The sequence below is a fragment of the Notamacropus eugenii genome, chromosome 1, assembly GCF_028372415.1.
Source record: "Notamacropus eugenii isolate mMacEug1 chromosome 1, mMacEug1.pri_v2, whole genome shotgun sequence".
NCBI classification, from domain to species: Eukaryota; Metazoa; Chordata; class Mammalia; order Diprotodontia; family Macropodidae; genus Notamacropus; species Notamacropus eugenii.
The window spans coordinates 259,505,210-259,577,298 of NC_092872.1; the positions used below are offsets into that span (position 1 = coordinate 259,505,210).

At 42.3% G+C, this 72,089-nt stretch overlaps 1 protein-coding gene, 1 long non-coding RNA gene and 1 pseudogene across 3 annotated transcripts; 2 read left to right on the forward strand and 1 right to left on the reverse strand.

Moving 5' to 3' along the window:
• The first annotated feature begins 22,315 nt into the window (after window positions 1–22,315).
• Window positions 22,316–29,671, forward strand: LOC140517459 (uncharacterized). 2 transcript variants are annotated; one of them, XR_011971590.1, is made up of 3 exons: window positions 22,316–22,555; window positions 28,026–28,134; window positions 29,604–29,671. It is a non-coding gene; the product is annotated as an uncharacterized lncRNA (long non-coding RNA). The 2 variants fall into 2 exon arrangements; XR_011971589.1 differs by lacking the exon at window positions 22,316–22,555 and adding an exon at window positions 23,309–23,478.
• A 469-nt stretch (window positions 29,672–30,140) lies between these two features.
• FAM241B (family with sequence similarity 241 member B) lies at window positions 30,141–43,313 on the reverse strand. The gene is made up of 6 exons (XM_072628747.1): window positions 42,855–43,313; window positions 41,703–41,792; window positions 41,395–41,474; window positions 34,883–34,996; window positions 33,087–33,204; window positions 30,141–30,644 (listed from the first exon to the last, which is right to left on the reverse strand). Exons 5-6 carry the CDS (start codon window positions 33,177–33,179, stop codon window positions 30,375–30,377), a joined length of 363 nt encoding a protein of 120 aa, XP_072484848.1. The 5' UTR covers window positions 33,180–33,204; window positions 34,883–34,996; window positions 41,395–41,474; window positions 41,703–41,792; window positions 42,855–43,313; the 3' UTR covers window positions 30,141–30,374.
• Window positions 34,532–54,515, forward strand: LOC140516245 (cyclin-dependent kinase 1-like; annotated as a pseudogene).
• Window positions 54,516–72,089: the final 17,574 nt, after the last annotated feature.

Consider the following 72,089-nt stretch of genomic DNA (forward strand, 5'->3'; position numbering starts at 1 on the left):
TTACAGGGCCATTGAGAGCAGTTCTTTGTAAACCTCAAAGCTCTATAGAAATGAGAACCATCACTGTCCTCATCAGGGAATATCTGCTGTCTAATTATCCATTTCTGTCTTGTCTTTCTTTTGGGGGAGGGGCACAGCTACAGCTCTGAGGTGGATGAAACTAACTCCCCAGCCTGGGAGCCCTGGAGCTGGGAGCCCAGGGACTGACCTCCCCAGGCAGGAAATGGCCTTGGGCCCAGCCCCTCTCCCACGGCACGAGGAGGCCAGCGCTTCCTGAGCTCTTTGGGATGCCGCTGCTCTCTGCCAGGCATATCATTTTCCCAGCATCTAAGTAGACCAGGCGGCTGCTTGGGGCTCAACCCTGTCATTCCTAAGCCTGATTGCAGCCCAGTGGGAGCAGCCAATCATCCCCTGCTCCTGAGGCGTCTTCTTTCTCATGCTTCCCATCCACATACTCACATGCCTATCCATGTACACACATACACACTCACACACCCCTCATTCTCCATTGGGCCATGACTCACCTTGGGGTGGAGGGGGAATTGGCAGAGGGAGGCTGGATTCCGAGCCCACAGAGCCCCTGAAGGGATGGTCTTTTATTCTCTTTCTAACATTGTGCTCAGAACCTTTGATCAAAAAGACATAATAGGGTCCACTCTCTCTGGCTTGAGAGTCAGCCTAGTGTATGAGAAATTGGATTTGAAGACTTAGGGCCTACATTCAAAACTCAGTTCAGCTACTTACTGTGGGACCTTGGATGAAGTCCTTCCCTTATCTGGGCCTCAGGTCCCTCTTCTGTAAAGTGAGACGGACTGCCTGACCTCTGGGGTCTTCCCAGCCCTTTGATCCCTTAAGACCTTACTGCCAAAGCAACAGAATCTACTTGGCTCTCGTTAAATCTTGATAAACTGGAAAGGAGTCAAATTCTCCCTCCTCAAGCATTTCCCTGTCAGTGGTGTCTCAACATAGCCCAACCTCTGAATATGCCTGCCATATATACTCAGAGGGGACTTGGGAAGATGCCTCTCTAGCCCTTAAATGTCTTACCCATCCATCTATACCCTCTTTGCAATTTCCATCATTGGCTGTTTGACTAAAGCACTGTCCACAATGCAGGCATAATCCAGAGTCAAGAACCCTGGATTTGGAGACAGGAGAAGGAGGTTTGAATCTAGGCTCTGCTGCCGACCTGCAGAAAATCCCTTCCCTCTAATTATCCTTACAGGAAAATAGAAGGGGAAGAGAATAAGAGAAGTGGGGAGGGGGGTGGTAGAAGGGAGGGCAGATTGGGGGAAGGGGTAATCAGAATGTTTGCCATAATGGGATGTGGGAGGGGAAAGATAGGAAGAAAACTCAAAGTTTGGAACTCAAAATCTTGTGGAAGTGAATGTTGAAAACTAAAATAAATAAACTGAAATGTAAAATAAATTTCAATAAATTAAAAAAAAACAACAAAATCCCTCCCACTCTCAACTTCCTAAGCCGTAAGATAAGAATTATAAACTTGATGATCCCTAAGGCCCCTCTGTGTCTGAATCCTATGAGTCTTCTTTTAAAATGGTGAGGAAAAGGCATAGGCATGAAAGGTCTGTGATTTTTACAGTACAGGGCACTCCCAGTGTGGGACCTACCTCCAACACAGATCTCAAATCATCTATGACTTAGTGGGTAAGGCACTTAGAGGTTAAGTGACTTGTCCCGGAGCACAGATATTAAGTGTCAGAGTCAGGGTTTGAACCTTGATCTCATACAGTCCAAACCTGGCACATTACTTCCTCCATCACACTGCCTCAAAGAGCTAACGATAGGAATTACATTAAAAAGATAGCTAGGGAGCTAAGAGTCAGGAAGGCCCAAGTTCAAATTTGGCCTCAGACACTCCCTAGCTATGTTGCCTTGGTGGAGTCATTTCACCTCTGTCTTGCTCAGTTTCCTGAACTATAAAATGGGGATAATAATAGCACCTACCTGGAAAAGTAGCTGTTGTGAGGATCAAATGAGATAATATTTCTAAAATGTTTAGCACAGTGCCTGGCACATAGTAGGAGCATAATAAATGCTTGTTTCTTTCCCCCCTCCTCCATTGAAGCTTTCTGGGATGCCTGGGAGGAGAAAGGACAATGAGGTAAAGAAACAGTTTTGAAGAGGAGAGGGCTCCCAGGCAGCATGTTCCATTGTGATTTCAGGCTATAGGGAATTTTTTTTAAGAAGGAAACTTTTGAAATCTTGAAATTCTACTATATCACTGAATGACCATTTTTTCCCTTGAAGTATTATATTCAGATTTTCTGGGTAGGTGATTCTTGCCTTCAATCCCAGTTCCTTTGATTTCTGAAATATCCCACTCCAAGCCCTTCAATCCCTTAATGTTGAAGCTGCCAGATCCTGTGTTATCCTGATTGTGTTTCCACAGTACTCAAATTGTTTCTTTCTAGCTGCTTGCAGTATTTTCTCCTTGATCTGGGAACTCTGAAATTTGGCCACAGTATTCCTAGGAGTTTCTCTGTTTGGGTCTCTTTCAGGAGGTGAACGATGAATTCTTTCAATATCCATCTTGTCCTCTGATTCTATAACATCAGGGCAGTTTTCCTTGATAATTTCATGGAAGATAATGTCTAGGCCCTTTTTTGGATCATAGCTTTCAGGTAGTCCAATAATTTTTAAATTATTTCTTCTGGATCTATTTTCCAGGTCAGTTGTTTTTCCAATGAGATGTTTCACATTATCTTCTATTTTTTCAAATTTTTGGTTTTGTTTACTAACTTCTTGGTTGAACTCATAGTCATTCGTTTCCCTGAACTCAATTCTCTCTTTCAAAGAATTATTTTGTTCAGTGAGCTTTTGAACCTTCTCCATTTGGCTAATTCTGCTTTTTAAAACCTCCTTCTTCTCATTGACTTTTTGGACCTCTCTTTCCAATTGAGTTAACCTCTTTTTAAAGCTGTTATTTTCCTCAGCATTTTTTTGGTTCTTCTTCAGTAAGCTGCTAACTTGTTTTTTAAGGTCTTCTATTGCCTGAGCCCATTTAAAGTTCCCTTTGAAGGCAGAGGCCTTGACTTCCTCTGACATTATGCCTTGTTCTTCCTCATCTGAAAGGATGAGGGGAGACACTTGTTCCCCAATAAAGTAACCTTCTATGGTCTTATTTTTTTCTCCTTTTTGGGGCATTTTCCCAGCCAGTTACTTGATTTCTGAGTTTCCTCTCCACAACCACCTTGCCTCCAGTTCCGCCCAGCCAGTGCTTGGGGGCTGAGATTCAAATGCGCTGCTCCCAAGCCTTAGGGGTTTTCGGCGGGGGCAGGGCTGCTATTCAGTGTGAGATTAAGTTCAGCTGCTCAGGTGGGGGCAGGACCACCACCCAGGGTTCAGTTCCCTCAGGGGGCTTATGAGGAGACCTTCAACAATGGATGCGGGCTACTGCCTGCTTTGGGAGCCCCTGTCCGATGCTGCCTCTGCTACTGCTTCCACTGCTGCCTCCTGAGGGGGCCTGAGTTATGGGGACACCCCACTCCCTTCTTGGCCAGCCGAAAAGACCCTCTCACTGACCTTTTGTGCCTGTGGGTTGAGGGATCTCCACTGTGTCCCTGAAGCCTGCTCGGATCTGCTCCCCTCAGTGCCACATGGCCAAGGCAAGGCTAGGCTCTGCTCCGTGTCCGATGCATGACAGACCTTTCCCATCAGTTTTTCAGGTCTCTCTGGAACGGAAATCTCCTCCACTCTGTTGTTCTGTGGCTTCTGCTGCTCTAGAATTTGTTGAGAGTTCTTCTTTACAGGTATTTTATGGGCTGTGGGGTAAGAGCTAAGCATATGTGTATCTTTCTACTCTTCCATCTTGGCTCCTCCCCTAAGTAGGGAACTTTTGATAAGTAAATATGACCTACTATGTTCATCAACACCTGTTCTATGCTCTCAGAGCTGTCGAGGGACACACAAAAAAGAGGTCAGATTTGTAATAGCTTCATGTTTTATATTTATATATAAATACATATACTTATAATTTATATTGTTGATCAATGAATTGGATCTGACTTGCACAGTCATCAGCCTCACTCCCTCTTCTAGAGTCATGGAGATCCACCGGCAACACAAAAGTCAGGAAGACTGGCAATGGCCTGGGATGCGGTGGATGGTCTTGGTGTTTAACGCTATCACTCAGACAGGGCTCTCAAAGCCCTGTGTTCATATTATCTCATACAACCCTCACAACAACCCCAGGAGGCACGTGCTATGATTATTACCATTCCATTTCTCAGCTAAGGAAGCTGAGACAATCAGAGATGAAGGGACTTACCCAGGGTCACACAGCCAACCAGCATCTGAGGCAGAATTTGAATACTGGTCTTCCTGATCCCCTACCCAGCACTCTCTCTATTGCTTCACCTGGAGGCCAGGTCTTTCTGACTCAGAAACTGGTTTTCTGACCCCTCACCCACAGAGCCTCGCCCAGTTCCCTTTTGGACAGCTCTCGTGGTGAGGAAGTCTTTCTTTACATCAAGGTGAAATTTGCTCCTATGGGACTTCCATTCATTGTCCCTAGTTCTGTCCTTGGAGGTCAAGCAGAAAAAGACTAACTCCTCTTGTACATGACAACCTGCCCAGTCCCTTAGCGTGTCCTGCCCTGAGTCTCCTAACCTCCAGGCTAACAATAGCCATTTCCTTCAGCCTACCCTCGTGTGACCAGACTGGGGGCCCCTCACCCTCCAAGTCCCTTTTGAACCCTCTGGCTGCTGGTGTCCTTCCTAAAATGGAAAAGTGTGGTCAGGCCATGTCCTCTTTAGATAAAGAGGCCATAGGAACATCCTGTTTGTATCTCCACTCTTTAGAATAAGGCCAGTGAGTCTCCCTTTTGTGATTCCTTTTATCAGTTTTTTTCCATCCGGGCTCAATCAGAACCTGAAGCCTGGCACCCATGACGTCAAGAGTCCACCCTCCTTCACCCCACACGTTATTCAGGCTTCCTGTTCCAAGGAAAGATGACAGTGATTCCATCTACTTCCTTTAAGTATCCATCTTCCCCTACTCATGATGGGAGGAGCAAAATGGTGGGCTGAGAGAGAGAAGACCTTGAAGGAGCCACAGGAAGCCCATCATTCCTTGGAAATTGGGGGTTCCCAGTCCCTGGATGGTAAGAACTAAAATTGGCTCATGGAAAAGCCAACAGGTCAAGATGAAAGGCTTCTTCCTGATTTGGAGGAAACCCCACAACTGGTTAGCTCATCCCTCAGGGGATTGTGGGGGCTCCAGATGTGAGGAAGTTGGGCTGACTGGCAGGCTGTCTGTGCCAAGTCTCCTTGGCTGCTAAAATCATGGGGTTTTTTCCCCTGTGACCTCATCAACTGATGACAAGAGGTCCAACATAACAGCCCCAACAACCAACTGCCTGAAGGGTATAATGGAATGAGGCTTCAACTCTCAATTCTGATACTCCCTGGCTGAGTGACTTTGGAAAGATCACCTGACCTCTCTGAGTCTCAGTTTCTCCCTCTGTAAATTGAAGCTGAAGACATTCACACTACCTTCTCACCTCTTTCACAGGGTTGTGGTAGGGACAGTGTTTTGTGAGCACAACTTATAGCCCACAGGCCACTTTCAGCACACAAAAAGATTTTGGGCAGCCCACAAAAAATGTAGAGAAAACATCCACGGGTTGTACAAGCCTGATTTAAGGGCTCCATAATAATGACCTAAAACTATAACTGCAAGTCCTGGGAGGGGAAGCAGTGAGTGAGGCCTCAAAACCAGCCCCCTTTCCCCATGCTCCCCCAAGCCAAAGAACAAAAGGCAGAGGCCTCAACATGAACAGAAGCCCCTGCTGGGTCAGGCATCTGAGGAGGCCTGGGGGTGGGGGTGGGGCACACAGGGATCTCCTCCCCCAACCTCAACTCCTCTAAACCATCAATATAAATGATCACACTCTGGGGTCCAGGAACTGGAAGGAATTAAGTCAAACCAAAAAGAAACCACTAGGACGACTGCAAATGATGTTCCCATCACCTCATCATCAGTTGAAATCTCCATGTGTCAGCAGGCCCAAAACTGCCTGGGTCCCTGGTTAGTGTGGGCAGGGCAGAAGGGATTTTGGCCAGGCTACTCAGTTTTGAGTTTTAAGAAAAAGTTGGAGAGCAAAGCTAACCCAACTCTCCCATTTTACAGATGGAATAACCGAGACCTCAAGAGTTGAAGTGATTTACCCAAGTACACACAAATCATGAGTGGCAGAGCCTCAATTTGAACCCAGCTCCTCTGGCTCCAGGTCCAACATGTTTTCTATCACATCGAGCTCTCGTATTTGTGGAAAATCTTGGTCACATAGATCTACCACCAAAGGTGGTCATGAGGATCAAATTGAGATAACAGGTAAAGTACTTCGCAAACCTTATGGCCCAATTTAAACGCTAGCTATCATTATCACACTGAATTGAACGCTTTGTAGTCACTACTTTCAGTTTGAGTCCAATGACCAAAACAGCACAGAAGACAGCGTGTTGCTGGTTGGGGAGAATATGTTTGTATTTCTATGTTGATAGCTTTTCAACAAATATTCTTTTGTATAAACTAATTGATGTTAAATGATACTGGTGAGCCAATCACTGAGTAAATCAATGACATATGGGAAATACTAACTATAATTGGTGATCGATATTGAGGAGACTACACCAGAATGGAGGTTTACATGGAGAACATTAAGGAAAACACCATGGATTATGGTGCCCCTAGAACTCCCAGAGGAAGATTCCATTTTTCTATTGGAACCAGACTTGCCAGTGAGAGTATGAGTTGGGATAAAGACCCCGAAGAGTACAGACAAGCTACATTCCAGGCATGGAGGTTAGTCTGTGCAAGGTCGTTAGCAAGGCAAAGAAGTCCAGTTTTGCTATAACACAGAGTGCCTCCAAGGGTAGCCTGGGAAGATTGGTGGAAGCCACATGGCAAAAGGGCCTTAAATGCCAAACAAGAAGGGGCTACATCTTACCATAGAGGCACTAGGGAGCCATTATGGGTTTTTTTTGCAGGGGAGGGGAAATGGTCACATCTGTGCTTTAGGAATATCATTTTGGCAGCTGGGTGGAGGATGTATCAGAAAGGAAGGAACGTTAGAACTCAAGAGACTAGTCCCAATGGAAGGGACCTCATTCTGGATACATAACCAACCTAAGTCATCTTGCAGCATAGTTGTGCCCAGTGACAGCTTTTACCCCACTTGTAAAATTGCATCATTGTTGGTAATATGCTTCAGCCTGCTCATCCCCACCAAGCTCCTCTCCACTGTCCTTTGGCTCACCTACAGCATTGAGTCTTCTGAGATCACATTGTTCCCCGTTTCATAGCCATACAGCCTCACCAGAAAAATATGTGTTTGAAAGATGAGCTTTAGTGTCAGGGAACAGTTTGGAATCACTTAAATTCCTAAATGCAATCCAGCCCACTCTCTTCCTTCTGTTCACATCAGTGTCCAGCTCATATACTATGCCTATTCAAGATCAACAAACTAAAGGACTAACTCAATGAACTGCCCATTCAACTTCATATTTTAATATGGATAATGCATGCTTTTCATCCACTTGGTTTTTCTTGTGTGGATGACTAGATTAAGCTCTTTCTAAACTTATAAATTTCATTTATAATGTCCTGGGATTCAATACATTCAGTTCAAGATCTGGAAGACCTCATCTCATACAAGAAATCCATCTTCCTTTTGAATTCTGCATCGAAAATCCTCTAAGGGTTTTGTGATGAATAGATTATTCTTCATGCCCTACGAGAAAGAGACCCAAGATCAGACTGATATCAACCACCTGAGATATAATCAGAGGGAGACCAGGTATTGAAGTAGTCAAAGCACTGAATTTTGAGACAGAGAAATTGGATTCACATTCCTCCTCTGCCAGGTCACCTGTGTGATGTCACCTTCTTAAATCTCAGTTTCCACATTTGTATAATGAACAAGCTGAATATAATGACCTCTCAGGTCCCTCCCAATTCCAAATCGTTGATCCTAAAGCTTTGAAGCTTCCTTCCAACTATAAATCTATGTTTAACTGTGGAATTTCAGAAGTGGTAGTGCCTAAAAGGAAGAGATGGTTTAGGGAGGAGGGGGCTTTCCTGGTTCCACAAAGCACAACAAAATGACTGCCTGACTCCTTAATTATACTGCTCAAAAGAGGCACAGGACTCTTACTCCCGAGAAATCTCTTTCCCCCACAGCTGTGGCCTAGAGACAAGAAACCTAAGGTCAACCTTACACCAATCATCTATAAACCATCTGAAAAACATTAGAAAGAAACTTAATTTTCCTCCTCTATAAAGTAAGGAACTTGGAAGAGATGATTGTCAAGGCCCCTTCCAACTCTAACTTTTCTGAACATGGTGAGGTGGGAGAGGAAGTTGATCAGATCATTCCTGGGGAAAAGTGGCAAAAGTCAACAGAGACCATCAGGTGTAAATGTAATAGATGAAATGCAGATAGATGTTCATGTCTTGTTACTCCATTATGAAGTAGCAAGTTTTCCCTGTCAGATTTGGAGGGCAACTTGACCAGAGATTGGTCCAGCCCCCAGTGGCTTTGAAGAAGCAGTCAGCTGAATGGCTCTGGCAGCAGGAAGGGGTAGGAGTCATTTCGAGGACTGTAAGCCCTGGAAACTTAATAAAGAGGCAACTGTGGAAAAAGAGTTCAGTTCTTGTGAACTGGTCCCTCCTTGCCTTCCTCACTGAAGGCTAATTCTGTCTCCTCATTGCCTTCTCCAGCAGCCACAGTACTTTGTAGCTCACCTCATTCAGTGGGAGACATCATACCCAGCAGGTGACAAACCCAGATAGTTGAAAGGGTCAGTACAGGTGTCTCCATGGAGTATGACCCCTGGCAGTAGAGAAGAAATCCAGCTCTGGATCCAACACAGAACTGTTCCAGAAGTCAGGAGTTGATCTTCAAAGAGAAGTGGGTCTAGGGAGCCCAGCTAAGTGATCTGCCCAGAAGACACTGGAAGGGAGCAGGATGAGAACCCCTACCTCTTTTAGGTAGAGTCAGGAAGACCTGTGTTCAAATCTAACCTCACACTCTTACTAGCTATGTGACCCTGGGAAAGTCACTTACTCTCTGTTTGCCTCAGTTTCCTCATCTGTAAAATGGGGACTAAAATAAAATCTACCGTTGTTTAGAGGATCAAATGAGATAGTAATTATAAAATGCTTAGTGGAGTGGCCTATGGTAAGTGCTACATAAATATCAGCTTCTGTTATTATTATTAAAAGAGAAAAGATGGTGAGCCGTCCAGTACCATAGGTATAAGTTGCTTGTGTCACATGCATTCCCTACTTATGCACCTCAGTATCCAAATACCAAAAAGTGCACCCACTCTTTCCATGTGTGCAATTGTGGGAGAGCATGTCCTTGGCTTATTAGGGGAGTGTGTCATGCTACTGTTCTTACCATGCCATTTGCTTTAAGCTGATTATGTCTACTGGATGATTGCTAAAGGTAGATGCATCAAAGTAGGCTCTTGAGGCACAGCTTTAGGTATGCAGACCCACAGAGTACACCTAGAAGTACAAGCTGAAGGAGCTAGCTTCCTGAGAAAGCACTATCCATCTCATGACTCTACTTCTCTTCCTCTCCTCTCCTGCCCTGGTGTTCTTTGTCTCCACTTCTCTCCCTCTGCTTTTGCATGTATATCCTCTCTCTTTCTGCTATCTCCCAACCCCCACTGTCTCTTCCCTCTCTAGGACTCTCCGCTACCACCCACATCTTCAGTGGAACACATGTTGCCATTCTCATAAACACACTCTGATCCTGGAAGCTACCCCCCCCCCATCTTTATGATTGATCTATTATGAAGAGGAAAGAAGAAACACAGATCTTTCATTAATTCCCTTCTTTTATTAATTATTATACTGGCTTTCAACTTGGGTGGGAGAGAGGGCATCCCTTAAAATTGGGGGAGGTGGGTTTTCTTAATTTTAAAAAACCTACCACATCCTTTCTTCAATAAAACATGAAGCACCTCCTTTAGGGCTTTGGGGGCTATTGATTGCAGGGGAGAGAAATACATTGGGGAGGGAGGCGCAGAGGACAACTTATGTGTCAATGAGATGCTGAAGGCAAGGGGTGTGCTGGGAAAGCATCCTGTGTGTCTTTTCTTCAGACACTGCAACATCCCTTGTCCAAAGTTGTCATGTTCTTAGGGCTAAAAGGAACCCTAAGACTGTTTAGCACACTCTTCCCACCCCTATTTTGCAGAGAAGGAGACCAAGACCCAGAGAGAGGTCACACAGTTATTTTGTGGCAAAGTCAAAATTCAAGCCTAGCTCCCTCGATGCCAGACTCACACTCTTTGCTCTAGAAGATGAAGAACACTTATTCAGGTGCAGGTTACACTGGCTGAGGTCTGGACAACCCTCCAGGAAGCTGATAAAGAAGTTTGATCATGTCACTCCCCTCGTCAGCAAAATCGAGTGGCTCCCTCCTGCCTTGTGGACAGGACAGGAACTCTTCAGTTTTTCAAAGCCCTTCACCCCCTGGTCACAGCCTAGCTTCCCAACCTCAGTGGATATGATTTTCTCTCTGTGGATCACTCTAGGATTCTCTGTCCCTCACACGTGGCATTCTATGACCTTCCCTTTGCCCCGGGCCATGCCCTTTGCCCCTCTCAAAGGCATCTCAGAGAATTCTTCTCTTCCTTTGAGCTGATGCTCTAACACCACCTTCTACAGAAATCTTTTCCCAATCCCCATAACTAGTCCCCTCCCTCCTAAAGTACCTTGTATTATCTATATTCACTTATAAATAATAGGGCTTTCTCCTTTGTATGCAATTCCTTGTGAGCAGAGAGTGTTTTATTTTTTGTCTCAGAGCTTAGCAGAGTGCCTGGCACATAGTAGGTATTTAAATACTACTTATTTGATGGATGGGAACTTTCCAAGGTCCCTTTTGGTTTTGAGATTCTTTGATTCTGTAGGAATCAAGTTCAATCCCAATCTCCTCCTCCACCTCTCTCATTCTCCCTTTTCCCAAATCCTTTCTCCCTCAAGAGATTCAAAACACTAATTCTGAAGAAACCTGACCTCTGAGTAATCCCTTGAAAAATGTGTTGGGGGGAGGGGGGAAGGTGAGCATGGCACATGTCATCATGGTGTAGTACTAGCACTGTCTCTGAAATCAGAGGACCAGGATTCAAATCTGAGATCTCACCTCTGTTTCTATCATTTTTGCACTCAGGCAGGAAGCCAGAATCTAAATTTGCGCTGTGGATGGGGGAGTGGGTAAGGAATGAGGGTGAGAGGAAGACAATTAGGCATGGACACTGCCTGGGATCTCAGCCTATATTTTTATGCTTTGCTGTGACAGACCCCTCATCCATGTTAATTCAGAACATGTCCCTCTGTCCATAAAGTAAGGGAGAAAAAGTTACCAAGGGGACATTATGTAAATAAAATGCTTTCCCATCCTTAGTGACCCTGTCTAGGAGCCCTCCAATTGAGGCAGAAGGTTAGTTTCCAGGCCTGACTAGTGTATGGAAGGACCATTTGTGCTGGGAGGAATTTCTGGAAAGAGGAAGATGAGGAAGGAGGGGGTGTGGGGGAGCAACCCCACAAATCACTTTCAATGAGGTGAGAGTCGCCAAGGCAACCTGCCTAGTGCTAGAAAACACCACAGGGCCAAGAGATGCACCGTTGCCATGGAAACCTCGTCCTAGGAGCCCATGGGGAATTGTCCCTGTTTGCTGTAGCAGCTGAGGTGGTAGGGGGAGGTCCAGCACTTAAGGGTACAACATGACTGATATGGCAGGGAGAGAAGAGGAAGGGATAGACAAAGAATGGAAGAGAGAAGGGAAGGAGAGAGAGAAGCAAGGAAAGAGAGAGAGGAGGAAGAAATAGAAAGGTATGGGGAGAAAAGGAAGAAGGTAGAGAAGGGAAAGAGATAAAAGATTAGATAAGAGGAATGAAAAAGAGAAAGTTCTGGGAAGAGGAAAGATTGAAGGTTGGAGGAGGGGAAAAGGGAGATGTAAAGAGAGAGGAAAGGATGTACAGGAAGAAAGGTAGATGGAAGGGTAACAAGAAAGGGAAGGAGAGAGGGAGGGTAAATGGTGGAGAAAAGAGAATAGGAAAGAAAAAGGGAAAGACAGGAGTCTGATGTGGAGGTAAGGACAAAAGGGAAAGAAAGAACAAAGAAAGGAGAGGGGAGAAATGAAGGCAGAGAACAAAGAGGGTAAATGGTAGAAGAGAGAAGAAAGGGGAAGGAAAGTGGAGTCCGATGTGGGAGCAAGGGAGAGAGAGAAAGCAAGAAGGGAGATAGGAATAGGGAGAGATAAAAGGCAGAGAGATGGAGAGGGAGGTGGAGGGAAAGAGAAAGAAAGAGGGGAAAAGAGAAAAGGAGAGAGGGAAGGAATCGTGAAAATCATGGATGATGGCAGAAGGGAGGAGAAGGGGAGACATGGGAGCAAAAGCTTCCAGAAAAGGAGGGAGATGGAATGGAAGATGTCAAGAGGAGAAAGATGGAGGCAATGGGAGCACCTTAAAGTGGAAGGTTGCCATGAGCACGGAAATCCCCAAGCTCTCTGGGTCTTTCCCAGGGTGAAACCAGAGTTGCCAAAAACAGAAATGTGCTTACAGATCTCAGAATGAATGGGGTGACCCAAAGCAGCCCAGGGCCAGTGGGCAACTGGAGCAGGAGAATTGTAGGTTGACTCCATGAGTATTATCAATCGTTATTTTTAGTTTTGTGCAATCCATAGTAAACCAACTGACCGAGGAATGGACTCAGGGGAGCTTGGGACAGAGGGAGCCCTGTGCAGGGGCTTGAGTCCCATCCCCCACCCCAACCCCGATCCCCCAGTCTCCTGCACTGCCCCTAATGATTCCCAGATCTATCTCCCTCCCCGCCTGCCTTTGCCTCCAGCTGGCTGGCTGTTGGGGGCCCAGCACCACCTTCTGGTCAGCATTGGAAGCTGAGCAGTCCATGAAGGTCACTGCTGCTGGGGTCCCTCTGTGGTACCAGGCAGAGGGTGGGGTTGTCTTTGGCAAACTTTGGGCAGTGGCTTATTGTTTTTGCTGAATTCTGATTGTGAAGTGATAGAAACAGTCCTATTTACCAATTTCATTCATTCATTAAACATTTTCCCATTTCTGTCTCTTGCCTTCCCATGTGGCCACGGGAAAGTCACTCACCTGTTTCAGGATTCAGTAAAATTAGGAGACTGAACCAAATCAAGCAGGCATGTATTAGTCACCTCCCCCATGCCCATCACTGTGCTGAGCACCTGAAATACAAGACGGTATCTGACTCAGGAAGTAATCCTATCATTCTTATATGGAGAAGATATATACACGAACAGGTATATTTTTAAAATGTATAGGAATCAGATAAAATGTAACGTTGGCATGAGAGGCACTGGGTCACAGGGATTCCTAACCTGTTGTCTTAAAATATTTTGATTATTATATTTCAACATTTCCCTTCTTTTTCCTGATGCTGCCACTCTGGTGTAGATCCTCATACTCTCACACCAGTAGCGGCTGCAATAGTAGGTGGGTCTACGTGCCTCAAGTCTTTCTCCACTCCTAACCATCCTCCATTCAGCCACCAAAGGGATTTTCCTAAAGCATAGGTTCCTAAAGCACCCCATCACCCACCTAGCTCAATAAACTCCAGTGACTCCCTGTTTTCTCCAGAAGCACATATAAAATACTGTTTGGCATTCAAAGTCTTTTACAACTCGGACCCTTCCCACCTTTCCAGTCTTCTTACACTTTACTCAGCAACATGTACTCTTCAATCCAGTGACACTGGCCTCCTGGCTGTTCCATGAACAAGACACTCCATCTCTCTGCTCCTGTCTGTCCTCCATGCCTGGAATGCTCTCCCTCCTCAACTCTAACTACTGACCACTTAGGGCCTTCTCTAAATCCCATCTAAAATTCCACTATCTTCAGGAAGCCTTTCCCTTTTCATTTCAGTGCCTTCCCTCTTTCCATTTGCATTCCCTGTTTATCCTGTGTATAATTCACTCTGTATTTATTCGTTTACATGTTGTCTCTGCGATTAGATTGTAAGTTTCTTGAGGTCTGTGCCAGGAATACAGTAGAAGCTTAATAAATATTGATTTAATGATTGAGCTTATATGTTTTCACTGGTGCATTTAGAACATCATTTTCAGGAGAGGTCCATAGGCCTTCCCATAAAGGTTAAGAACTCTATCCCTAAAAGCTAAATTGGCTAAAGGAATAGAAGCAGAGAAAGGTCTCAAGCAGAAAAAGGCACTGGAGCTGAATTCTTATGGAAAGTAGGGCATGAGAGGCAGAGATGAAGAGGGAGAAGTGACCAGAGGCCTGGAGCTGGGATAGGCTTCCAAAGTCCCTACTAATTCTAATCCTTTGATCCTATTAATCACCTACTATGTATTTGTAAGAGAGAAAACTTGGCAGAAGAGAGAGGGGCAGACTTCAGAGTCACAAAGACGTGGGTTCAAGCTCCACCTCTGACCGATCTTGGCCATGTGACACTGGGTAAGTCTTCACCTCACTGTCCAGAGCATCTCTATAGAACATAGGCTGCAGAACGGTAGCCAAATCTACATTGGTAGAAAGTGTTTCTTCACTGCATGTTCTCTAGACCAATCAGAAGTCCGGAATAAAATGTTCTTGTATTTCCTAGTCTTTCTATTGGCTTAGGATGAGGGCAGTCAATTTGATAGAGAGCAGTGTACTCCAGTGCAGTGGAGTAAGCAGACAGAATCACAAGAAGCATGGGAGTAGCTAAGACTTTTCCCAGATGCTCCCTACCCAACCCCCCCTCCTTCATACTAGCCCCCAAGGTCTTTTGGTCATGAAGCTCTTCTTTTGGGGTAGCCCTTCCCACTAGGGCAAATTGGTCCCAGTGGGCCACTTGCCCTAGAGAACTGTGCCATACAGGATCATTGGTAGAATGGGTAGGAGGGAGAGATCTAGCATGAGTCCCCATGGCACCCTCCCCATGCTTTGTCACTCTTTCCTTTACACCCACTGTCACACAGAGTCAGGGAGTCCTTACTCCCCTCCATCACTTTCAGTCTTTCCTTCTACCACCATCACTTAGCATCTCAGGTCAAGTTCTCTCCATCCCATCCAAGTCCTTGTTGCTGTCATCAGGAGGAATTCACTTTACCCTCCATGGCCACAGTTTCTCATCTGTCATGGTGGGGGTTGGACTGTATGGTCCCTGAGCTAGGATCTGTCACCCTAGAACTTAGGTTATTGCTCCTCCTCAGCATTTGTTAACCGCCTTGAGAATCAATCTCAACTGTGCTTCTTACTGGCTGAGTGATCTTGGGTAAGTCACTTCTCTCGGAGAATTGTTTTTTTTTTTTTCCTGTAAAATAAGAAAGTTGAACTAGATGACTTTGAAGGTTCCTTCTAGCTCAAAATCCTTGTGATCTAAGGATGCAATTCCTGGAAGGATTTGGGGAATACTATAGGCACAGTACTCACAATCTACCATGCCTCTTGTGGTCTGAAGGGTACAGAGACAAGGGGAGGAGGAAGAAGGGAAAATGTTGGCTAGGAAAAACAATATCAGTGGCAGAAAGAGGAAGGTGGGGCAGGCTGGAGACTGGGACCCAGCAAGGAAGGAGACTTCAGATCAATTCCAGGTAAGGATCAAGGAAATTAAGTAATATGGACACACAAGGTAAGAATACCTGGGATCAAAGGCCGTTCTCGGTGGCACAAGTTCTTAACCTTTTTGGGGTCCCCTTTGGCAGTTTGGTAAATATTAATGGGCCTTTCCAGAAGACTGTTTTTAAATGCCTAAAATGAAAAATAGGATTACAAATGTAATGGAGGTCTGGTGAATGTACAGACCCCATCAGCTTCCTCAAATGGTGTCTCTCCATGTGGAGGGTGTTAATTACATAAAGGAAACCAAATTATACTGAAATAAAGATGTAATTTTTTTCCCAACCAAGTTCACAAACCTCCTAGAATTTAGCCATAGTTCCCTTGGGGAAATGGGGCATGGTCCATGGACCTAGCTGGAGCTCTAGGATGCTGAAGCTGACCTGTTGTGTTTAAATCCCTGGACTGAATGTTGGCAACTGGCTATACAGAGAAGAAATTCCCAACCTTCAGAGGGAATTCAAGAGACCCTACAATGCTGCGACTTTCATCAGCCAAATGACCTCCAGAATAAAGAGGAGTTTTCCTCTTCCTCTAATGAAGTCCTTCTCTACCATCCTGCCATGCTGGGGAGGGATCCTTGGGCTCTGGAACAACTGAGCCAGTCTGAGTGCAAGTTCTGACAGGTCCTGCTAAGACAGAAGGGCTTCAGGTACAAGTCCAGTAATGGATTATGTGCCCTCAGAATTGACAAACTTACAGATTCCTGAAATATTTCATGTCTAGAATCATAACTTCAAAGGATTGATAGTGAAGCATACTTCCCAACTCTTAAAAGACAAGCGGTGAACTATAGGTGTAAAATGAGGTATACATTGTTCAGAGATGCCATATGTGTTCATTTCTTTTCCTTAACTGTACTTATTTTTGACAAGGGAGGATTCTGTCGGGGATAAGGGGAGTCATTGAAAGTGACATTGACAAAGCCAAATCTAAACAATTGGAGAGATACTAAATTTCTCAGGGATAAGATGAATCAATAAAATAAAAATGTCAATTCTACCTAAGTTAATTTACTTATCCAGGGCTATATCAGACTGTCAAAAAATTATTTTGTAGAGCTAGAAAAAATAACAGAACAAAAGGCCAAGAATATCAAGGGGATCAATTTTTTAAAAAGTGAAGGAATGTGGACTAGCTATACCAGATCTCAAACTGTATTATAAAGTTGTAATCATCAAAAAAATCTGATATTGGCTAAGAAATAGAATAGTGGATCAGTAGAATGGATTAGGTACACACTATATGGTAGGAAATGACCATACTAATCTAGTGTTTGATACACCCAAAGATTCAAGATTTTGGGATGAGAACTCAGCATTTGACAAAAATTGCTGGGAAAATGAGAAAGTAGTTTGGGGAAAACTAGGTATAGACTAATGTCTCACACCGGATAACAAGATAAGGTCAAAATGGGAACGCGATTTAGATATATAGGGTGATATAAATAAGGGGAGTATGGAAAAATTTCCCTGTCAGTTCTATGGATAAAGGAAGAATTCATGACCAAACAAAAGATATAGAGAACCATAGGAAGCAAACCAGATAATTTTGAATATATAAATTATATTAAATTTACACAAATAAAACCAATGCAACCAGTATTAGAAGGAAAACAGGAAACTGGAGAAAAAATTTACATTGTTTCTCTGACAAAGGCCTTATTTCTCAATAACAAAGAGAAATGAGTCAAATGTATAAAAATATGAGTTATTCCCCAATTGATAAATGGTCAGAGGATATGAACAGGCAGTTTTCAAAAGAAGAAATAAAAACTCTCTACAGTCATATAAAAAGGCTCTAAATCACTATTGATTACAGAAATAAAAATTAAAACAATTCTGAGGTATCACCTCATACCTATCAGATTGACTAACATGACAGAAAAGGAAAATAACAAACGTTGGAGGGGATGTGGAAAAATTGGGACACTAATGAACTATTGATAAAGTTAGTAAAGAACAATTTTGAATTAAACCCAAAGGGCTACAAAACTGTATACCATTTGACCCAACAATCTTACTACTAGATCTGTATCTCAAAGAGATCAAAGGAAAAGGGAAAGGATCTATATATACAAAAATATTTATAGCAGCTCTTTTTGGGGTGTCAAAGAATTGGAAATTGTGGGGATGCTCATCAATTGGTAAATGGCTAAATAAGTTGTGTTATATGATTGTGATGAATTACTATTCTGCTGTAAGAATTGATGAACAGGATGCTTTCAGAAAAACTGGGAAGATTTATATGAACTGACATAGAGTGAAGTGAACAGAACTAAGGGAGCACTGTACAAAATAACAGCAATATTGTACAATGATTAACTTTGAATGACATCTATTCTGACCAATATAATCCAAAATAATTCTGAAGGACCTAGAATAAAAAATGCTATCCACCTCCACAGAGAGAACTGATAGAGTCCAAGTGTAGATTGAAGCAGAATTTTTTTTCACTTTTTTCTTGCTTTTTTTGCAACATGGTAAATATGGAAATGCATTTTGTGTGATTTCACATCTATAATTGATATCACATTTCTTGTCTTCTCAATACGTGAGGAAGAAGTAGGAGGGAAGGAGAGAATTCAGAACTCAGTTTTTTTAAATGAATAAATTTACTTTTTTAAAAAGAAAGTGACTGATGTACTTTTTAAAAGAATATCAATAATTTTTTTTCTTTTTAGAGCATCACCTGATACAAATAGAGGGGACCAAAATCTCACCGGGTTTCCATCAAGAGACTGGTTACTGAGCATCATCCATTCCAAGCTTTTATCTAAGGACTTTCCTGTATCTTTTTTCCCCTCTTCCCTAGACTGAGGTTCCTATTATTCCTTAAAGCAAAAACATCATTTCTAGAAGGCCCATGTTGAAATGCCTTTATAGGAGGCAAAGGTGGGCTGGAGCATCTGCTCTCTCATGGATATTTGTTTAGATTACCCAGAGTAGAAACTGCTGGGAAGCAGTGAGTAGGTCATATTTCTTTTATCTCCCCTGTGGAGCCTAGCAAAGTGCTAGGCAGCTCCATCATGAACTGAAACCTGGGCAATAATATTAAAATATACCTCAGTCACAGCCTAATGACATGGTGTGCTCAGAGTAAGAAATACATATTTTATGTGTTTTTCTGGGTCCCCAAGCTTGTTGCACCAGAGACAAATGTCCTTTTATCTCCCCTTTGTTATGGCTCTGGTGCGTGGCACATTTAGCACCCACTCAAACAAAAGACAAGAATGTAAGGCCTACTATGTGCCAGGAACAATGCCAGGTGCGGGGAACACACAAAACCCAAAATAAAACAGTCTCTGTCCTCAAATTCTAAGAGAAGACAATATGTACACATGTCAGTCTACACAAAATAAATACTGATAATGAAATGCAAGGTTGTTAGTTAGAGAAAGGACTAGCAGTAGAGGGGATCAGAAGACGCACTGTGGAGCAGAAATTGACACTTGAGTGGCATCCAGAAAGATGTGAGGGATTCTGTGAGTATTCCAGGCATGGGGGACAGCCAATGTAAAGGCAGATGGTCTCCAGGCCCTGGCTGCTGCTTCTCCTTCTCCCTTCTTAGGGCTTTCTCTAATCTGCTCCCTTCCCTCAGGGGACCCTACTACACTCCCTGTAGGCATTTCTTGGGCTAAGAGAGTGGGGTGAGGGCAGGGGGTTTGCCACATTAGGACTTTTTGTCTTTTTTGTCACACACACAGCCTTCCATTCATGACTGTTGCCACCATATCCTATTTTCCCACATATATGAGAGTCAAAGGACCTGGGTTCAAATTTGGGACATTATTACCTATTACTGACCCACAAGATCACCTTGTGACTTTGGGCAAAAAACTACACCTTTATGAGCCTCACTTTCATTTTTAGCATACCATGAGCACTAAAATCCCTTCCAACTGGGCAAATACTGTGTTCCTCTTTCCATTCTGGAGCCAGAGGGATAGTGACCCAGATGAGAGAACTGGATAGAACATCTCTCAGGTTGCTGAGAGGACTGGCAAGCCTGAGTTCCCAGTGACTTCCAGAGGCAGAATCCATGAGTCATTGACCCAGTCTCCCACCAGATGGCGCCATGAGGCAACATTCCTATATGCAGTTCTCAACATCTAGCAAGAAGCCTGGGTGAAATATGGGTCTGTCTTCCCAGCTTGGCAGGTTATGGGTTGTTCAGAACCACGAGTGTCCAGCACTGAGCCACCCCAATCTCTGCCTTTGTAATAAGGAAGGCTGTTAAACCAATAATGGGCAAGATAAATAATGTGGTCTGTGGTGCATGACTGCAGCTAGTTGTGAGATTTGGGGCAGATCCCTTCCTTTCTCTGGATCCATTATATCTTTTCTACTTTTAAATTCTTCTGTCCCATGAAATCAGAATGTCATATCTCTCCTTCTTCCAGACAAGTGGACCCACATTCCTATCACAGTCATAGACTAAGGCCACAGAGTCCAACTCATAGCCACACAATCGCTCCCTGTTGATATCCATCCCTGAAAAGAAAATTTGCTCTGCAGACCATCTGCAAGTTGGAGAAAATAAGGCTCCTTCAAAGAGATGCCAAGGCTGCTACACAGACTAGTTTGCTTTTTGGATTCCTCCAAATGAGAGGCTTGCAGGAGAAGGAGATGGCAAACCACTCCAGTATCTACCAAGAAAACCCCAAATGAATCGCAAAGTCATACATGACTAAAAAAACAACTAAGAGGCAGCATTTCAGAAGATGAGTGGATCAAATCTGGTCTTAGAGTCAAGAGGACCTGGGTTCTAGTGCCTCTCTGGCTGTGGGACCAGACCATGACCCTCAGTGCCCTCAACAGTTCTCTAAAAGTATAAGTTACACGGGCAGCTGGGTGGTACCGTGGATAGAGCACCAGCCCTGGAGTCAGGAGGACTTGAGTTCAGATTTTACCTCAGACCAGACACTTGACACTTAGGAACTGTGGGACCCTGGGCAAGTCACTTAACTCCAATTGCCTTGCAAAAAATATGTAAGAAGAAAATAAAAGTATAAGTTACAGAGAAATGCCCATCTGTCAGTGGAGGGAGCTTCCATAGCAAGAGTTCCCCATGCAGATGGAGTCATGGGTCCTGATCACTCCCCACTCCAAAAAAAGTTCTTACTGAAAGTGTTTTCTAGCATCAATCTTCACATTGCCTCTTTGTAATACCTATCTCCCTTGATTCTTCCCTCTAGGGCCAATTGGGACAAGTCCAGCTCTCATAGCTCCCTCCAGAGTCTGCCCTTCCCCAGGACACACATCTCAGTTCCTTCCCTGGATCTGCCCACACAACACTGGCTCACCTTGCTCTGGATGTTCTCCAGCTTATGTCCTTTCTAAACTATGGTGTCTAGAACTAGACACAGTATTCCACATGTGGTCTGACCAGGGCCGAGAACTACCACATCTCCCTGTCTGGTCCTCATCTCTCTCTCAGTACAGCTTACATTGATGGGAGCTTTTTTCTCCTGCCTGTCATCTTATCATCAGATCATTCTTCTACCCCAGGACAATTCTTAGCACATAGAGTATCAGAGCTGGGAAGGACTTTAGAACAGAGAATGTCAGAGATGAGAGGAACCTAGAACACAGGTCAAACAAAGCTGGGAGGGACCTTAGAACACAGAAGGTCAGAGCTGGAAGAAACCTTACTATTCATCTGATACATCTTCTCTAATTTTCCAGAGGAAACTGAGTCTCAGAGAGGGCAAGTAAATTCCCCCAAATTGTGTAGTGAATAGGAAATTCAGAACCTGAACCGACTTCTTCTAAATCCCATCCTGAGGGCACTTTCTTCCACACCCCATTGTTTCCCCAAGGGGAGAGTCAAAATGTGAGAAGTAGTGCAGGACCTGGAACTGTCTTTCTGTCTGTGTGTGTCTGTCTGTCCGTCTCACTCTCTGTCTCTCTCTCTGTGTCTCTGCCTTTGTCTCTTTGTCTCTGTCTGTGTGTCTCTGTCTTTCTCTAGGTCTCTCTGTGTCTCTCTGTCTCTTTGTCTGTGTCTCTGTCTGTTTCTCTCTGTCTCTCTCTGATGGCTGCATCTCATGGAAAGTTTGAGTTAGACTTCGGACCAACCTATTGGAGTCACTTGAAGAGGAATAAGAAGAAAGAAAGTGAGAACACAAGAGAAGGAAGTGAAAGAGGAAGAAAAAAGAGAAAGGAGATGAAAGGAGGTGAAAGAGGGAGAAGTTCTCACTGAAAGAAGATATTGGGACGAAAGGAAGGGGAAGATTGGAGTCAACAGGGAGGATGGAAGAGGGAAGTTTGGAGATGAGATTGGAGAAGGAAATGACAAACAGAAAGGAGAAAGGAAAGGAACCTAGAATAAAGAGAGATTGTAGCAGAAGTCCAAGAGGGAAAAAGAGAAACTTTTTGAAAGGTTTCCATTACCAAGGGAATCCTTAACATCTCTGGGCCTGTCCCTGGGAATGGAGATAGTGTAGTGCAATTTTTTGAGTTAAGATCTGGATTCAAATCCTGCCTCAGATACTTAGTAGCTGTGTGTCCTTATCTATAAAATATGTTATATCATCCCCAGTAGAACGTAAAGCCCTTCAGGGCAAGCACTATCTCCACAGTATTTAGGATTGTATCTGGTACATAGTAAGCATTTAGTAAATTCATGCTGATTGATTGACCTTGAGCAAGTCATTTCATATCTCTGAAAGTCATTTTCTTCATCTGTAAAATAGCACTAACTTTCCAGGATTGTTGTGAGCATCAGATGTATTTAAAGTGCTTTGTAAACTTGAAAGTGTTTCAGAAATGTGAGCTACTGCTACTGATGCTTGTGAAGATGGCCATCCTGGCCAAGTGCAAAAATGTGCTTAGAGATCCAAGGCTGAACTAGGTGAACTGAAGAGACCTCCCAGATTTCTCCCCCAGGCAGCCTCCCATCAGGGAGCAAGGTTAGTGATCCTCCCCACCCTAAACCCTTCAGGGTTTGATCATGCTGCAGACAGGATCATGGAAGAGACCTCATGGCCAAGTAGTCCCTTATTTCATAGATGAGGAAACTGAGGCACAGAAAAAATAATGAGTGGCCCAAAGTCACATGGGGAGTATAGGACAGGGAGAACATTTCAGCTCCCTGATCCCAAGGCCAAAGCTCTTTCCACTGTACCACACAACAACCTTCACTTCCTTTTTATCGTCCTAAAGTCTCTGGAGATGGGAGGCATCCGTTTTCTCCACGTCACCAAATCAGCAAGTCAAAGATATCCCCTTTCCCCAGGAACACACACATATACACACACGCACAAGTACACACACACACACATACATGTGTTCACGCACACATTCTCACACACTCACACACATTCACACACACATACCGTCTCTCACACACACACTCATTCCCCTCCCAGGCCCTTGCTGTCTCTCCCTCTCTGTCTCTCGAACCCCACTGATGCTCTTTTGGTTCCCGGAGTGCACAAAGGGAGGGTGAGTGTAGCCCTCCCGGGTTTTGTCCCGCTGATAGATGGGCTCTGGGGCTTCCCTCTACAACCCCTTTCTGCAGGGGCCCCACCGGGCACACACATGCTGAATGGACTATTAGGGAGGCCCCTTTGTGATGTAATTGGATTTCTCCCCTTGTTAGTCTGCAATGAAAATGTCATCTGGGGGGAGGGGGAGCGAAAAGGGTGGGGGGTGGGCACCCATTCAGCCTGAATGGAATTCAGCCGTCTCTTCGGTGAGCTGTGAAGCTATTCAGGCCTCTGCAGTGGGCAGCTGCTGTGGCCACAATGTCCTGTTGGCCCACTGTCCCTGTCGGGGGCATGTTGTCCTCCTCTGAGACAGAACCATCTCTGGGTTGCAGCTGGAACATGGGGTAGGGAGAGTTGGTAGGGTCCGAAGATTTCTGATCTCAGGAGAATCAGCCCATTAAACAAAAGGGGTGCCCACTGACTGGGGCCTGCCTAAAGAAATTGTGCTGTAGGAGTGACATGCACTAATGTTACATTGGAACTAGTCAGACTCAATGAAAGGGGGGAATTCAGAAAAACCAAGGAAGAATCTTTAAGAACTGATACAGAATAAAGTAAACAGAACCAGGAGGATAATGAATGCAGTGACTACCCAAAGGAGGGGAAGACTACATTAGAAACATCAATCGGTTGTGTTGTCTGGCATGTAGTAGCAGTAGTAGTAGTGTAGTAGCAGCAGCAGTAGCTGCCGCAGTGTAGCAGCAGTACTAGCAGCAGTAGTAGTAACAGTAGCAGCAGCAGTACTTGTTTTTGCATTGGTGATGATAAGAGGTTTACAAAGTATTTCGTATAAGCTCATTTGACCTTGCAATAACACCTGGGAGGGAACTATAATTACCCCCATTTTACAGTTGACGAAAAGGAGACTAAGAGACATCAAGTGTCTTGCCCAAAGTCACACAGATAGCTAATATGTGAGGTAGGATTTGAACTACTGACTCTTCCTGACTAATATTCCATCCACTGTGGCCGATGGTAAGCACTCAACAAAAGCTTAACAACATTTGATGACCAGTCTGGATTTCTTAGGTCTGCTGATGAATCAAAACTTCCACCTCCTGACAGAGAAGTAGAAAACTACAGGTCAGAATAAAGCATAAACAAAATGAGCCAAAAGAAAAATGGTCTAAGTCCTTGGTATTTGGGCAGAAGCTTGAACTTTTCCTCCCCTTCCAATGGGAATGACAGCCTCAGGACTGAATCCTGTGCCATCTTGCCTTTCTGAGCTTGCTTTGGGAGGACTGGGTTCCAGTCACTGGCCCCAGGTAGCCTTAAGTCAGGCTGGTCCTCATTCTGAGTCCATTTTCTCATCTGTAAAATGATAGGGGTGATGAGTCTAAGATCCCTCCCAGACTGAACAGCCTGTGTTCTAACATAACTCCATCACTCTATGATCTGTGAGACTTGCACCTGGGCCTAGTGGGAGGTTTCATTCACTTCCTGTGCTTGTTTTCAGCTCCTCTGTTGCATGATAGCTCTTTATGTTCAGGTTCTTTTTTTGGTTTGCTCATTCTTTGATTCTACTTCTCAGCTTTGGATTTATGTTAGCGCTAGGCTCTGCAGACTTCTGGGGGAGAGGAATATCTGACCTGAGCTGTCCTGCTTTTCTAACTCTGGCTGGGGTCTGCCATCTTTCAGTACTCCCAAAGTGGTGTGATGGGAGGCAGGGAGGTCTATTTACTACTGTCTTGATTCAAGTTCTTTGAGTTTTGGGTTGGGATTTTGAGCAGACTGCTGTCTAACTCAGTCACTATTGGCCCACTGGGAAGTTCTGTGGGTTCAGAGGGATAGAAGTGCCTGCTCCCCTTTGCTCTGAGATGCTATGGGAGAAGAGCCATCCACACAGCTATGGTATGATTGCTAGAACTTGTTCCTTGCTCAGTCACAGTTAGGGTCAAGGTTCATGCCCATTCCTCTCCACCCTGGATCTGTGACTCAACACTGGGTGATGGTCAGCACAGCTGCCAGATGGCATCTAGTTCCGTACCCAGTGCTTTCTCAAGGATCCCCTGCTGTCTCTTTCTGGTGCCCTATCTTGACCTTCCTTGGGCATTGGAATGCTTCCTTGTGGACACTGTGACTTGGTAGCTTTCCCAATAAGATTCCAGTCTGGTCCATTTCCTAGATCTTTTACTGAAAGAGAACTAGATTCTAATACTTCTGCTTACTCTGCCATATTGGCCCATTGCCATACATGCCCATAGAATGGTGGGGGTATATCTACGAAAACAGAATAAAAGGGACAAACATAAAATGGCATAGAAAGGGCAGTAATTCATGGCCTTAGAGGAAGTGCCCACATCCATGAGATCACAGGCATGAAGAATCAATTCCCATGCTTGGTCCAAAAAAGGCAATTGCAGAAATATGAAAGAGGAAAGGGAAGTCTAGACTAAAAGGACAAGAGACTTTAGTGCCCTGTGAGGTCAGTATGAGCCAACAGTGCCCAGAAAGAGAAGCAACAGTCCCATTAGACTTGGATGGGGTAAGGCCATATGTAGAGAGCTGTATTCAGTCCTGAGTACCCACCATATTTTGGGAAGGACATATATAAGATGCATCCCTAGGGAAGGGTCACCAATATGGCGAGAGAGCTTGAGATCATGCCATTTGAAGACCAGTTGAAAGAACTGGAGATACCCGGCTTGGAGAAGGGAAGCTTTAAGTAGGATAAAAAACATTGCCCTTAATTAGTTGAATTATTTAATTATTTGGGGGAAAATAGTTTTCAAGAGGTAGAGAGATTAGCCGTGTTCTTTTTGGATCCAAAAGGCAGATCTAGAAGATATTAGAAGTTGAAAACAGGGTACCTTCTGCTTAATATCAAGAAAAGCTTCTTATAAACTATGCAAAAGGAAACTAGACTGCCTTGTGAGATAATGAGTTCCCTATTATTGAAGGTGTTCAAGTAGAGGCCAGTTGACAATTTGTTGGGGAGGTCATAAAAGGGATTCCTGCTCAGGTATCAGTTAACTTAAATGCCTGTGGAGTCCCTCAAGATTCTATGTGCATATTCCAAGTATTTTTCCTAGGCAGCTAGGTGGGGCAATGGATGAGAGCATTGGACATGGGATCAGGAAGACCCAAGTTCAAATCTCACCTCAGTCACTTCTGGTGTGACCATAGACAAGTCACTCAACTTGCCTTAGTTTCCTCATCTGTAAAAATGAAAATAATAGCACCTACCTCACAGAGTAGTTGTGAGTCTCAAATGAGATAATTTATGTACAGTCCTTGGTAAACATCAAAGCGTTATTTTAAAGTAAGGTATGCCTAAAAGAAATGAACAGTTTCATGTACAATCTGCATTTTCTCTTCTACTCTGTATATGGGAATGCTCATGTATTTGGTTAAGTTTTGAATTAAAATAAAATAAAATTCAAAAACAAAGATGCCATGTTTGAGGGTAAGGATGAGCATTGTGTTCATTCATCATTTTCAAAGACTGTGACATCAGAGAAATGATGATATGACTTGTACTTGACTTTGTTTTGAGTGAGGGAGGACTGTGCAAGGTCACCAACCTCACTTTCTCCTCCTGAGCATCTGGATCCAGTGACCAGATATTCATCAGGATGACTGGAGATGGCCCAGGTTGCAATGGGAGACCTTAGACTTTTTAGGATGAGCATAGCTAAGACATGGAAAAAGGAAAATAATGGCTAGTTTGCTGGAGACCCATTTTTTAGTCCAACTCTCTTCTTATAAAAAAAGAAGATGAAGGTCCATCTGGGTCAAGTGACTTACCCAAGGTCATCAACTATTCTAAGATCTGAACCCAGTTCCTCTGACTCCAAATCCAGTGTTCTTTTTATTCTACTACACTACCTCCAAATATGGTCCAAGAAGGATCCTTATTGACAATAGGGCTGGTATGGTGGCCACTACACCAAGTGCTTCAGAGTCTTCTCAATGAAATCCATTGTTATTTGAGAGGAATCAGCTTCCCCACCCACAGCAAAGAGGTGGAGCACTACTAGAACATTATGGTGTATGTATCAGCAAATTAGTCACTGCATGCACTGTTTTGCTTAATCTTTTTCTTTGTCACAATAGAAAGTTTCCTGGAAATGATGTAAAACCCAAAGACATCATTAAGACATATTTGAAAAAGGAAAAAAAAAATCTGCCTGACCATCCACTCTAGAAAAACAAAATGGATGAAGAAAATATTTTCAAGTGCAATAGGTGGTCACCTACAGGAGATGATCTGAGGGCCACTAAGAAACCCCTGTCAAAATAGTGGCTCTTCCTGGGATGCCTTAAATTTTACCTTTAATTGTTCAATCCTTTGAGTTAAACATTGCCCTCTTGCCAAGCCCTCTTTTAAAATATAAACTCCCATGTAAAGGCAACAAGTTGCCACCAACAACTCAGTATTATTTACTACCAATATCAACAAGCATTTATGAAGTACTTACTGTGTACCAGGTACTGTGCTAAGTTTGGGGGATATAAAGAAAGGTAACAAATGTAACCCTGCTCTCAAAAGAGCTCCCAATCTAATAAAGGAGACAGCTTGCAAACAACTGTACCAAGAAGATAGAGGATAAATAAGAACTGATCTCAGAGGGAAGGCACTAGCAGAAGGTGAAAATGCACAACGCATCTGAAACCACTGAACAATAAAGGTTGTTATACTTTTGCTATTGAATTCCTGGCACATAGTAGGTGTTTAATAAATAGTTGATGGATTTCCCTCTCTGAAATTTGTAGACCAGTCTAGTAAGGCCCTTTTCTGACTTAACCCTCAATAACACCTCAATTTGGGATTCTTTCCTTATCAGTGACAGCTAATAAAATCATCACCTTCTATCACTGATCAAAGCATTTAACTGGAGGACTCTGACCTTGGGTGAATCTCTTCCCGGTCCTCTCTCTGTTTTTCCAGCTATGAAATGGAATCCACCCCTCCAATAGAGGACTGGGATGGGGGAAGAAGAGAGATGAACTCAGAGGAGCAGACTCTTAGAGGTGATATCCAGGTGATGCTCTCCAAGGTAGGATGATTCTATAAGAAAGAGCTTGGGCCTCAAAGGCTTATTTGAGTTCAGATCCCAGCTCAGTTACTAGTTGTGTGAGCAAGTCACTCAGTCCTGGAGTTTTGAGGGGCTCCATTCAGAGTCTCCCTAAGGTCATTACCAGCTCAAACTCTGGTGATCCCATTATCCCATTCATAAAGGTCATTCCTCCTTCCACAGGCAGGCCAATCAGGAGTCTGAAAGCTGGAGGCTGGGGTAGGGCAGCCAGGGGTCCAAATCCAAGTCAATCAAGGTTAATGACTCACTTGGTGGAGGGAGAGGTTGAAACCCAGAGTAGCCAGGCTGTAAATCCAAACTGACTTGAAAATGTAGCCACTTAGGGGGATTAGTCAAAGGATTAACAGAACCTCCACCCCCTCAAAGCTGGCCTTATATGGCAGGATTAGCACCTCAAGCCCACCAAGGAAGACCCTGGCCTTGCCAGGAAAATCTAGTATAGTGGGTCCATGCCATCCAAGGGAGAAACAGCCCTAGGGGACCACCACTGGAACATGGGGATTCTATCTGGATGTGGAGACTGAGGGAGGCGGAAAGAAAATAAAGCCCAAGCTCTCTCTTTGTATTTTTGTTCCCATCATACCAGATGACCTCCAGCCTTCTAATTCAAGGTCAGGTCCACCTTTACAGCCTGGGCCCCACCTCAATGCCTTTGAAGTTTAGCTTCATTCACCAGGGTCTCCAGATTTTGGACTACCTCCTCTCTTTTTGCTTTTGGGACACATCAAAAATGTGAGAGCTGAAAGAATCCTTGGCACATGGAATGTCCGAGCCAGATCAGGCCTCATCTAGTCCCATCTTCCTCATTTTACAGGGATGGGGGGCTATCCAGAGTCTGTTCATACCCAAGATGTCCCCCTCTCAGCCTATAAATAAGACACAGCAGACTTGCCTTGAGAAAGGAGTCGTGTTCTGACAGAGAGCTCCCCCAGCACCCCAGGAATGTCAGTGATCCACCCTAGTACCTTGGGTCCCCCATGGTTCCCCTCCCATAGTAGGTCCAGACTTCCCATTCCAGGGGTGTAGTTGGGTACAAGGCTCCAGTGAAGCCCCTGGCCATGAAACTTGCCCAGAACAAAGGGTTGGGTTTACATCCACTCCCACACACTGGTTCCAGGGCTGCTTGGTCTCTAAGACCTAGCCTGTCCAACTAAGGCTTTTCTAGGCTTTTCTAGACCTGCCTCTGTCCTCCCCTACCCCTTGTCCCCTCCAAAAAAAACTTAGAAAAAGGCTTTGAAAGAAGGTGTAGTTTGGTCCCAAAGCAGTGGCAGACACCTTTAGTGTATTGTATACCTACCCTCCTCTCCCTCCCTCACAATACTCACAGATATGACCCCTATTTCTATATAGGTTTCATTCTGTCTGTACACTAAGCCTAGCCAGAGTTTTCAGGATAAGATCCCCACAATTAAAAACCTTCTCTCTTTCAGATTCAAGGAGAGTTACAAAGTTCTTCAACTGAGCATCAGAGAGGGAAGGATAAAATAACCCTAGGAATCAGCCCTCCCCTGTAGCCTATCCCCATTCCCAGGTCCAGGAAGCAGTGCCCCTCCTATCTGGGACTTGCCAAGTTAAAAATCATCTCCAGGAATTTTGTCTTGCTTGGAGACAACTGCCCTGCATCTGAGGTTTAGCGCTGGTGAGTAACCCAACTCTCTATCGGTTGGAATTACTCCTTGGAATTACTCAAGATGAAAGGAAAAAGGGAAAATCTCCCAGGTTAAAAAGGTTTGAAATGAGGGTCCTGGAGGAGTGGCTGCAGCTCCAGCTCCCAGCCTCCATCCCTGGGAGCCTCAGTCAAGTCTAGTGGAGGAACTAAGAGAATTTGGGGATCTTCTCTAACATGGTCTTCCAGCTGCAAGGACCATAAAGAGGGTGGAGTCCTTAGAAGTTGAAAGCCGCCTAGATCAGAAACCCCGCTTATGGCAAGGCCTTCTTCTGACAGATACCAAGCAGAGATAGGAGACAGCAGCAGACACTTCCTTGTTTACTTGGGGCCCTTTTCCCAAAAGGTAAGGGGCCTTCAGCAGAAGGATCCAACCTTCACCCCGACTAGTCACCCTTCACTCCTTATTCAAGCACTGGAGCGAGCACGCGATTACACACACACACACACACACACACACACACACACACACACACACACACACACACACACACCTTGAAGGAGCTCCCCCCTCCCTCCCTTCCCCTTCCCAGGGTCATCGAAGGCTCAGCTGGGACACCATATAGACAAGGCCCACCAGCAGCAGCCCACGAACTCCCAGCATCATGACCAAGAACAGAAGAAGGATGGACATCACAGGCTCCACCACCTGGTCCCCCAGGCGCCACAGGGGAAAGCCCAGGTTCACCAGCTGCTGGTTGATGTCAGAGAATGGGGAGCGATGGGCACCTTGCCTGGGCCCCAAGTGATGGATGTTTGGGGCAGGGCCCCCATGAGGTTGGCCTTCTCCTCTAGTGAAAAAGTTCTGCAGAGAAATAGGAAAAAAAAACAGGGGAAGTAGACAGATCAGTAGGTGTAGAGTGAGAAGACCTGAGAAGGTAACAGTAACCGATTGTCTGTGTATGACTTTGGGTAAGTCACTGAACCTCTGTGGGTCTAGGTTTCCTCATCTGTAAAATGATCTCTGAGGTCCCTTCTAATGCCAAGAGAACTTCAAGGAGTCTGGTGGAATCCTGAGCAAGGGAAGCATCAGGGAGAAATGGTATTCCATGGAATCTGTCCCATAGGAGCTTTTCAAAGGTGCTCAGGGATAACTAGACCAAGAGGCATTTCCTATTACCAATATTTATCCAAAACAAACAATTGGGCAAAGATAAGTGTTCCATCCATGCCAGTGCCAAGGCTGGGCAGGGCAATAATGACTCCTCCCCCTTCAGTCACACTAGGTCATCACTCAGAATCCCAGGGAGACCACAAGTTCCTTAAAATAAATCATAAGATCATAGATTTAGAGCCAATAGAAACCTCAGTGAAGAATAATATACAATTATTTTATATTATATTATCTTAATATACAATTTCTGACTACACAATAGTCAGAAAAAACATTTTAAATTAAAAAATAATAGAAGGATAGAAATGGTCCTTGGACAAATCACTATCAGGACTCTATCAAACCAAAAGAGGAGGAAAGTCAGCTAAGTGGAACCCTGGAAAGAGCATCAACCAGAAGTCAGGCAGACCTGAGTTCGAATCCCAGTCATACATGTTACCTGTATGACCCTGGGCAAGTCACTTAAAATCTGCAAGCTTCAATTTCCTCATTTGCAAAATGGGGGTGATACTAGCACCTACCTTCCAAGATTGTTGTGAAGATGCAATGAGATCATATTTGGAAAGCACTTGGCAAACTTTCAAGTGTTATGTAAATGTTAGCTATTATAACAAAGACAATAACTGATACACTTTAAGTACTTAACATGTATTATCTCATTGGAGCCCTGCAACAACCCTGCAAAGCAAGTTTTATCTCCATTTTACAGATGGGTAAATAAAGCTCATAGACTTGCCCAGCAGCCAAGTATCACGGGCAGGATTAGAATCTGAGTCTACCTGACTCCCGCTGTGCTGTGCTGCCATAACAAACAGATGAGGAAACAGAAGTCCAGAAAGTGGGCTTTATATAATGCCCAAGGTCACACAGGGAACAGGCCAAGTGGGGCTGAAATCCAGGTTTCCCAAATCCTGCACAGTCTCTTGAGGGCACATATCTTTCCTTTTCTACCTCAGAGAAGCTAGCATAGGGCTGGGCACATGGGAGGTATCAGATGAAGCTGTCAAAACAGGAAAGGGACAGAATCAGGCTGGGAAAGAAGAGATGCATCTGACCACGTTCCAAAGCCAGGCAAAAACAAGTGTGCTTTGTACAAGTGAGGATGTTCTACCTGCTTCCACACCCTCCCTCCTTTGAAAGGAGGACATATGCATCATTTTACAGTTGCTGGTTACAACTTTCTGTCCCTCCCCTGGTTCTCCCACTGCCCTGCAGTTTGATTCTGCTTTAATTTTTTTAAATTAGACTTTAAAATAAAAAAATTCTCACTTAAATCTAATTCCCGACCTAGAGAACTCCTCTTCTGGAAATGCCTTCCACAGAGGCAGATCAGCAACTTCTTTATAACTTGGAGTCTAAGAGAATTGTATTAAAATTGTATTAAATTGTATTAAGAAGTCCAATGACACTTGTCCAGGGTCCTATGGCCAGTAGGTGACAAATATTGATCTTCCTGATTTTGAAGCTGGACCTCTATCCACAGTGCCATACTACCTCAAGGAAAAGGACATCATGAGGATGTTTGCTAGACAGAGAGAGTCCCCAGCTACTTTTGGGAATCCAAGAAATCATAATTTATGAGGGTAATGCTCCAGTCTAGGTGTCAGGTCACTGAAGCCACCAAGATATAGTAGTGGAAAGAACCCTGGGTTCAAATTCAAGCTCTGATTGTCTCTTGCTGGATAATCCTGGGCATGACACTCTACCCCTATGAGTCTATGTCCTTATCTGTGAAGTGGGAATGATATTCACACCATCCCCCTCCCAAGGTTGTTGAAGGAAAAGAGATCTGTAAAATGATCACAACTAACAGCAGCGCATGTTAATATAGGCCTAGAAGATCTGCAAGGTATTTAACATAAATTTGAACCTGATAACAACCCAGCATACTCATTTTACAGAGAGGAAAGGTGATTTACACAGTTTTATACTACAAGTGTGTCTGAAGAGGGATCTGAATCCAGATCTTCTTGATTCCAAGTTCATCTTTCTCTCTATATAGATTTAGCTATATTATATTTAGAAATGGGGGAGTTTCCAACTCTGGCATGGACATGGTGCAAATTCTAGAATTTGCAGGGAAAACTTAACCAGGAAAAACTATAATAGGACCCAGGAGTTTCTGTCTCCTACCTGCCGAGATGTAATGTTCCGAAAGGGGGTGTTGGCCCTGACTCGAGGGTCGTCGTCTTGCACAATGTCCCCATTGGCCAAGATCCTCACCATCTTCAGAGGAACTGGAGGGTGGGACCTATAACAACAAAAAATAGCCCTTTAAGTTCATAAAAAGTCTCTCCTCCCTGAATCCCTATGAGGTAAATGTGTGGACTTATTAACCCCATTTTACAGAGGGGAAAACTGAGGCTCTGCAAAGTGAAATGACTGGCCCAAAGTTAGACACTTGACCTTCAAATCCCAGGTCCACAGAAGTCAGAGAGAGAGATTTTGTTTTTCACCTAATCCTAAAAGGAGGTGGGAAAGAAATCAATCGAAATTAGCTAACTAGAAAATTCCCAGTCTAGAAACTGGTACATGAGGAATGGAATACAATAGCTTCTGTATCCATTCTAGGAACTAAGCAAGATGCCCTCAATCTGTCTGGAAACCAAAACACCTGGGTCCCCTCTCAGCTCCTCTCTGATGCATCGGTTTCACTATCTGAGAAGTGGGAAAGCAGCAATGAGGCTCTGTTGAACAGGTTATGGCACATTAATGGTCAGTTATTGTTCCAGAAGGAAGGACAGACGTAAAATGATTAGAGAAAACAAAAGATGGTTCTATTAAGAGAGAGAAAATGAAGAAAGCAGAGCCTGAAATAAAATACATACCTTGACTACAATAATTGAGTGAAGTCAACATGGAAAAATCACAAAACAGTTTCAGTGGTCACTGTCAGTACCCCACTTACAAAACTAAATAAAGGATATGGCCTTCACTTGTGTTAACAACAAAAAACTGCCTTTGGGGAAAATGGTTTGTAAGGGGGGAGGGGCAATGTAGGCCAAGAAACCTGGACAGTGGTCAGAGATAGAGAGGGAACAGAACACTCAGACTTCATTTTTTTTTTAATGTATATTTTTTGCTGTATCATCCTGGGTTCAAACACGAAGTCTGCCATTGTGTGACTTCAGACAAGTCCCTGGACATCTTTGGGCCTCAAAAGCATCACAGAAAGAGGGGCTTCCTTTTCAAAGTTCCTGCTAAATTCTCAAGCTCAAACCAGGGAGCTTCTTAATTTCATCCAGTTGACATTGATAAGCAAAGAGGTTCCCATGTGATTGTAGAAATTACAGAGAGGATCCTGGTATAAATTGTTGTCACTAGACAACCCTCAGTGAAGGGGAGGTGGTGAAGGTGTGTGTGTGTGTGTGTGTGTGTGTGTGTGTGTGTGTGTGTGTGTGTGTGTGTGTGTGTGTGTTTGGGGATGGGGGAGAGAAAAAAGAGAAGACAGCGTCCAATCTCTAAGACATACTGGAAATGGAGACTCTGGCTGCTTCCAGGACCAATCTCCCAGGATAGAGCTAGTAGGATAGTAGGATTAAGACCCTGAAAGGACCTCAAAGCGCCTGGTTTTACAGATGAGGAAACTGAGCCCCCAGAAGGTAAAGGGCCTGGCCCAAGGTCAGCCAGGTAGTACACAGCAGGGAAGTCAGGTCCCCAGGGCCCCTGACTCTTGATCCAAGGCTCTGTTCACGACCCCAGCACGTAATCAGTCCCCAAGGGGTCTGCCTCCTCCTGTCAGCATCCCGGGAGTCGGAAGCAGGCTGCCTAGCAGAGCCGATTGCAAGGCTGAGGCCGCACGGTCCAGAGGAAGGGACCGAGGACAGAAGGCAGCCTCTGCTTCCCAAGCTCCTCCCAACTTTCTCCAGGAGCGCTGGGTCTGCAGAATAGGGGGGAAACCTCAACCCAGTCCCCCTTCCCTCCCGTACCTGTGGAGGGATGCAACTCCCCGGTCTGGTCGCTGTCCACTGCGGGCCGGCCTGGGTCCCTGAAGCTGAGGGGTGGCTGCTAGCACTCCGGCCCCACCTCCCACTTCCTCCAGCCTGGCATGACAGGAAGCGACAGAGAGAAGACGTAGGAGCTCAGCATTCCCCTCTTAAGGCCCCTGGGAGAAATTGCAGCTGCCCGAGCTCTGCACTGAGAAGGTGAGACTGGGGCCCGAGCTCCCAACTCCTGCCCAAAAGTGGCCTCACTTGCCCAATCCACCCAAATCCCAAGCATGCGTCTCCCTTTCTCCAGATTGTCTTCCCAAGCGTCCCGAGCACGGAATCAAAAGACCTGGGTTCAATTTCCCCTGGTCTGCTTCTTACTAACTGTGAGATCTTGGACAAGTGATTTCCTCTCTCTAGGCTTTCTTTTCTTCGGTATAATCAAGGGCTTAGATTAACTGGCTGCTAAAATCCGTTCCGTCTCTGAACCCTACAAACCCCTACATAAGTGTCCCTCTCACTTCTGATGGCCTTCAACCTCAAAACCATCACTTTCCTCCTCTGCAATCTGATTCAAGCGTTCTTAATATGGGATAAGAGAACTTGCTTTTTAAATATATTGCTAACTGTATTTCAAAATAATCAGTTTCTTTTATAATTCTTTATATTTCATTTTATGCATTTAAAAACATTCTTCTGAGAAAAGGTTCCAAAGACTTTACTAGACTGCCAAAAAAGAAAAGAAAAGGTTAGGAATCCCAGATCCAATTAATCCAGCATCTATCTTACTCTCAGCTGGCTGACAACTAATCAGGCAAATCCATCAATCAATCACCAAATATTTAGTGAACAGCTGGAGCCTGAAGTTTTTCTATTCAATTCAATTCAAAAGACTTCAGTTAAGTGTACAGAACCCTAGACTAAGCAATGGGAGGAATCAAAGTTTAGAAAAGACAAAGTTCTTGATTTTGAGGACATTAAGGGGGGAGGAGGACTAAGAGAAAAAATACAGATACCCCTAATACACAATATTCTGACTGAGAAGGAAAATATACATTTTGCTGTGTGAGATCCAAAGATGAAAAGGTCATCACACACTGTGAGGATCGGGAAGAACTTCCTGGAGGAGGTAACATTTGAGTTGGGTTTTAGTCATGGGTCTGATAACTTGAAGAAAGGTTGAACAAATGTTTTGTGTGATTTTTTTTAAATAAATGAATGAAATGGAATATTGAGCTTAAAAAAAGGGCAGAAGAATGCAAAGAATGTGGGAAGAGTTATATAAAATGATACAAAGCTAAGAAAGTAGACAACTTTTTCACTTGCTAAAGTTAATTTCACTGTTTGTTGTTGGGTGGCAGTTTTGTTTTTTATTTACGGTAAACAGTAAACCCTTCCTTTAGAAAGGAATCTATGTGGTGCATTATACACACTGTCAGATTGATGTCAATATGTTGGTAGATTTTAACAGTTTTTCTTTCTATTTTAAATCTTAATTAAAAGGGACATCTTGCTGAGTAAGGTAAGGAAAAGAAGGGAATGGATATATTTGAAAATGATATTCATACTTCTATGCAACCTTTTATATTTTGAAAATATGAACTTAGCAGTGATCAACAGAAAACAGACATTTAAGTACATAGGCAAAATTTTAAAAAGCACCCACCAAATGTATGTGGGAGTATTCAATTCTAATATTTTCTGAGCTTCTACTCTGCACCTTGGAATCCCTAATTCCTTTCAAAGCTCTTCTCGATCACTACCTTCTATACAATGCTGTTTACATTCTTTCCTTGGTAACACCCCTCCCTCATCACTTCCTATTTATTCTACATAAATTTTGCATGTGTCTACATATAATCATGCTTTCCCCTCCCCCAGCAGAATATAAGCTACATGAGGTCAGGGGCTATCTCAGTTGTTTTTGTATCTCCAGCCCTTAGCCCATAGTAAACATTTGCTCAGTAATTGAATAAATGAAGCTGAGAGAAGGACCAGGAGGAGAGTGTGGTATATCAGAAGCCTTAAGAGGAGTAGGTCAGTCAGTTTGTCAACACACATTTTTTATGTTCCAGGCTCTGTGCTGAGTGCTGGGGATACAAAAGGAGGCAAAAGGCAGGCCCTGCTCTCAAGAAACTCACCATCTAATGGAGTAGACAAGCAAATAGATATGAACAAACAAGGAATACATAAAAGAATGGGAGAGCCAACTGTGAAAAATGTTTTGGCAAAACAGACTGAAACGTAAAAGCAGAAAAACTGGAAGTCAAGGGGATGCCCATCAATTGGGGAATGGCTGAATAAATTATGGTATATGAATGTAATGGAGTACTATTGTGCCATAAGAAATGATGAACAAGAAGACTTCAGAGAGGCCTGGAAGGACTTATATGACCTGATGCTGAGTGAAAGGAGCAGAACCAGGAGAACTTTATGCACAGCAATGACCACAGTGTGTGAGGGTTTTTTCTGGTAGACTTGAAACTTCATTGCAATGTAAGAACTTAAAAAAATTCCCAATGGTCTTCTAAGGCAAAATGCCTTCCATATCCAGAGAAAGAACTATGGAATTCAGTTGCAGAATGTAGCAGATCATTTGTGCATGTGTGTGTGCATGTGTCTGTGTGTTTTGGTTTGTTAGGTGATTTCTCCCACTCATTTTAATTCTTCAACACAACATGACTATAGTGAAAATGTATTTAATAGGAATGTATGTGTAGAACCTATACAAAATTATATGCCATCTCGGGGAGGGAGGGGGGAAGGAGAGGGGAGGGAAAGGAAAATAATAATCTAAGTTATATGGTAGTTATTGTAGAACACTGAAAATAAATAAAATTAATTAATAAAAAACAAGAAAAGTAAGGGCAGACCACTAATTTCAGCAATGAGAGGGCAGAGGTGGGTGCTAACAGATCAATGTTGCTCTCGTGGTTTGTTGGTTGTCCTTCATTCTCAAAGAGGACCGATGACATCAAGAGGGTGATGTCTTCACTTGCAAGTGAATTGCATGTAAATGAGGAAGGGTTGTGCAAAGTTATCAGCCTCATTCTCTCCTCCCGAGTCGTTGGGGTCCAGCAAGACATAGGTCAAGACAACTGGTGATGACCCGAGATTGGCCTTTTAAGCTAAGGTCTTTCCCAGGTCTCAGTTTGTCTTCCCATTCAGTAATCCCAGATTGCAAGGGGTTGAGGAGAGAGTGGAGAGTGAGGAGGTAGAGGTATCCATTCAACTATGACTTGCTTGACTTAATTCAAGAAATAGCTCCTGCCTTCCAGGAACTCACAATCTAGTTGAAGAGAAAAGTCCAACACAGATGAGAAGGTAACACAAGGTCTTGGATGCAAGGTGCCAACAGAGGATCCTGGAATTCAGAAGAGGGACTTCAAAGGCCGTCTTGTGCAACTCTGTCATTTTACAGAGGAAGAAAGTAAGATCTACAGCAGGAAAGTAACTTGCCCAAGGTCATAAAGGAAGCAAATGACAAAACTAGGATTTAAACCTAGATCTTTTGGCCAAATAATAGCAACAATAGCTCACAGTTTAAAATTTAAAAGCAGCTCCTGACAATGCATATTCCTGACAATGACACTGTAAGAGAAGTAGCTATTGTGGGTAGATTCTCCCCATTACACAGATGAGGATGCTGAAGTTCAAAAATATCCCATGACTTTCCTAAGGTCACACAAAGTGTCAAAGGCAGAATTTTCATCCAGATCTTTGAACTACTAATTCAGGGGTTTTCCATTACAAAAAAATAGAAGGCAATAAAGAAATCTGATGATCTTCTTTTCTCACCAATCAGTCACTTCAGCAAAAACATTGAACCCCTAAAAAGCAGTCATCTTTTCTTACAAACCATTGAGTTTCATTTTTCTAGTCTTTTTTTAACTTAATATCTCTGATTTGTCACATCCTATTCATTTTCAAATAACTCTCCTCACCCCCTACTCATTAATCAGTAACCCATCCCTCAGAACTGAGTTTATTTTTTAATTATACTTTATTTTTCCCCGGTTACATGTAAAGACAATTTTTAACATTCATCTTTCTTAATTTTGAGTTCCAAATTTTCTTTCTCCTTCCCTCACCTCCCCGCTCCTTGAGATAGTAAGCAACTTGATATAGATTATATGTGTTCAATTGTGCAAAATATCTTACCATATTAAGTCATGTTGTGAAAGAAAACACCCACCCATAGGGGGAAAAATCATGAAAAGAAATTCAGAAAGTGAAAAATAGTATGCTTTGATCTACATTCAGAATCCCCCAGCAACTCAGTTTTTAGAAGAAAGAAATCAGTTCTGTAAAACTAAGCAAAACATCAACCACATCTGACAGTATGTGGAACATTCCATGGCCACTCTTCAGATACCTTTATTAAAAGGGAGCTAAGAGAAGATTATCATTGTAATTACCCATGCTTCTGCTTCATATTTTTGCTTCTTCACATTTACAGTGTGCTAATCATTGCATATATTGTTCTCCTCTGCTTACTTTACTCTGCATCCATTCATATACAGCTTTCTGAATTCTTCATATTCATTGTTTCTTGTGGCACAGTAATATTCCATCACATTCGTGGGTCACAGTTGGTTTTGCCAGAACCACTGGGCATCTGCTTTGTTTCCAGTGCCTTACTTCCACAAAAAATTGCTGCTATAAATATTTGGTTAAATAGTGGACTACTCTTTCTACCTTTGGCTTCCTTGGGGTACATGCCTAGAAATGCTAACTCTGGGTCATAAAGAGAGGTATGCTGGTTTAATAATAGCTAGGGCAATGTATGCACTGCACACTTAACATTTTCTCCATCAGATTCTTAAGACAAAGCAATAAATTCAACTATTATTTGTAGCAGTGGCTAATTTCTGAAGCATCAAGGTTCATACTGAAATTTAAAAATTGGGTCCTCAGAAGTAGGTTCAGCACACACGTGGGTAGAGTATGAACATTCTTTACTGGAAGTGTATTGAGGTGCCTATTTTTCTATTGTCTATTTTTTTATTTTCTCATCTTCATCAATTTTCCAAGCATAAAGTAAACCCTCTGAATTGTTTCCATTTGCATTTCTATTATCATTGTTGTTGATTTGTAGTCTCTAAGACCATAAGTAAGAAAACTGTTACCATTCAGGGAGTTACTTAGACCAGTATAACTGCAGTTTAAAAAGAAAATAAGCCTGTTCTAGGCCCTAAGGCCTAGTGGGTGTCAGGAGCACGTGGAGGCCAAGAGGGCCCTCCTGGAAATCATTCACATATTCCCTTCTGGGAAGGAAACATCAGGAGCTGCATTGAAATAAGGACAGAGGCAGGAAGGGGGGAGGGGTGCTGGCCCAGTGTTCAATACGTTGCTTTAATGAAGCCTGTAGCCACAATTGGTCTTTTCAAGGTGGAACATAAGTTCAGGGCTTGGTGAGAGGAAGGGAAAGAGCTTTGCTTGGGAGGCCTTGGGGTGCTGGGTCTCAGAGCCTTGTCTGAGGAAGAAAGAGCTCTAAGGTACTAAGTTGGCCAGAAGCCTCTTCCAGCATCACTTAGAGCTGCAAAGAAAGAGAATTGAATACTGATTGCTGTGGCCTCACTCCTCAGTCACAGGGGAAGACAGAGTAGAGGATAGGGGCAAAGCGACATTGGGCTCCATCTTTGTTTCTGCTTCTCTGAACAGCCTTGGGTAGACCTCTCTCTTTGGACTACTGTCTAGCATTCAAAGAATACAAGTCATCATTTACATCTGAAGGGTCATAGGATCATGGATTTAGAGCTGGCAGGGAATTCAGAGATAATCTAATCCAATCTTTTCATTTTGCAAATGAGGAAACTGAGGCACAGAGAAGGTTAAATAACTTGTCATCATTCTTCCAGTCTCCCAGGTTAGTAACCTCTTTGTTTCCCTTAATTCCTTATTCTCCCTCACTTCACATATCCAGTCAGTTGCCAGATCTTACCATTTCTACCTTCAAAACATCTCTAGAAACTGAGGCTTTCTCTCCTCTCCCACCTTCAGCCCTAATGTAGACCCTCATCACTTGTCACTTGGATTCTTGTCATCTCTCCTTGCTCTACAGTGCTTCCAATGTGATTTTCTTTCAGCATTGATAAAACCATGTCACTTTCTCAACAAAATCCAGTGGTTCCCTACTGCCTCTAGGATGAAAAAAGAGAACTCTCTTTAGCTCTCAAAGAACTTCACAATCTGGTCCTGTTCAGTCTTTCCAGTCTTGTTGTACATACTTAGCAATCCAACCACACTACCCTCCCCCCTTTCCTCTCAAACAACTTTCCATCTCCAATCTTTGTGCCTTTGCACTGGCTGTGCACCATGCCTGGCATGCCCTCCTTTCTCACCCCCACCATGTAGAATCTCTACTCCTTCAAGTCAAAGCTCAAGTACCACCTTCTGCCTTCTTGACCACACACCCCCAACTGCTAAAGTTCTCCCTGTCAAACTTTGTACTTAATGACTTTGTGTTTATTTTCACTTATTCTCTTTATAATTACTCTGCTTATACTTACAGAAGTGTTTGCTATCTCTCTCAGAATGGAAACTGCTTGTCTCATTCTTTTTATTTGCATTCCCAGCACCTAACTCATTCCTGAGAGAGAGAGAGAGAGAGAGAGAGAGAGAGAGAGAGAGAGAGAGAGAGAGAGAGAGAGAGGAGGGAGGGAGAGACACACAGAGAGACACAGGGAGACAGAGAAACAGAGACAGACAAAACACTAAGGTTCAAAATGCAAAATTATCTTTTCCAAAGATAACCCAGCTAAGAAGTAGCAGAATTCAAGCCCAGGTCCTCTGACCACAAACCCAGTATGTTTCTTACTACATTGCATTGTCTTCCTTGAATGAATCCTGCTGGGTGAGTGGGTACTTCAACCAACAAGCAATTCTTGACTTTGCCATGTGCATGACCCTGTGGTGGATACAAGGATATATGAGTCTGGACAGTTCTACTTAACAAACTAAGGTGCCACCATGTGTCAGCCTCAATATTAGGTCCTTGAGATACAAAGACAAAAAAAGAAACCTCATCCACCTTCCAGGATCTCATGATCTAGTACTTTCTCTGTCATAATTCCTTTGCATAACTTAGCATATAGCTCATATTTACATATCTTTGTAAGTACTCTATTCCTGTAAGTTCCTCGAGGACAGGGTTTTGTTTGTGTGTTTTGTTTCTCCAGGACCTGTAATATAGTGTGCACTTATGAATTATCGGTTATTGAATCCTACTAGAAGGATATGATTTGCAGATGTGTTACCCTGATGCAGCACCCCAGGTCCTATGTCTCTCAGATTGGAGGGTGGAGCCATGAACTCCAAACCTCTATTTAAGGAGGGAGCTCAGTTCATCATCTCCTTACTTCACTCCTGGCTGGACCACTTCAGGACTTCTCCCCCCTCCACCCCCCTCCCCACAACACACACACACACACACACACACACACACACACACACACACACACACACACACACACCTACTTTCATTTTGTATATTATCTCCACACATAAAAACACTGGATTGTTAGTTCCTTGAGGACAGGGAGTGTCTTTCGCTTTTTGCTTTTACATCCCTAGCACTTAACTTGGTGCCTAGCTTTTGGTTGGTGCTTAATAAATTGACTATATTTCTTTGGCTTTTTTTGTCCTGGGGCAAATATTTTCTCTGTAAATGTCTGAATGTAACTCATGTACATATCTCCAAAGACATGGACAAAATGAACCCTGCTTCTTGCACAAGTACTCAAAGTAATACCGTGAAGTGGATATAGAGTAGTCTATTTTACTCCACAGCCAAAATGGAGAAAACACAAAGGATTCATTGTAACCATTAAAAATGAATTCAATTTGACTTCTTTCTTTTGATTCCAACCTCCACTCCTCCCCCTCCCTGCTCCAAGGCACCACCCTCAGATTCTGGACTTGCCTCAGAAAGGAAATGCACTTGGTATCGATAGAGATGCAACTATTTTACCTCTGGATCCATGATGGGGTCTGGTCCCATGATACATAGCCAATAGCTTGGACTCTTCCTGAAATCAACTCATGATGGCTGGAAAAGCACTCCCTCAGAATTATTATGAGTCCTTCCTTCACATTGGAACCCATCTAGGAATCCAGTAGGATTATAGTCCTGCCTGAAAATCTCTCCAGAAGAAAATAAATTTGGACTTCCTAGGACAGCAACCCCCACCCTATGACCCATAAACCCTGCAGTGTGCTAATAAATGTTTTAACAACTAGCTTGGGGCAAAAGGAGTGAGAACAAGACACACTTTTATGTGTAATCTACATTTTTAACATTTTCTTCATCACTTTCTTAAGTCTAAAAAATCAACAAAACAATAAATCATATTCTGATTTGCAGAATTTTCAATTTCTAAGGCTTGCACCAGAAATTTAACAGCCAGCTCTCTCAAAAACCAATATGAGCTGGTTCCAACACACCCCTGCTAAGATAATTCAAACAATACAGTACTAGTGTAGTTCTGATATGTCATCCAATATGGCACACTCACTCCCACCCTTCAGTCTCTGGGATGGTTGCCCCTCCCCCAACCAGTTCTCCTATTCTCATAGCTAGCTAGCTCTACTACAACTAGATTTCAGAAGAGAGATTTGTCCTAATCAGGAAGGGGGTGTAGACAGGGAAGGAATTTGACTTGGGTTTCTTCCATTTCCAAGATGTCACCATGATGATCAATTTAAAGCCATGCTCTGGCTTGAACTTTATTCCCTAATCCTATATCCTAAACCTTTACTGTCACAGCCTAGACATCTCTCCTTCCCTCTAACAATCCTAAGGCATTTCAAGATTTCATAGGACTATAGATCACAGATTTGGAATTTGGAATTATTTAGAATTAGAACTTGAACAGGTCATAGAGGTCATAAATTCCAGCTTCACCTATTTTACAAATAAGGAAAGCGAGACTAAGAGAGACTTACCTAGTCACATTGCTACTAAGGCAGAGGTGGCATTTGAATCCTTGTCCTTAGACTCCAAATGTTTTCTCCTGCAACACAATTTAAGTGGGAAGGCAGGAACCCATGTCTATCATTGAAGTCCCCTTGTGTTCATCATGGTGGAAAGATGACCCTGGAATCTCAAAAGTCTGAACAAATGGAGCTCAAGCTCTTTCAGGTACTATCAACTTGAAAGGCTTTGAGAATAGCTCTGGTAATGAACTACAAAGAACCCTGGAGGCCATCAGATTCAACTTTATCATTTTACAGATAAATAAACTGTGAGATATAGTGAAGCAGCAAGGTGTGTAGATAAACTGGACTTGGAATTGTCAAGACCTGAATTCAAATCTTGTCTCAGACACTAGTTACTCAGTTTCCTCATCTGTAATGGGGATAATAATACCATGTATTTCACAGAGTTGTTCACAGGATCAAAATAGGTAATAGACTTAAAGCATTTTCCAAGCCTTAAAGTACTATAGAAATGTTAATTGTTATCATTAAATGCTTTGCCCAGTATCACACAGTTAATAAGTATTGGAGGTAGAATTGGAGCCCAGCTCTTTCTGACTCTAAGTCCAGTGCCTTTTTTTACTATACCCATACCACACTACCTCTCAGAACCATACATTCCACCCGACTTTGAACTCAGGTCACTGGGTGCAGATTCTAGCCTGCCAACCATCATACCATGCAACCAAATCAAAATTAAATTCTTATTTCCTATAGACAGAAAATACTCCAGAGACACCCATGGGATAGCTGATTTCATAGATAGGTAGAGAGAGAGAGAGAGAGAGAGAGAGAGAGAGAGAGAGAGAGAGAGAGAGGTAGAGAGAAAGATTTCACTTCTATATGAAGTGAAGTGAAGTGAAGCTGTCTGAGCAACAACTCAAGGTCATGGCTTTTCTGGCTTTTCAGGGCATGGTTCATCCTCCTGGTAGCAGTCACCTTCTCTGAGAAGGAGATAGTAACAATTTGCCATGAAAATTTATCTTACATTACAGGAAAGTAGGAGAGAAGGGAATAAGCAGGGGGGAATGATAGAAGGAAGGGCAAATGGAAGGAGAGTGTAATTAGAAGTAAATACTTTTGAGGAGGAATAGGGTAAAAAAAAATAGAATAAACGGGGGGCAGGATAAGATGGAGGGAAATATAGTTAGTCTTTCACAACATGACTTTTATGGAAGTCTTTTGCACAACTGTATATGTATATCATATATCAAATTTCTTACCTTCTCAGTGGGGATAGGTGGGGAGGAAGGAGGGAGAGAAGTTGGAATTCGAAGTTTTAAAAATGAATGTTAAATATTGTTTTTACCTGCAACTGAGAAATAAGAAATACAAGCAGTGGGATATAGAAATCTATCTTGCCCCCCAAGAAAATAGATGGAATGGGGATAAGAGAAGGGAAGGATGTGATAGAAGGGAGGGTAGGTTTGGGGGAAAGGGGAATCAGAATGTATGCTGGGGTGGGTGGAGGGGAGAGATGGGGAGAAAATTTGGAACTCAAAATCTTTTGGAAATGAATGTTGAAAACTGAAAATAAATAAATAAATTAGGGGGGAAAGAGAAGTTTTCAGGAAATACTACATGGTAAAGGTCAGTTCCCAAGCTCAGGAGATGGCTGTCAAAGCTCGATTCATCCACATCCATATAGCAATTGCTGTTCAGTGTTTGTCATGCACTTAAGGAAAGAAACACCAAACAGAAGAGCCAGTCAGGGACTTGAGGTCCAGTTCCAAGGAAGCACACATTCCAACTGCCTTGTGGTAATCACTATAGTTGTTGTTGGAGAAGCTATTGGGAGGAGGATGCTTCCCCTGCCCCCCACCATCACTCACTCAGGAAGTCTGAGGGAAATCTGATATTGACATCCCAAAAAACAGGACAGCTCCAAAGAAGGAGGAGCTTTTCTCCTTTGGCTGACCTAATGAGAATATGCTCTTGCTGGCTCAATCACCAAATCATCTTTGAAACAGACTCACCCATCAGTAGAACCAAAAGATTAGCCAAGAGCCTCTCAATGTATCATTAGCAAGAGACCAGAGCACATGTCTCTGAAACTGTCCCTAGTGAATGTCCAGCTCAACTCCAACATCCCATTAGCTCTACGAAGTGTCAGAGGCAGGATTTGATCCCAGACCTCCTACAATCACATCCCATATCTCTGGGGGTGATTACAACCTTGCCTCTTCCCTCAACTGAGGAGACAGAACATAGTGGTATCAAGAAGATTACAGATAATATCCTACCACCTAAACACCCCTCTAAAGTCCACAGAGTCACCATTTCTCTTCTCAAAATAACAGCTAACATGTATATAGCACTTTAAGGTTTGCACGGTACTTTACATATATATTCCTTGTAACAAACCTCTAAGATAGGTGCAATTATTATCCTTACATTGTAGATGAGGAAACTGAGTCTGGAAGGGATTAACTCATTTACTCAGTGTCTGGGGCAGGATTCGAACTCAGGGTTCCTGTCTCCAAGTCCAGTACTGTCTTGTTCTTCTGCCTATGAACCTATTCTTACATGTGTTTCTTCTGAGAGATAGTTGCCACATAGTTTTCTGTTGAAGGAGATTATCCAATTCAATCAGGACACAGCCCATAAACTGGTGGAGAAAACAGTGTAATATGGTAGAAATCATCCTGCACTGAGGATCAAAATCCCTGCTTTGCCACTGTTAAGTTCTGTTTTTTTATCTATAAAATATGAAGCTGAATTGGATGGGCTCTGAGATCCCTTCTGGCTTTAATTCATGAAACTATAAAATGGAAAATCTTAGCTCTACAATCAAGTTATATTTTACAGTCATGGTAGTAAACTCCTGTCTGACATTTAAAATTCTTCCCTCCCTGGTCCCCTCCCTACCATTCCTGTCTTCTCACACATTACTCCCCTCCATGTTTCTGCAAACAGAAATGCTGAGCAGTATGCTAACAGCTAACAGCCTTACCCTCATGCATGAAACCTGGCACTTGGCACTTTTGTGGAAATAAAAGTTCCTCCCTTCAGGGAACCCACAGTCTAGTTGAAGAATATGACATAAACACAGGAAAAAATATATTTCATGGAGGCAGTGATTTGTAGTGGCTATAGAACGGGACCTTCAGGAAGACCTGGATTCAAGTTCAGCCTGTAACACACATTGACCCCAAGCAAGTCACTTTAACCTCTCAATGCCCTCAGATAGCTCTTTAAGACCATAAATTGTAGAGTAGATGTGGTAGGAGAAATTTCCTCACTTGGAATTCCCCAAACCAGTAAAATCACAAATCCAGTTATCCCCCAAATAAATCATCTTTTATCATGGACTAGTTTCCAGGTTATGGCTTCTGAGGAGGTTTAACCATTAACCTTCCAAATGGGGGAGGGATGAGAGTAGGGGTAAGAAGGAGATTTAATAACTGTATTGATACATTAATTAATTGAATCCTGATTTAAGACTTTCTTTAAATGCATGATTGTGAATAGTTTATATTTGGCATTTCTTTTGTATTTAAGAAATGCGTGTCCCATACTCAACTCCATGGTATATTCAGTACCTTTCTTCTCCTCAATTTGAGGAGACCCTAGACATGAGCCAAAACCTTACATTTAAGCAATTTTCCCCAGTTGCACCAGGATTGGGGTTCAGTAGGCCAAAGAACATTGAAAAGGGAAGAGTGATGATTCAATGTAGCTTTAAAAACAAGCAATGTAGCTTTAAAAACAAGCAATCTACCCTCTCCCACTCTATTGTCATAGAATCAGAGACCTTTAGAGACCATGGAATCCAATCCACTCATTTTATATAGGAAGAAACTGAGGCTAAGAAAAATTGAAAGACTTATGAGTCAGACAGCTAAGGCAAGATCTGAACTTAGATACTCCTTACTCCAAGTCCAGCACTCATCCCACCAGGACACATGACTGCTTTTTCCCCTTAGTTCCTTTTGTCAGCCACTGATTTCATCTGCTTCCATGAAGGATGAGGAAATAACTGCTCACCCTATCCTTCACCCCAGATACCAGGCAGCTACAAGCACATGTCCTGCCTAGGTGAGCCTGACACTAGATTTTTGACTGCATTTTCTATTTGTTCCTTCCTGATCATAGGTGAATGAGTATTGATCCTGAAATGGACATGTCCAGGCTTAAAGGTCACCTTATGAGCTCAGGAAGTTCTGCAGTCCTGGGTCCTTTGACTGGAGCTGACTAATGGCAAGAAAAGGAACATCTAACAACTATTCAGTTGACTACCAAAAAGAGGATGAGCCCAAGCCTTGACCTGACTTGCCAGAAGTCCTCTACTGTGAGGAAGACAGTGCAGTGCCAAGGTGAAATATAAGATACCTGCTCTTATGTCCCACAAAACGCTTTGTGTTTCAATGGCATTTTAAGTATTCACCACACCCAGGAGAGTATAACAGAAGTGTATTGCTCCCACTTGTTTAAGTTTGTACCTAGAAAATGCATGTGTTCAGCCTATCTTTGGTGAATAAGTACTAAGTGATGCCATAGTGGATAGAGTACTGGGCTTGGAATCGGGAAGACCTGAGTTCAAATATGACCTCAGATACTTAATATCCGTGTGAGCCTAGGAAAGTCACTTAACTCTATTTGACTCAGTTTTCTCATCTATAAAATGAGCAGGAGAAGGAAATGACTAACCACTCCAGGATATTTGCCAAGAAAACTCCAAAAATGGTCACAAAGAGCTAGACATGACTGAAATGCCTGAACAACACTTGTCCCATATCTGATTCACATTATCTTTGAAGTACTTTTCTCTTCTCTCTCCTTTTGGGAAAATCCTAGGCATCAGCAAAAACCAGATCTTTAAATAATTGTTCCAAGGGGGTGCCAGGGTGGGTGCTTAATGAGTCAAAGAGCATAAGAAAACAGAACAAACCCCCCACTACAGACCAGGCTTCACTTGTACTGAACAACATGCTTGGGCCTGGAGCAGAGAGCAGGCCCTGCATGGAGAAGGGGAAAGGTCCAGGACCTCAATCTCTTGGTCTGAATATAGGCTGGATGACTGACTACCTGTTGAGTTTGTTATAGTGAGCATTCCTTCCATGTATGACCTGGATTAGATGAATGCTGAGGCTCTTTGTCACTCTCAAACTGTGATTCGATTATTTTGTGACTTGCTCAAGATCACAACAAGTTAGTGGCAAATCCAGGACTATAGTCTAAGTCTGCTCAACTCCAACCCAACAGCTTCCATTAAGCTTAATGGTGAGGAATGAGACAGGGAAGGAAACATAAAGTTGAGTCTCCAATGTGAGGCTAAGGAAACCAATTGGGAGATAATAGAAAGAAAAAAAAATCTAGCACGGTCTAAAAATACAATGGATTGACTGCCTTAGGAAGTTGTGAATGCATTGTCTTCCCACCACCTAATTCCTAGACCATTCTTTTTCTGCCTGTTACTAGATCTCCAACCTGTCTGGAGTACTACTTATCTTAAATGTTATCAAAGGGAAATTCTTACTTCAGGTTTGAAAATCTTACAGTTATGAGTCTGACTTCTCAGTCCTAGTTGTATTTCTGAGGCAGCTGTCCACTGGATAGAGTGCTGGACTCAAAGTCAGGAAAACCTGAATTCAAATCCTGCCTCAGATACTAGCTGAATGATCCTGAACAAAACAGTTAACTGTTCTCAGACTCAGTTTTCCATCTATAAAATGGGGATAATAACAGTACCTTTGTCTCTGGGTTAAAAGGTGGGTCCAATGAGATGAAAATGTGTAAAGGGCTTTACAAACCTTAAGGGACTAGATAAATCCTAGTTATTACTATTATCATTTTATATTAACATTTTTATTATTAATATCTATATTAATATACCGTTTTATCTTGTGTTAATATTGTTTATGTTCATTAACTCATGACTTCCTTTGTCATTATGGCAAGCCTTATGGGTCCTTTCTTAGAATAATATTTTTAAATGTAGCAAATGAAACACATAAGATTCAAAAAGGAAACCAATTATACTGAACTATAGTTGTCAAAAAATTTTAAGCTAAGTTCATGAACCCTGGACAAAGTGCTACTGTTCCAATCTGTTATCAGCCTGCCAAGAGGTGGGAAGCATACTTTATTTTTAAAGAATATTTTATTTTTTACCCAATTGCACATAAAAACAATTTTAATATTAACCTTTTGTTCTAAGTTCCAAATTCTATCCCTCCCTCCTTTCTCTCTTCTCTCCCTGAGACAGTAAGCAATCTGATATAGATTATATATGTGTAATCATGTAAAACATCTTTCCATATTTGTCATTTTGTGGAAGAAAACAAAGAAAGAGGAGAGAAAAAGAAAGAGGGAGGGAGGGAGAAAGGGATGGAGGAAGGAAGGGAAAAATAGCAAGCTTAAGTCTCTATTCAGACTTAATCAGTTCTTGCTCTGAAGGCAGATAGCATTTTTCTTCATGACTGCTTTGGGATTGTCTTGGATCATTATATTGCTCAGAATAGCTAAATCATTCAGAGTTGTTCATTATAGAATATTGCTATTACTGTGTAAGATGTTTTCCTGGTTCTGCTCACTTCACTATGCATCAGTTCATACAAACCTTCTCAGTTCTCTTTAAATCCAAGGTAGTCAGTCACTTTAGGTGGGGAAGGATGATTGATTGATTCAGTAGAGTAGACCTTGCCCACTTAGTCCACCCACTTGGTCCATATCTCTGGTTGATTGGTTCAACTGAGAAGTCTAGTTGATCATTACCTTTATAATAACTATATTTATAATTATAGCAATGACAACCACTCCAATATCTATAGCATTTTCCTCACATCAACCCTGTGAGGAGGATAGTATAAATATGTTGTATCTATTCTACAGATGAGGAAAAGTGAGAGTCACAGAAGTTGTGATTTATCCATGTCTACACAGCTAGTGCCTGAGATGGGTTTTAAACATAGATCTCCTCACTCCACCCAAATTCTGCACTTTAACTGCTATGACAGCTGCATCTCCAATTGTTGTTCCTTCATTTTTCAGTCATGTCTGACTTTTCATAACCCCATTTGGGGATTTCTTGGCAAAGATCCTGGAGTGGCTTTCCATTCCCTTCTCCAACTCATTTTACAGATGAGGAAACTGAGGCAAATAAGGTGAAGCAGCTTGCTCAGGGTAAAACAGATAGTAAGTGTCTGAGGCTGGATTTAAACTCAGGAAGAGGAGTCTTCCTGATTCCAAGCCTGGCATTCTATCCACTGCATCAACTACAAACAAAATCTTCCTATTTCCCCACCCACCCATCCACCCACCTACAGGTATGGTGATAACCATGAAGAAAATCAAATTAAAGAGTGAGGAAAAGGAGGAAGTTCCAAGTACTATAATTTTTTGTTTGTTTGTTTCAGCCCTTTATTTATTTTTTATTTAACTTTTAACATTCATTTTCACAAAATTTTGGGTTCCACATTTTCTCCCCTTTGTCCCCTCCCCCCCAAAACACCGAGCGTTCTAATTGCCCCTGTCTGCCAATCTGCCCTCCCTCCCTCCCCACCCCTTCCCTTTGGAAGGCAAGCAATTCAATATACGCCAGATCTGTGTAGTTTTGCAAATGACTTCCATAATAGTAGTGTTGTGTAAGAACTAATTATATTTCCCTCCATCCTATCCTGTCCCCCATTACTTCTGTTCTCTCTTTTGATCCTGTCCCTCCCCATGAGTGTTGACCTCAAATTGCTCCCTCCTCCCCGTGCCCTCCCTTCCATCATCCCCCCTACCCTGCTTATCCCCTTATCCCCCACTTTCCTGTATTGTAAGATAGGTTTTCATACCAAAATGACTGTGCATTTTATTCCTTCCTTTAGTGGAATGTGATGAGAGTAAACTTCATGTTTTTCTCTCACCTCCCCTCTTTTTGCCTTCACTAAAAAGTCTTTTGCTTGCCTCTTTTATGAGAGATAATTTGCTCCATTCCATTTCTCCCTTTCTCCTCCCAATATATTTCTCTCTCACTGCTTGATTTCATTTTTTTTTTAAGATATGATCCCCTCCTCTTCAGTTCACTCTGTGCACTCTGTCTCTATGTGTGTGTGCGTGTGCATGTGCATGTGTGTGTGTGTTATCCCACCCTGTACCCAGATGCTGAATAGCTTCAAGAGTTACAAATATTGTCTTTCTATGTAGGAATGTAAACAGTTCAACTTTTGTAAAGTCCCTTATGACTTCTCTTTGCTATTTACTTTTTCATGCTTCTCTTCATTCTTGTGTTTGAAAGTCAAATTTTCTTTTCAGCTCTGGTCTTTTCATCAAGAATGCTTGAAAGTCCTCTATTTCATTGAAAGACCAATTTTTCCCCTGAAGTATTATATTCAGTTTTGCTGGGTAGGTGATTCTTGGTTTTAGTCCTAGTTCCTTTGACTTCTGGAATAGCCTATTCCACGCCCTTCGATCCCTTAATGTGGAAGCTGCTAGATCTTGTGTTATCCTGATTGTATTTCCACAATACTTGAATTGTTTCTTTCTAGCTGCTTGCAATATTTTCTCCTTGATCTGGGAACTCTGGAATTTGGCCACAATGTTCCTAGGAGTTTCTCTTTTTGGATCTCTTTCAGGCAGTGATCTGTGGATTCCTTGAATACTTATTTTGCCCTCTGGTTCTAGAATCTCAGGGCAGTTTTCCTTGATAATTTCATGAAAGATGATGTCTAGGCTCTTTTTTTGATCATGGCTTTCAGGTAGGCCCATAATTTTTAAATTATCTATCCTGGATCTATTCCCCAGGTCAGTTGTTTTTCCAATGAGATATTTCACATTATCTTCCATTTTTTCATTCTTTTAGTTTTGTTTTGTGATTTCTTGGTTTCTCATAAAGTCATTAGCCTCCATCTGTTCCATTCTAATTTTGAAAGAATTATTTTCTTCAGTGAGCTTTTGAATCTTCTTTTCCATTTGGCTAATTCTCCTCATTGGCTTTTTGAACCTCTTTTGCCAATTGAGTTAGCCTATTTTTCAGGGTGTTATTTTCTTCCGCATTTTTTTGGGTCTCCTTTAGCAAGGTGCTGATTTGTTGTTCAGACTTTGCTTGCAAGTCTTTTATTACTCTTCCCAGTTTTTCCTCCACCTCTCTATCATGATTTTGAAAATTTTTTGGGCTCTTTATGACCTTTTCCCAGAACTGATCCCATTGAGTGGGCTGGGATGTAGAAGCACTGACTTCCATGTCTTCCCCTGATGGTGAGCACCGCTCTTCCTCATCAGAAAGGAGGGGAGGAGAAACCTGTTCACCAAGAAAGTAACCCTCAATAATCTTGGTTTTTTTCCCTTTTCTGGGCATTTTCCCAGCCAGTGACTTGAGCTCTGAATATTCTCCTCACACCCACTTCACCTCCCGATCAGCTCAGCCAGTGCTTGGGGTCTGAGAATCAAATGCTGCTTCCCAGCCTCAGTGCTTTGGGCGGGGGCAGGGCTGCTATTCAGTGTGAGATTAAGTTTAGGTGCTCAGGTTGGGGCAGGGCCACCTCACAGGCTCAGTTCCCTCAGGGGGTTTATGCAGAGACCTTCAACAATGGATCCAGGCTCCTGCCTGCTTGGGGAGCCCCGGTCTGCTCCCACCTCCACTGTTGCCTCCCGAGGGGGCCTGAGTTATGGGGGCACCCCACTCACCTCTTGACCCGCCAAAGAGACCCTCTCACCCACCCCTGTCACCTGTGGGTGGAGGGACCCGCGTGGCTGCTGGAGATCCCATCCCTGAAGGCCGCTCAGATCTTTTCCTCTCGGTGCCACAGCCACGGCAGGGCTGTACTCAGCTCCCAGTCCCGGCGCCCAGTCCGCGGTGCAAAGGACCTTTTGCAAGAAGTTTGCAGGTCTCTCTGGAACAGAAATCTCCCTCGCTCCAATGTTCTGTGGCCTCTGGGTGCAGAATTCACTGTGAGTTACTTCTTTGTAGATGTTCTATGGGTTGTGGGTTCAGAGCTATGTGTATGTGCGTCTTTCTACTCCACCATCTTGGCTCCGCCCCAAGTACTATAATTTGAGAAATTTATTGAAAGAGCTTTGTCATCCTAATATAGTTGGCATTTGAGAAATACTCCTACAAGAAGCAAGACTATTCCTTATTTTTTAATCCTTTCCCATGGATCTCAAAAAATGCTTGGATTCTAGACCTCTTGACCAGTATATGGATTCTTCACTTATTAAAAATTATTTGTAACAAATTGTAAAAGGTATTGTCTTTTGGCATCCAGAGGAACTCTTTAGAGATTTGAAACATCAAAATCCACTGACAGTTGACAAAGAAGTAATTAAGTTAGCTGACTACCAGAGACTTGCACAGATCTTTGGAATACCTGTTCAGGTTTATACACATGAACTATAAACATGTGGTAAGGCTGCCCAAAGGTGTTGCTAGGGTCTTCTGGGTGCAATGTTTGCTGAATTAACAACCAAAAAGCCACTTTTCCATGGAGGGTCAGAAATTGATCAGCTCTTTAGAATTTTCGGGACTGTGGGGAGCCCTAACAATAAAGTAGGACCAGAAGTTAAAACATTGATGGATTTAAGAATACATTCCTCAAGTGGGATTCCTGGTCAGGAAGGTTGACACAGAATGTCAAAGATCTGGATGAAACATGGCAGAGAGCTGCTTTCTACAATGTGAGTCAATAATCCTGTCAAATGAATGTCTGGCAAAATGACATTGAACTAGACATTAGCTCTTATTCTCCAGCCAAATATTTCCAAGGGATTTATATCAATAATGAATAGTTTTCATTTACTATTAAGGCTCTAAAAACATTTGCCTTGTATGTGTGCTTCCTGCTTTATTGTAAAACTAAAGCTTTCCTTTATTTTCAAAGGTGTTACTTAAAACTGTTAATATGCATATTGTGTTTCAGGAGCAGTAAAAAGACTCTGTGTTCAAGATCTGTCTATACAAATTGGCGTGAGGCCTGGGGTATATCACTTACCTTCTCTAGGCAACTCTATAAAACTAACGTGAAGATTAATTCTCAATCTGCATGGATAAAGGGATTTTCCAACTGAGTTCCCCACACAATGATATCATAGGTCCAGGTAAAATCAAAATATATTGATCCTTGTTGTTTTTTCATATCTGATTCTTCATGACCCTACTAGGGATTTTCTTGGCAGTGATACTACAATGTTTTGCCATTTCCTTCTCTCGCTCATTTTCCCAGATAAAGAAATTGAGGCAAACAGGGTGAAGTAACTTGCCCAGGATCACAGAGTTAATAAGTGTCTGAAGTCAGATTTGAACTCATGAAGATGACTCTTCCTGAATCCAGAGCTGAACTCATGAAGATGAGTCTTCCTGACTTCAGGGTTGACACTTGACAATGTTATCTGTGTAAATTGTTTTCTTGGTTCTGCTTACTTCACTCTGCTGCAGTTCACACTAGCCAGGATTCTCTGAAATCATCTCTTTCTCAATTTCTCCTAAAACAAAAATATTTCATTATATTTTATTGCCACAATTTGTTCAGACAATCTCTAATTGATGGGCACCTGCCTTAGATTCTGTTTCTGGTGGAGTTTTTTTTCCTATTTACTTTCCCCTTCAGGATCAGAAAGTTTGTTTTGCTTACAGCTAATTCCATCACTTGTATTAAATTCCCTCTCAACCACTGCCTCCTTACTTACTTGTTTCCCTGTTGAGTTAGAGGTATTTCTATATCAAACTATGTCTGTACTCAATTCTACTTGTTTCAGAAAGGAATGAGGTTCATCTGATGCTATGAACCACAATTATGAGAATTTATAAGTTCCTCTTTCCTCCATTCTACACTTGTGTATTCCTTTTACCTTCCCTTCTCCTTTCCCTCTTCAGACCCTCCCAATGGAACCAATTACATTCTCCCAAGGCCTATAGTCTTCTTATCTTACCCATTCAATACCCTTTGAAGACATATAATTTTTCAAGGGAGACCTATTTCTTCTTCTCCTATTAGAATGTTAGCACCACAGCATCATACTACTCCTTCAAATTACTCAAATAAATTTACCTTTATAGGTTCCTTTGAATATTGTGTTTGTATTTCAAAGTTCCTTCTCAACTTTGATCTTTTCACTGGAAATGGATGAATTCTCTATTTCATTAAAATAGCTAATTTTCCCCTTATAGTTATTTTTGGTCATGTATTTTGCTTTAAGGAATATTTTCTGGTTATTATTTCTTGAAATATAGTGTCCAGACTTTTTTTTATCATGGTTTCCAGGTAGTACAATAACTCAAATTATCTTTCCTTGATCACTTTTCCAGATTAACTTTTTTTTAATATCAGATATCTTACATTAATTTTTTTTTCAATTTTTAAAATTTTCTTCTAATACTTCTTACTGCCTCTTGGTGTCATCAATTTCTAATTGATCCATTCTGGTTTTCATTCTAGTTACTACCCTAGTTACTACCATTCTAGTTACTACTCTCCTAAGTTTTTTTTTTTTCTCTAGAGCTTTCATTTCCCCTTTTATCTCTTCTTTTATTTCTTCTAGGCATTCATGTAGCCCTTGTGGAAAATCGATTTTTTTCCTGATTCTTACTTGCAATTGTTACAGTTACTTTCTCCTTTCCAGAAATCTACAGATCTGCAATTTAAAAAATACTAGACCGTGTTTTATTTGATTTATTCATCTCTCTAGCTTTTGTTCCTGAATTGAGGCTTGTTTTCCAGAACTAGACTCTGTTTCCTATGCTGCTTTTGGATGGGGTGGTTAGCCCTGCTTGGTCTCAAGCCATCTTTTGAGTTTATTCATGGTCCTCTACCTCCCAGTCTTATGCCCCAGTCATGTTTACGCACTAAGGGGTCTTTGAGGTTCAGAGAGCTTCTGGATCTTCAGGGCCCTCTATGATATTCCAAGATGGAATGATAGATGGTCTAAGTGCTGTGGCACCCCTCTGATTGCTGCCACTCCTGGAGGCTTCCAAGTCCCCATTTGGGACTTTTTCACTATTCTGGCATTTTCTTATCACCTGAGGGCCTTCTTGGGGGGGGGGGGGCCAACCCTCCATTTTTGCTGCCTCCAGACACAGAGCCCTCACAACTCTACCTGCCTTTGGCTCCTCAGGGGTCTTAGGCTTGTTTGCCTTTGCTGGTGGTGGCCTTATTCCTGTTGCCCTTGGGGAGTGATAAGTAAATGCAAGAAGTCACTTACTATAGTTTCTCATTAGATTTCCTGATCATTATTCAGTTGAATGTAAATTTTGGTTTGGTTTTTTTTCCTGTTGCATATAAGAGTCTGCCTTCCATTGAGTCAGCCATCTTCAGGAACTTTTTCTTTTTCTGGGGGCAGGGGAGGGAGCAGGAAGCTTTGATTTGGCTTTATATTCCCAGGGCTTAATGCTTGTCAAATTGAATTGAATCCTAAACCCCTAAGAGGGCTTTAGCCTCCAAAAAGACAACACACGCACATACACACACACACACACACACACACACAACACAACACACCTTGTATGCTAATAAGCCTTATAATCAGGAAGTCCCCATCCCCAATGCCTGAGATGCATTTTTCTCTTCATCACCAATGAAAATCTTTAGTTTCCTTAAGATTCAATTCATATATCCCCTTCAACATGAAGCCTTTCCTGATACCTCCAGCTACTAGGGCTCTGCTTCCTCCAAATATCTTGTATTTCGTGTATATCTGTTCTATATATACATATATGTATATGTGTGTGTTCTCTTCTATTAGAATGAAGTTTCTTAAAGGTAAAGATTATATCCCCAAAGTTTGACAAAGTACCTGGCACATGGTCAGCACATAATATAGCCTTATTGATGAATGGATTGACTGAAAATTGATGCTGCTTGTGTGTAACTTAAATCCCTGCTACTCCAATCAAAGCCAGCTTCCTCCAGGTCTAACTTCTGTGCTTGTGGAGAACAGCTGGCCATCATCCTCCATGTAATTACCCTTCACAGATGCTTACTGAAGGGCATCAAGGTGGTGCCCAGCTGGTGCATATACCATCTTGTCACCTTGGCACACGCATCAGCAGAGTCAAATATGGAATGGAGGATTTCTATGTGCTTTGGAGCTGAAAAAAGAGATTAGGACTTGGGCTTTGCTACCCCAACCTTGTGCCCCTCAAAAGACCATAGAAAAACGGGGTGTAAAGGAACAATTCCCTGAGGTTCAATTATGTTCCTGATCCTGAGTGGGAGATTTCCCAGAGGTTTTCCTCTATCTCTCTTCCACTCCCATAAGCTTCAGTTAGAACCCAAAAAAACAAACAGTGCTTACCAAATGGGCAGCACAAGGCTCCATGCAGGGAAAGAAATACAACCTTCACTGAGATTCCAGTCACATAGGGGGATAAGACATCAAGACAAATAGCTGCAATATACAAGAGTACATGATGAGCATATTAGGGAGGTAGGAAAAAAGTGTTTTGTGAAGTCTAAGACTACCAGGAGAGGTGGTTTCTGAGTTGTCTTTAGAAGATGAGGGGGGTGATGGGGTGTTCAGGGAAAACTAGCATCTCTGGTATGAAGGCTGCCAAGTCCTTTTCAGGGCTTCTTATCCATTGCTGGTGCCTTCCTGGCATTCAACCCTCACCTGTGGTTCTAAGAAGCTGTAGCAAGTGCAGTGGCCATACTCTCATAAAACCATCTTGGCACATGAGCTATATCAGATAGAGGGTAACCAACTGGCCTCAGACCCCTTGGTGAATCACAAGAGAGGGCAGATGAGAACAATTTGTTCCAATGGCCACAAAGGTGGCTGAAGTAGGTGCTATGGAGTGCTTAGAGCTGATGTTGAAGGTGCTAATGTCATCCACTGCATCCTGAACCATTACTAGTCATCTTTTCTTTTGTCCTGCCACCGAACTTGGATAACTCTAGAAAAGTGAGACTGACACTTTATGCAACTCCACCTCACTTAAATCCAATTCACCCACCAGTCAAGATGTCACCCTGTGATGTCATTGGTCATCTTTAAAAATGAAGGACAAACAACAGAAGACGAGTAGAAATTCAACAGGCACAGATAAAAGAATTAATATCCCAGGGTTAAGGAACAGCTCAAACAAAAGCAGGGAGATGGAGAACCCTGAGCCTGTTTGTGGGGCACAGAGTAAGCACTTTGACTGCAGTATAAAGTGCATGAAGAGGATGAGTTATGACACAAGGTTGGAAAGGCAGGATGCACCAGATTTTGGACAGCCTTGAATGCCAAGCAAGTGCCACATTTTTTATTGAAGGACTATACAATATTCAACAAACATTTTATTGTCAATGCACAAGTTACTGAATTAGGTGCAAGGGAAATAAAATAGATACAATATGATGTATAATACTATAAAATAGATACAATCTAAGACTCTTAAGGAGACTACATTTTACTAGGTAGGTACAGTAAGACCTATAGTGATATAAATATAATACATAGTAAGGAATGGTGTAATGGAATATCATTGTTCTATAAGAAATATGAAGGAGCTGGTTTTAGAGAGAAAAAGCACTAGGAAACTTGAATGAACTAAAGCAAAGTGAAGTGAGAAAAACTAGGAAAACAGTTTACATAATAATAAAAATATTTTTAACGACAACTTCAACAGGTCTGATGAGCAACAAGATGAAGGACTAGATGTTTTCTCTGATCCCCACAACCTCTCACACATCAATAAATAGAAATTATAAACAAAGATAAAGCAAGGTCAACTATCTCCATGGCCTAGGATGCCCAGAATTCTAAAGAAAATTAAAAAACAAAACACAAATTAATGTTTACTGACCCTGAACTCACTCAGCACCCCTCCCCCACTTCCCATACCACTGGCAGCAACACCGTACTAGCAGACCCAAGGACAGGACAGGCTCACAACAAAATCCATCCATACATCCCAGTCCTACCTCCCTCTTTCTAGGACCATAGAGACCCCAACTGCAGGCTATGAAAATTATCTCAGGCCTGTAACAGCCAGACCTTCAGGAGCAAAAGTTTGCTAAAGGATGTAACCTGAAAACACCAGAACTACAAAGTTGTGAACTACCAATACTGAGCCAGAGAGCTGAGGAACCGAAAGAGTGGGACAGGTCACCAGGATATGTAGGAGGATGGGACTGTGAAGCATTCCAAGCCTGAGGGGAAACACACAGCATCCAACTGGGGCTATTTTTGACCACCCAAAAGTCAAATGGAGCAGAGACCTAGGCTGGTCAGCTATGAATGACCATGCATGGGAGAAGGATAAGACACTTTAAAATCCAGTGCCAAAGAAAACCTCAATTAGAGGGAAGGGAATAAAAGGTAAATGACAGGGAAAATAAAAAGGGGATTAAAAACTTAAATTACCAAAGATTTCATGAAGAAGAAAATCAAAGGTCTTGAACATAAACAGCTAATAAAGAGGAAAAACAGCAACAGCAGAAGGAGACACGGCCTCCAGATCTAGGAAATGAGTTCAAGTATCTATGAATAAGCACTTCAAAACTAAGGACACATGAGACAGAAGACCTTGTGGAACCACAACCACTGTTTCTAATTGTTTCAAAAGAAATGAAAGTTATAAGAGCATAATTTGTCCAGCACAACAAAAATGATGAGCAAACTAGAAACACCCGAATCTGCAATGAATGGCAAGCCTCATCTAAAGAGAGACACAAAGAGAGAGAATGACACATGGGGAATGCAAATACACAGAAGTAAAGGACAATCTGAAGAAAAGAAGCAAAAGACAATAACATTAAAAAGAAATATGCTCACTATTTGAGTAAAATATACTCATCTCAAATGACAGGATGCGTAGACAACCTAAGGATCACAGGTCTCCCAGAAGAACATGACAGGACAAAAACTCTTAACACTAGAATGTAGGAAATAGTAGAACGGAACTTCTGAACAAAGAAAATGAAATCCAAATTGAGAGAATTCACAGACTTTCTCCTCTCCCTCCAAAACAAATCTCCAACAACAACAACAACCCAAAGCTGCCAACTCCAAGACACAAAGTGGTTAAATTTAATACTTCAATTCAGAAATAAGTTCTATAAGCTATCAGGAAAAAGACCTACAAATACAAAGGAAAGGACATTTAAATAATGCAAGACTATTCTGTGCCTTCTAGAAAATGGGGAGTGGGGGGAGCAAGGAGATAGAGAGAAGTGTACAGTGTGCTGGGACTAACAAAGAGAGAAGATGATTTATACAGCCTCAGAAAAAGATGAGCCTACAGGAGAGTGAACAAGGAGGAGAAGCGGGAGAGTTTGGAAAAGGGGAGAGTGAAGGAGGCCGTCATTTGGAGTAGGAGAGGGTTCTACTGATAAATAATCCTATTGTTCAAGAGAGATGGTTGGTGGAGGTTTATAAGGACCTTATACTGGATGAGACCTGGGGATTTGGTGCTTGAAAAGTCTATTTGTCCTGCAATGGGATGGAGGAGTCAGAGTCCCTGGGGTAAACTGGCACCTGGAAGAGTAAGAGAGCATGGACGAAGGAAAGATAATTCTAGGCAAATATGGGAAGTATGTATTAGTGGTGGAGTGCATAATTAAGGATGTAGTAAGAGAGGGGAACTACCATACTGCATTGTCCTCTCTGACATTTGCAATAGTTGGCATTGATTTGAGAGTGAAGGATAATGGAAAAGGGAATCCATGGAAGAAGTCCCATAATATAGTGGCAGAAAGTGCCTAGAGGGGAGAGCCTAAAATGGGTATCTTGGAAGCTTTGATTACCTGAAGAATACAGAGAAAAGAGAGAGAGCAGGTAATTATAGGGGTCATAAATCAGAAAATGAAGTCTAGAGTAGACAGAAAGAGAGGATAGATAGTGAAGAAAATGAGAGAAATTCTTTTTGGAAAGGGGTGCAAAAAATGAAATTTTAAAAACTAATGAATAGAACTAGCTTAAGGGGAGAAGAAGAAGGGGAAATATATTTGACTAACTGGAAAAAAGAGGGAGAAGAAATATATAACCAGGGAAAAGCTGAGGAGAAAAGGAAGTCATAAAAAAAAAAAACCCATAAGGGAAAGGAGTAAAGAATGAGAAGAGGAAGTAGAAGGCAAGGGGGAAAGAGCCAATAGAAACAGGGACACCTTAAATAGAGATTAACATAAAATGACTGGAGGAATACAACCTTGTGCTTATAGCAGAAGAAGGAAAAATCATAACTTGAAAAAAAAACAATTTTAGAGTCAGAGGAAAATATAAACTTATCTCGTCTAACTTTAAATGTGAATAGATTAAACAATCCAATAAAATGAAAAAGAGATACAGATTGGATAAGAAAACAAAACTCTGTGATCTGTTGCTTACAAAAGCACATTTAAAAAACAAAGATATACACAAAATCAAACTGAGGAGATAGAACAAAAAATTCACTACAGGACTAGTGAATCCAAAAAGCAAGACTTATCACAATCTTATCAAAGCAAAAACAAACCTTCAAAAAATAAAAGGGAATAAAAAAGAAAACTATATTATGCTCAAAGGAATAACAGATAACAAATCAGTATTAGTAGTAAACTTCTATGGTTCAAATGTTCTAAGACCCAAATTCATAAAGTAAATATTAACTGAGCTTCATGAAGACATAGAGAGTTATACAATATTGACAGGAGATTCAATATCCCTCTATCAGTTTTGGATAAGTCTAACAAAAAATATCAGCAAAAAGGAAAATATGGAACTGAATACATTTCTGGAGAAACTATAGTTAAAAACTCATGGCATCTTCTAAATGGGACAGCAAAGGAATACACACATTTATTAGAACCACATAGAAGTCTAACAAAAATTAACCATGTACTAGGGCAGAGAGATATTGCAGACAAATTTTAAAATTCAGAAACAGTTAATATATTTGTGGTACGTGAAAAGCGAAATGACTGAGGAAACAAAGGTTCAAGTTTCCAAGCATGTTGATTTATTAAGCAATGGATGCCAATTGCCCAACAAATCAAAAATAGTAGCCTTCTTCAGCTTTGGCACTGGACCCTGAATACAGGAGAAAATTGATTGTTATACAACAAAAACAATTAATCAAATGAGATCAAAAAGGAAATAACCACGACATAAATTAGGTAATCTGGTTTTTAATTGGAGAAAAGATTAAAGACTTTCCAAGTTGGGAGAAGAAAATTGAATAGCTGCAATTCCCTGGAATCTGAAAAATAGGTGTTCCATTCTACCCCAAGTATCTGTAATCAATCAAAGTAATATGGAAACAAAAACTGATTGATCGTTTTCAGATAAAAGATGGGTTGCTTGAGATGTATAATTATGAGAAAACTTGTATTAATTTTAGCATCTGACTGGGTTTCTGGTCAACATATACTAGGTCCTTAGTTAAGGGTCTCTAAGCCCAGCTTCCCAGGCACACAGGACTATGTTCAAACCCTGATTTTCTCACAATTCCCACAATTCAATAAAATTTTCTTACAAGACAGAAATTCTACTAGACCCACAATTGAATAGAAAAAGAATTGAGCCATAATTGAATAGCAGGGAAATTGAGCTTTTTCCAGAAGAGAATCACAAGATGGAGTCAGTGTGGTTCACTTGATTCCCATTATCACTTGGTCTTCTAATCCTCTCAATTCCCTTACATCTTTTATAAACCATAATGAAATAAAAATAGACATTGAATCAGAGACCACAAACAAAAGATACAGACCCAAATGGAGACTTAACAATGAAATCTTAAATAATGAGTGCATCAAAGAACAAATAATAGAAACAATAACTACATAAAAGAAAATGATAATGATGAAATAACATACCAAAATTTCTAAGATACAGCTAAATAAGTCTTCCAGGGAAAAATTATATCCTTACAAACATATATTAACAAAGTAGAAAAAGAAAGGATTAACTAAATAGGATTTTCTAAAATAGAAAATAAATAAGCCCAAAATAATCATGAAAGAATAAAAATTTGAGAGGAAATAGAAACAAAAATAATCATACAAATAATAAATAAAACTAAAAGGTGGATCTTTGAAAAGACTAATAAATTGATAAAACTTTAGCTAATCCAATTAAAAAGAAGAGAGAAGATGAATCAGTAGTAGCAAATGAGCAAGGCTAAATCACAGCAAAATCAGAAGAAATAAAAAGAACAATCAAATATATTATACACAGATATACATTAACAAAACTGAAAACACAAAAGAAATAGAGAAATTCTTTCAAGAATATATAAGCTACTCAAACTATGAACAAATCAAATAGAGCTCTTAAATAACTTAACCTCAGTAAAAGAAATAGATCTACCTGTAAAGGAACTGCCAAAGAAAAAACTCTTCATACTTATGAATTCACAGAAGAATTCTGTCAGACTTTTAAAGAACAATAAGTATCCCTCAAATTATTCTCAAAAATTGAGAAAGAAAGCACGCTATCAGAATCCTTTTTATGATACAAATATAGTTAGTTCTAATACCCAAACCAGGGAAAAATAAAACAGAAAGAAAACCGTCAGCCAACATCATTGATGCTCATTGACTCAAAAATTTTAAATAAATGCCTATTAAATAGACAACAATGATTTACTTTAAAAAATCATTCATTATGATCAAGTAGGATTTATACCAGGGAAGCCAAAATGGTTCAACATTAAGAAAATTATTTAATTAGTCATATTAAAAACCAAAACATCCAAAACTACATGACAGTCTCAATAGATACAGGAAAAATGTTTGAGGAAGTAAAACACTTTTATGCTAAAAACAGTACAATGTATAGGCATAAAGAGACTTTTTTAACATAAAAAGTATCTATCATACTAGAAGCATGTCATAAGCAATGGGTGTACACTAGAACCTTTTCTAATGAATATGGGAGTGATGCAAAGATGCCCACTCTTCCTACTATTGTTTAACTTAGTTTTGGAAATGCTAGCAGTAGCAATAAGGCAATAAAAAGGAATTAAAGGAATAAAGATAAGTAAAGAGGAGATAAAAATATCTTTGCTAATGATAAGATGGTTTACTTGAAAAATTCTAGGAAACCAGAAAAGACATTAATTGAGAAAATAGCTTCAGTAAAGTTGCACGCCACAAAATAGATCCTCAAAAAAACAACAGTATTTCTATATAATAAAAACAAAGCACAAGAAGCAATAATAAAAAGAGAAATTTCCCCCTCGAAATAACTACAAAGTTCATAAGGGGACCAACCTACCAGAATACACCACAAACTTGCATAGATTCAATTACAAAGTACTCCTTAAAGAAATAAAGAACAACTTAGATAGGTAGAGGAGTATTCAGTACTCATGGTTAGGCTGTGCCAACCTAATAAAAATGATAACACAACATAATAAAAATAATTTACACTTGTAATTCTATACCAATCAAACTACTAAGGTAATGCTTTACCTTGACAACATAATAACAAAATTCACTTGGAAAAATAAAAGATCTAGAATATCAGGGGAAATAATGAAAAGAAGTAGATATGATGGAGTAGAGATAAAGCAACAATCATCAAAACCATCTGGTATTGGTTAAAGAATAGATTACATCAATGAAACAGTAGACAAGGGAGATTCAGAAATGATAGGACTCAATAACCTAGTATTTGATTAAGTAGGATACATAAATTAACTAAGGGGAAAATCCCTATCTGATAAAATCTATTACAGAAACTGGAAAGCAATTTGGCAGAAATTAGGTTTAGATCTACACCTTACACCACATTCCCCAATGCATTCTAAGTGGATATGGAATCTTAATACTAAAAATCATCCTATTTTTAACAAAATAGAAAAGAAACATTATATACCTCTTACAGCTAAGAGTAACAAACATATTATTAACCAAACAAGAAATGGATGAAATTATAAAAGGTGAAACAGGCAACTTTGATTACTGGAGACTGAAAAGCTTCTGCATAATGACAAAGATGATTTTAATTAGCCCCCTATTTCACTCCAATCAGTATTTATCAGTTTAGTGTCATTCCACAGGAGTAAGTGATTATTAGTATTATACTTATCTAGTGATAGTAATATACGTTCAAGCAGTCTAATCACCTAACATGGAAGTTACAAATATTAATATATTATTTTTATTAATATATGTACCTATATTGAATAATATTAAGATATTTAATTCATATATTTTTAAACATATCATTTAGTGATAATTAGATAAGATAGGTTCTTTCTTATAGTAGTTCTCAAACTTTAAAACTATAAATCTGCTGTTCACCTCTTATTTACTAGTTATGAAGTTCACTTGTCTAACCACAAGAATGCTGATGACCAAACCCAGCATGAGCGGGATGTCTTGGCAAGATATGGAAAGTCCCCCAATTTACTTTTGTTCCTGCAGATCACTCTCTCTTGCCCAACATGAGGAAGGGACCATCTTATGATCGCTAAGCAGAGATGATCTTACCCTACCCATCCTGTGACCACCCCTGTTAATTTCTGACCTTCCTAAAGGGTCAAAAGCAAGGTCTACCAACCGATGAGATTCTGAATTTTACTTTGCCTCTTCTGGGTGTCTAGGTATCAAAACCTATAAAGGTGAGGCCCTGGGACCCAAGAGGCATCTCAGATCACGAGGAAGATCTAAAGTCCCATTCATTTAAGGGAACAGGTCCCTTTAATAGATGGTCAATGGTTCAGAGCTCTATCTCAATAGTTTTTCTTGCAGATTGGATAATTTTGGACCCTACAATAGACATAAGAAGGGAAGTAGAGGAATGGGGGAAACTTTGTATCAAATTTCTCCGTTAAAGGTGTAGTATCCAAGATATATAGACAAGCAATATGTGTGTGTATGTGTTGATGAGATCCCCAAAGAAGAAAGAAGAGAATGGGGAAAAGCTTCACACTTATGGAATGAAACTAAGAAAGAACAGTCAAACAGATGGAAGAACCAGGAAAGAGCATTGTCACAGATGCCAAGGGAAAAAGCCATGTGGCAAGGAGGGGGAGGGGGAGTCAACAGTGATAAATACTGGGGAAAGATCAAGTAGGCTGAGGACTAAGAAAAAGTCACTGGATTTTGCAATTGAAAGGTCATGAATGACCTTTAAAAGAACAGCTTCATTAGAGTAGTGAGATCAGAAAGATTGCTCGGGGTTGATTGGTAAATGGATGGTAAGAAAGTGCAGACAGGAGTGTACAGAAAACTTTTTTTCTAAGACTTCATCCATTACAGGGAAGAGAGGTATAGTACATAGCTTGAAGAGATGGCAAGGCCAAGTGAAGGGTTTTGTTTTTTAGCATAGGAGGAGATTAGTTTTGTAGTACTTTATAGGCAATGGGAAAGGATTCATTAGACTGGAAGTGACTGAAGATGAAAGAGAAAATAATTAATGGAAAACACTGGCAGAGATCAGAGAAAGGGTTGGTCTTGACAAGAAGGACCTTCTCAACCATTCCCACTAGGACAAAGAATGAGAGAAGCAGTAAAAACAGGAGGGTGTTGAAAGATGGAATGTGGGAGAAAATTCAACTCAATTTGAAGAGCATATATTAGGGCTGAATTGTCTCAGTCTTCTCAGTAGCAGGTCAGGGTATCCCCTGAGGTGTGTGGTGGGGAGGAGTATTACTAGAGACAGAGTGAGGGGCTTGATATGGAAGAAAGTTTGGGGAAATAGTTATAGGGTTTCAATAAGAAATGAATAAAAAGATTGCTGAGCTATGATGTGTGCCCAAGTTACTTTTGCTGAGTCACGTTTAGTCATGTCCAACTCTCCATGACACCATTTGGGGTTTTCTTGGCAGAAATACTGGAAGGGTCTGCCATTTCCTTCTCCAGCTCATTTTACAGATGAGAACACTGAGGCAAACAGGGTGATGTGACTTGCCTAGGCTCACCCAGCTAGTAAGTGTCTGAGGTTGAATTTGAACTCAGGTCTTCCTGACTCCAGGTCTAGTGCCTAGCTGCTCCAATTGTAATTACATAAAATAAATTTATAGTGTACCTAGTCATCATCTAGGCCAGGTTTGCAATGGCAGCAGAAGAGGCAGATACGTGAATAACTCAAATTGCAGAGGAGAGAGCCAAAGGGCTCTAAGAAGACTTGAGGAAGGAGAAATCACTTTCAGCTGGAGAGTGGGGAAGGACTGTGAGGGAGGAAGTGATCAGGAATGATGAGAAAAACCTAGTTACATCCCAACAAGCCAGTCTACTCCCTAGGCATTGGCAAAGCCAGTTATTCTTATGGTAAGCTCAACCCTGTCACTTGTAACCTAGCCTACCTTGGGCTCCATCCATCCATGTGACTATAAGGCCTAGAGCCAGTCTTTGCCAGGGCTCAGAAAAGACCATCTGTCCTTTTCAGTATCAAAACTTGCATATTTTCCCCTCCTACCAAGTTCTACTCTCAGGAGGTTTTCAATAGCCTTCAACTCTCACCCCTTTTGAAGACCTGATAAGATTATAACATCTGTCCCCAGTCTGGATGCAGGCTGCCAGCTCTAACTAGCTAGACCAAAGTCTCAGGGTCAAAGAGTCATTTCCAGGTCACCCCCTCCTTCCCTCCACCACCACAGTACTCCTTTATGGGAATCTTCTTTGGGGATTATAGAATTTAGAGCTGGAAAGGACCTTTGAGATCATATAGTCTAACCAAAATGAGACCCAGAAAAATGTCTCACCAAGGTCCCACAAAATGTACAACAGCAGAGCCAGAATTGATTCCCAGGTCCTCTGAGTAAATTGAGTGATATTCTCCCATACTTTACCATAGGGTACAATGTCACTATATTTGGAATCAGAGTTACCTGGGTTTGAATCCTATCTTTGTTACTCTGTCACTTTGGGCAAGTCACTTAATTTCTCTGTGACTCAGATTCCATTCTGTAAAATAGAATCTGGTCTCCCAGGTCCAAATCTATGTTCCTTTGGTCTTATGGCTTATCCTAAGGGTTCCAGAGAATGAATTAATAGAGGCCAATGTGGGGGAAAGAGGAAGAGAATTACAATTCTGCTTGGTTTCCCTGTGTGATCTTGTGCAAGTTAGTTAGTCTCTGTAACTCAGTCTCCTCATATGCAAAATGAGTCTCAGAATCTCTGGTCCTTTGAGCCCATGATCCCTAAATTTAATGTAGAGTGAATTTTTCCCCCCAACCATCTGGACCTCCCCAGGTTCAGCCTGATTATCCCTTCCATGACTGAATAAATTGTACTCAGCGCTCCACAGAGAAGTGAACAGTCCCCTAGCCTCAGCTGCCATCTCCACTTCCCCACCCCATCTCCTACCACACAACAAAACAACCAGAAGGCAGAATTTGGATTTCATGGAACTGTCCCTGCCTCAGCAGACTACTTTTCAGGAGCTAGAACACCAGGCAGAGCCAACCTGCAAAGGCAGGTTATGGTCACCACAAAAGCATTCCCTAGAGGATGGAGACCTCTCCCCAACAAAGAAACTTTCTTTGCTCTCTAAACTGATACTCAGAAATAAGGCTGATGACCAGGATTTCTTGGTCTTTTCCAGACATTTCACCCTCTAGAGTTGGAGGACCTTCAAGAGCCATCCAATCTAGTCCTCTTTTTCTACTGGAGAGGAGTAGAAAGACATGCCAAAATGCTGGGTCTGGACTGTCAAGCGGGTCCCTCTGTTTCTCAGGCCAGGGCTCTTTTCATTGCCCCATGCTGCCTCTTGGAAGTTCTTCTAGCCAAAGCACAAGGCACTGGCTGCTGGGGGCTGCCAAACTGGGACTTCAAGGAAAGGACAAAGGCGCTGATACAGGAGTTCTGCACTTTCCTTCCCCTGACCTTCCCTCCCCTTGATTCTGCCCCAGGCAGATCTTTTCTGGAGAGCCTGCCCCCAAGCATTCTTGGAGACTGGACCTCAGGGGACCCACCAAGATCTAAGATGAAGTGAGAACAGAATCTCTCTGGAGCTGGAAATGTCTACCAGCAGCCCCAGGGGAGTCAAGTAAGGTTCCCCAGACCCAGGCTACAGATGGACAAGGGGGAAAGGGTCGAGGCTTGGTGTTTTGGCGCAAGTGGCACAGAGGGTTTCAGGCCCAATCTGCTCCTAGCCAGCTTTGGGCTCAGCTCTGCTGCTGGCTGAGGCTCTGAAGTCCAGGCCTGGCTTTTCCTCTCCAGGGTTGCTCTGCCCTCCTTTGAGTACTTGGAAAATCGTTTGGAGAAACTGGAGTCTCAGAGGCATTCTCCATACTCTCCTTGCCTGGTTTGGGGGCACTTAAGTCCTGCGTTGTTCAATTCTTCCCATAAAGGCTTATTAAGCTCCTGCTATGGACCAAAACCTATGCTGGTCACTGGGGGAGACAAGGGTAGAGACTGGACAGACCTTTTCCTCTGCTCTGGTGTGGGACAGGAGGGTGGGGGAGAATATAAGCATCTCACAAAGCAGCCAACGAAAGAGCATAATGGCTAGGAGAAACCAGAGTCCGTTCAAAAACTAGATAAAGGAAAGAATGCTCACAGCTGGGGTCAGGGGTGATGGGGAAGAGTTCCCAGAGGAGCTAGACTACAATGGGCTTCATCAGACTTGGGAGATGAGACGGGAGTGCCTGGAGGCACCTGGTCCATTCAGGCAGGTAGGAGAACATAGTGGGTTTGGGAACAATCCTCGGTGGGCCAGTCTGGCTGACCCCCTGAGCTAATGAATCAAAGAGCAATGTGAAATGAAGCTGGAGGGTGGGAGTGCGGAAAATGTTTGAAGCCAAGCAAAGGGAATTTTCATTTTTTTCTTAAGGAAAATAGGTTTTTGATTTGGGAAATGAGGACAGGTCTGTGCCTCGGAAAGTTGACAGCCTTGTGAAGAATGGATAGGAGAGGGGAGAGGCTGGAAAAAGAAACTGTTAGGTTGTTGGAATAGTTCAGGCAGAGAAGAGAAGAGCTGAGTATCTGAACCAGGGCGATTGTGAGAGGAGAGCAGGAGATGGGTGGGAAAGACTGAGAGTTGGGGAGGGGAGTGAGAAAGGGGGTGGAGAAGAGGAGGGTAGATCTTAGAAATGTTTGAATTGGCTGGGTCTGCTGAAGAACTGGGCATATGGGCACCTTGCGCTCTGCATCTGTGTCCTCTGCTACATTCTCTGTTGCGTGTGTTTGTGCCCGGTTCCGGACTCTGGGAACAAGTGTGCGTTTATTAGACCTACAATGAGATCACAAAGCAAAGCTGCCAAGATTGGGCTGGGGAAGAGTGGGGGTGGGGGGATTTGGGGGGAGGAAGCGTTGTGCTCTGAAGAGGCTGGGCACCAAAGCTCGAATCCCAGGTATTTATTATTCTCCAGGAAGGTGAGGGAAGCAGCTGCTGCTTCTCGTGGAGAGTATCTTGCGTGCCTCCGTGTGTGTGTGTGTGTGTGTGTGTGTGTGTGTGTGTGTGTGTGTGTCCCTCTGAAGAGTGCACACCGATCTGTTCAACATATGTCACCATAAATCACAGGACGTATCTCTGCCTCCCCCTCCCCCCAGCTCTAGAGGAAGAAGAGCGAGCACAATCTGTGAGGGGTGCTGAGAAGAGGCGCGCTTGCAACAGGTGTCTCCGTGCGCCCTGCACCTTTTCAAGCATTCACCGGCTCCTTAGTCCTCCAGCCATGGAGACGTTTTTTCCCAGGGCCTGAGCCAGGCTGTCAGGAGTAAAGACGGAGGGGGAGGAAGTTCGAGAGGGGAAAAGAAAGCTGGGAATAAAAGGGCCTAAATCGCCCCCCCCCCCAACAGACACTGTCCTCGCTTTGTGTGGAGGCTCCTTCCCCAGACGCTCTCCTGTGCGCCTCGGGGGTGGCATATGGTGCCCTCTCACCTACCCAAGGGAAAAACACAGAGAAGATTGGAGCGCACAAGGCTCCTTGGGTGGAGGCGACCTCTTGAAAACTAGCAGGGAAAGGGAGATTATGTGTGGCACTATCCTTATTCCTTCCAACAACCCCCCCTTTACCCCCCCTGTAACTGGCACGCCAGCAGTTGGGTAAGCAGCGACAGGGCCAGCCAGCTCCAGGCTGAGGAACCTCCCCAGCGCCTGGCAGATGAAATATGGGGCTCCTGAGCCCCTGGTGACCATATGTTTTCAATAAAATAAGACAAATAGGGCTGAGATAGGACTTGAAGTCAACCTGTTATAAATGAGCCGTCAATTGGGGCAAAGTAAACGGCCGCTGGGCCCCCAGTGGGGAGGGCGACTCGATGCCAGGCCTGTGTGTAAGTTCCTAGGACAGGTGTGGCGAGAAGCTCCAGGCCACGTCTCCCCTGGGGAGGGTTATCACAGCAAAGGTAATAGTGTGCTAAGTATGAGTAAACAGTCATTGTGAGAAGCACGGAGAGTTTATCAGAGACGGACAAGTCTGGGGCGGGGGTGTGGGGGTGACTTAACAATAAAG

Bases quoted from the DNA above. Each gene is read 5' to 3' on its own strand.
- FAM241B (XM_072628747.1), bottom strand. From the start codon at position 33,179: ATGGTGAGGATCTTGGCCAATGGGGACATTGTGCAAGACGACGACCCT. The intron at 30,645-33,086 runs GTAGGAGACAGA...ATTTCTCTGCAG, and splicing joins GGAACATTACATCTCGGCAG to AACTTTTTCACTAGAGGAGA.